At 45.0% G+C, this 68,125-nt stretch overlaps 8 protein-coding genes and 1 non-coding gene across 18 annotated transcripts in view; 6 read left to right on the forward strand and 3 right to left on the reverse strand.

Moving 5' to 3' along the window:
* Positions 1-1,462: 1,462 nt before the first annotated feature.
* Positions 1,463-6,109, forward strand: LOC127592423 (homeobox protein OTX2-like). The gene is made up of 4 exons (XM_052053180.1): positions 1,463-1,782; positions 4,215-4,335; positions 4,427-4,578; positions 5,333-6,109. The coding sequence occupies exons 2-4, from the start codon at positions 4,239-4,241 to the stop codon at positions 5,981-5,983; spliced, it is 900 nt and encodes a 299-aa protein (XP_051909140.1). The 5' UTR covers positions 1,463-1,782; positions 4,215-4,238; the 3' UTR covers positions 5,984-6,109.
* A 7,512-nt stretch (positions 6,110-13,621) lies between these two features.
* LOC127592419 (cytosolic 5'-nucleotidase 1A-like) lies at positions 13,622-16,687 on the reverse strand. Its single transcript, XM_052053176.1, has 6 exons — positions 16,426-16,687; positions 16,124-16,291; positions 15,307-15,436; positions 15,112-15,234; positions 14,839-15,023; positions 13,622-14,448 (listed from the first exon to the last, which is right to left on the reverse strand). The coding sequence occupies exons 1-6, from the start codon at positions 16,549-16,551 to the stop codon at positions 14,086-14,088; spliced, it is 1,095 nt and encodes a 364-aa protein (XP_051909136.1). The 5' UTR covers positions 16,552-16,687; the 3' UTR covers positions 13,622-14,085.
* A 647-nt stretch (positions 16,688-17,334) lies between these two features.
* On the forward strand, positions 17,335-25,685 carry syt14b (synaptotagmin XIVb). 7 transcript variants are annotated; one of them, XM_052053144.1, is made up of 9 exons: positions 17,335-17,433; positions 18,885-18,932; positions 20,205-20,251; positions 22,133-22,267; positions 22,436-22,662; positions 22,783-23,220; positions 23,364-23,544; positions 23,662-23,718; positions 24,111-25,685. In XM_052053144.1, the coding sequence occupies exons 1-9, from the start codon at positions 17,363-17,365 to the stop codon at positions 24,440-24,442; spliced, it is 1,536 nt and encodes a 511-aa protein (XP_051909104.1). In that variant the 5' UTR covers positions 17,335-17,362; the 3' UTR covers positions 24,443-25,685. The 7 variants fall into 7 exon arrangements, with proteins under 7 accessions (XP_051909104.1, XP_051909103.1, XP_051909100.1 ...); XM_052053143.1 differs by having other exon boundaries at positions 17,357-17,433; positions 20,126-20,251; XM_052053140.1 differs by lacking the exon at positions 17,335-17,433 and adding an exon at positions 21,020-21,904 and having other exon boundaries at positions 18,897-18,932.
* A 765-nt stretch (positions 25,686-26,450) lies between these two features.
* Positions 26,451-38,489, reverse strand: extl3 (exostosin-like glycosyltransferase 3). The gene is made up of 6 exons (XM_052053108.1): positions 38,294-38,489; positions 31,197-33,803; positions 30,878-31,005; positions 29,674-29,818; positions 29,463-29,591; positions 26,451-28,666 (listed from the first exon to the last, which is right to left on the reverse strand). Exons 2-6 carry the CDS (start codon positions 33,333-33,335, stop codon positions 28,457-28,459), a joined length of 2,751 nt encoding a protein of 916 aa, XP_051909068.1. The 5' UTR covers positions 33,336-33,803; positions 38,294-38,489; the 3' UTR covers positions 26,451-28,456.
* Positions 38,490-38,726: 237 nt separating this feature from the next.
* trnak-cuu (transfer RNA lysine (anticodon CUU)) lies at positions 38,727-38,799 on the forward strand. The gene has a single exon. It is a non-coding gene; the product is annotated as a tRNA-Lys (tRNA).
* A 373-nt stretch (positions 38,800-39,172) lies between these two features.
* On the forward strand, positions 39,173-43,190 carry riox1 (ribosomal oxygenase 1). The gene is made up of 15 exons (XM_052053155.1): positions 39,173-39,302; positions 39,593-39,727; positions 39,818-39,954; positions 40,194-40,293; positions 40,404-40,517; positions 40,600-40,706; positions 40,784-40,891; positions 41,178-41,212; positions 41,287-41,465; positions 41,687-41,791; positions 41,869-42,010; positions 42,123-42,243; positions 42,328-42,427; positions 42,504-42,590; positions 42,694-43,190. The coding sequence occupies exons 1-15, from the start codon at positions 39,216-39,218 to the stop codon at positions 42,751-42,753; spliced, it is 1,617 nt and encodes a 538-aa protein (XP_051909115.1). The 5' UTR covers positions 39,173-39,215; the 3' UTR covers positions 42,754-43,190.
* Positions 43,191-43,446: 256 nt separating this feature from the next.
* Positions 43,447-44,480, reverse strand: LOC127592429 (NADH dehydrogenase [ubiquinone] 1 beta subcomplex subunit 1-like). Its single transcript, XM_052053187.1, has 3 exons — positions 44,339-44,480; positions 43,703-43,847; positions 43,447-43,624 (listed from the first exon to the last, which is right to left on the reverse strand). Exons 2-3 carry the CDS (start codon positions 43,840-43,842, stop codon positions 43,588-43,590), a joined length of 177 nt encoding a protein of 58 aa, XP_051909147.1. The 5' UTR covers positions 43,843-43,847; positions 44,339-44,480; the 3' UTR covers positions 43,447-43,587.
* Positions 44,481-44,604: 124 nt separating this feature from the next.
* On the forward strand, positions 44,605-52,656 carry cpsf2 (cleavage and polyadenylation specific factor 2). Of its 2 annotated transcripts, none has more exons than XM_052053131.1 (15): positions 44,605-44,877; positions 45,066-45,239; positions 45,757-45,916; positions 46,002-46,107; positions 46,425-46,554; positions 46,779-46,894; positions 47,256-47,443; positions 47,522-47,812; positions 48,341-48,441; positions 48,758-48,961; positions 49,047-49,199; positions 49,283-49,505; positions 50,379-50,693; positions 51,737-51,871; positions 52,306-52,656. In XM_052053131.1, the coding sequence occupies exons 2-15, from the start codon at positions 45,091-45,093 to the stop codon at positions 52,396-52,398; spliced, it is 2,364 nt and encodes a 787-aa protein (XP_051909091.1). In that variant the 5' UTR covers positions 44,605-44,877; positions 45,066-45,090; the 3' UTR covers positions 52,399-52,656. The 2 variants fall into 2 exon arrangements, with proteins under 2 accessions (XP_051909091.1, XP_051909092.1); XM_052053132.1 differs by having other exon boundaries at positions 44,606-44,772.
* A 6,178-nt stretch (positions 52,657-58,834) lies between these two features.
* The window catches only part of slc24a4b (solute carrier family 24 member 4b), an 18,565-nt gene continuing 9,274 nt past the window's right edge, over positions 58,835-68,125 (forward strand). The window contains exons 1-3 of one of the 3 annotated variants that reach the window (XM_052053152.1): positions 58,835-59,532; positions 63,085-63,192; positions 67,779-67,855. In XM_052053152.1, coding sequence (XP_051909112.1) covers positions 59,370-59,532; positions 63,085-63,192; positions 67,779-67,855 — 348 coding nt within the window. In that variant the 5' untranslated portion in view covers positions 58,835-59,369. The remainder of the gene's footprint in view (positions 59,533-63,084; positions 63,193-67,778; positions 67,856-68,125) is intronic. The other 2 variants (XM_052053151.1, XM_052053150.1) reach the window with 2 other exon arrangements.

The following is a 68,125-nucleotide window of genomic DNA, read 5'->3' on the forward strand; positions in this document are numbered from 1 at the left end:
GATTAATTTCTTTGTAAAGACGTTCTTGACATTTTGCCTTTGTGCTTCTCGCCATGTTTTTTTTCAAAGCATCTTTTCATGCAAGTAGTTTTTGCTATATTTCCGTTTGTATCCTCACATATCGGATTGCCCCCGTCCTTTTGAGTTTGACATGCAACTGCTGCCATCGAAGAGGCTTTCCAAAGACGCCAAACAAGTCATTAGCGAAAACGACGCCCCGCTTTGCTTCTTTTGCGGCATTATCAATACAGACTGGGCCCCTGATGCGTATCAATAAATCTATCAGTGTCACATCTCCTGTGCAGATGGCACCAGAAAACTAATGTGCCATACAGTTGTGTGTGTGTGTGTGTGTGTGTCGGGGGGCATGGGGTCTAACAGATGGAGTCATAGATTTGACCTTGACCACAGACATGTCCCGTGGCATCTAGTCGGACTCTGTCAATCAGGCTCCAGACAGGAGGAGCGAGTATTGCCTGACACATTAACAAGATCATTTACCTTTTCTTTGACAAGCGCGGCCGCCCGTTTAGCCGAAAAATGCTCCCCCCGGAGCTGGGAGATATCTCTCTGCCTGCATGAATTATATATAATACAGCTGAAGATGAAAGCACTCAACGGGAAGCTGACAAGATGGGTAATGAAGCAGGGGGGGTGGGATGTGGAGGGGCTCTTTGGTTAGGGCTGTATCAGGACATAATTCTAGATACATAATACTTTTTGATTGCATGAATGACGTCCCACTTTTCCCTGTCTGGAAAGAAAATAGGGGAGTAAGTGCAAGAATTTCGTTGACTTCTGAGCACATTAAAACAGGAGCACCTACCAAGCAACGAAAACATCCTCTTAGATCAACTGCTGTGGATATTCTTTCAATTTCCAATGACCTCTCATGAAAGAAAAAAAGTCTCACATGAAGTAAAGTTTGGAGCCATGGTGGTTTCTGGCATGCATGTCACATGCTGCAGTATTGGAGGGGGGGACATAGCATCTTAAAATTGTACAAAATTACTATGTAAACTTGTTTTCTAGTATGTAATGGTATGAGAAGTCAATCATTCGTGTTTATGAGGAGAATTTTTCGGCCCATGCAGGGTGGGGTGGAGGATCTGGGGGAAATGATGGGAATGGTAAATGGGCTGCCACTTTAGCGCTATAAAAAAAAAAGTGCACGAGTGACATGCAACTATTTTAATAGTCAAAGATTTTTTTAATAAAGTAAAAAAAAAAACGGTACAATTCACAGCAAAGCTATATCATATATTTTATTAAGATAAGATATCCTTTATTTGTCCCGCAATGGGGAAATTACAATCAGAATTCAGAAAGGAAAACGCTGGGTAGGGAGAGGGAAAAAAAATATTTTTCAATAAATACATATAAAATATTTTAACATTATTGCTGTTGTATTTAAAATCACACTTGAGATTGTGTAAATTTAGTCACGATGGTCAAAATATTAGAAAGAGAAATTAGAAATATTAGTAGGATGGTGAACAAGCAAAATAGTAGCCACAAAAATTTCATTATTATCTTAACTGTCAGGCCAGCGCTAATCAAAATCTCAGTATTATAAATCGACCGCAATCAATGGTGCATCGTCACGTTTGTGTCCTGTTCTCTGCTTTCTATTGGCTCCTAAAAGTCGCTCATTCTCAGTCTGGCTCGCTCAGATTCTCTCTCTCTCCTTTTAGTGAGTGCATAAATAGTGTGCATCAGCAAGTATCATCCGCTTAAAACTGGAGTTGAGCAGCCAGAGGGGAGGCCCTTGAACGCATTACGGTAAGTGTAAACGTTTATTTTACTTTAATTGAATAGAGTTGGATACACCCCGCCCCCCCTTTCCAGCTCCTACTCCCCTCGCTTCACCCAAATGGTGGCAGAGCGGAGGAAGAGGAGGGTGGGGGAAGAGGAGGAAGGTGGTAGTCCATGTTGGGAGTTAATTGAGGAGGCGTTTTTTTTTTTTTGCTTAGGAAACTTTGCAATGTTGACGCCCCTCCAGTGAAAAAGGCATTCAAGTGTTTAATGGAGCACAAGTTAAGATAAAACCACTTGGATGCATGTACCAGGACCATGTTTACTCATGCTACTAAGACTTAATTATAGCGATAAAATCAGTTAGATTGTAGGCCTTGACTAGGGTGGAAAGGAAAGTTTTTATTCATTCATTTTAATGATATAATCAATTCTAGACAACATTTTATTTTTAAAATAATTCAAATAAGCTATAGAAATAGAATAAAGACACATTTATAAAATAACAATGACAACAGAAACAAGAGAAAGATATTTTTTTAAAAAGGCAAAATTAGTCATGTTATAATTCGATATGATAGTCGGCTATTTTTCGAATTACATTTAGATGAAGGATCCTGGAGGATTTGCCAAGAGATTGATAACAATAAAAAATAAAAACGGTGTGTCGGTTGTTATTGTTCATATTGTTTTTTTTTTTTTGGTGTGTGTGTATGTGTGTGTGTGTTCATGTGTGTCTGGCAGTCAGCTGGTGTGATCAACACAATGCCAATCTTTGTCTGAGGGTACTGATGCAAAAATGAGGGAAGCGGACTATATACTATATATATATATATACAAGTTTAATGAGACTTATAACCTGTACAACTCATTTAAAAAGAAAATAAAAACAGAGCGGGGGTGCAAAATTAGATGTTGTTGCGCCGGTGTTTACAGACCAATTGAAGGTAAAAGGGAGTCAACACGCTACATCCACACTCATTTCAAGTTGCACGAACTAACCGCAAATAAACTTCAGCTGTTCTCGTAGACTTCGAGTGTATTGTGCATACAATGAGACCCCACCCCCCTGCACAGCGTCCCTCTAATCAGGCCAACGCGTGCCACTCTGATTAACTCGTCCAAAAAGAAATCATCTCTTCTTGATTGCCAATGACAATTAAAGACCGGTACTTATGATGATTATTATTGAACGGATGTGGAGCAACCGGTGGTTTAAGGGGTGGAGGGAGGAGGAGCAGGGGGTGCAGTCTGGGTGGGGGCCCACAAAAAGTGACAGATTGCAGCGTCCGTTATTGGCTGTATTAAAAAAATTAAGGACACACAAAAAGCGAGAAAACATACTATAATAAATTTCTCATTTGTCTAAATTAACTGGACAACAAACCTATGCACGTGTGTGTGTGTGCGTGCGCGCGCGTGTGTGTGCATCGTATACATGCATGCAATGGAAAAAACACGAGCAGGTTTCAAAACAGGCCTACATTTGTATAAAAATCACAACAAAGTTAGACTTTGATGACTATGAACCTTTAAAAATATTACTGCAATCACACGAGGCTGATAAGTAATCAATTAAAAAATATATATACGTACTGTGTTTTTTTTATTATATAACGTAAGGGTAATTATTTGATGAAGAAAAACTTCCACGATGTAATGCGCACGTTGAAAACAAACCCTTCAATCTCCTTGTTTGTTTAGATTAAGATTAAGTACCGCCTCCTAATCAACACTTTGCGATAGTCTCACCTTCCAAATCTAATTACCGGGAGCAATTCATTAGAAGATGAGGACGAAGTCGGGGAGGGGGGGTGTTAAAAGTGAGTCGGAGGCAGGAGTGTTTACTTGCTTTTAAATGTGATTTCAAAATTAGACCCGCTTCTTCATGACTGCCCCCCAAAAGTTATCCTTCGTATTGTAATTAGGTCACATTGACATGTGCGGAGCTTTTAATGCAAACACATCACAAAAATTGGAAGTATGGGTGGGGGGTGCACTGTGTCGGAGCTGGCAGGGGTGATGGGGGGGCTTCATTGTATCTGAATGGCGCATCTCAGTTTGCAGCTTTTGTTTGCAACTTCTTATTATCAGCGTTACTTATCGTCAACAGTGGGCTTTGTCCTTGCAAATGGCCCCCCAATCAACTGCCCATTTAGCTGCGGCCTAACCTGTGGGTATATATGGTAATGCTTGATGAAGAGGGGAAGAGAATGGGGGGAGGAGGTGCATTTTTTAACGACAATGTTTTGTTTTTAAGAGAGGAGTATGTTTTGGGGGGGGGCGGATAGACAGACAGCTGGGAGGGGAGGGGATAGAGGGGAGGGGGGAGGGTCTATGGGTTTAAGAGCCCCTGCACACGTTTGAGACCCCCACTTCTTTTGTCGCACCTCTATCATCATCTTGGAACTAAAAGAGCAGGAAAAAACTATTTTTGTTCAATTTTAACGTTTTTTTTCGGGGGCGGGTTATCAGCCATCATAATGATGTCCTACTTGAAGCAGCCCCCTTACACGGTCAACGGACTCAGTTTATCCTCCCCTGGGGTGGACCTACTGCACCCTACCGTGGGATACCAAGGTAAATCATGAACTATTTTGGAAAATAAGTGAAGGGACATTTTTTGGGGGGGTGATTTTGTTCATGCGTGTTTCATCACATTTGCACGCAGGCACGCCTCGGAAACAGAGGCGGGAGAGGACCACCTTCACCAGGGCCCAGCTGGACGTGCTGGAAAACCTGTTCACCAAGACGCGCTACCCGGACATCTTCATGAGGGAGGAGGTGGCCCTCAAGATTAACCTGCCTGAATCCAGAGTGCAGGTCAGCCCCCCCCCCCCCAAAAAATCATTCAACTAGTATATTCTGTTAATTTTTTTTCAAATGTTCAATGAAAAAAAATCTAGTGTACACAAGACGATGCGATTCAGAAGGTCATTTCCTCACTCATATCTAAAAGAATAATAATAATTTCTTGTGAATTGCAAATTCCCGAAAGGGTACAATTTGGATTTTTCCAAACTATCAGAAATATTTCCATCTTGTCTAGAGATTCACTTTTGGAATTGAAATACTGAAATACTACTCAGTACTATTTGCCCTATTTGGCATCACTTGCAGGGTTTTAAATGATTTAATTACTGGGGAAACGGTTTAGATGTGTGAAAAATATCATGCATCAAATGTTTATGACGCAAACATGTTGTGGTATTAAATGCTTGCACGGGTGTTTGTCCACGAGCTTTAAATAATTATGTACGGAAAATATATCGGAACGAATTTTAATCAACACAATTATATGAGCATTTTGGGGCACATATTTTACAGTTCAATGTCGACTTCGTTTGTTTCTGCATATAGGCAAATATTTACATTTTTATTTGGTGCTTAAAGTGTGAGGTGGGTGCAAAAACGATGCACCGATTGCTTTTTATTATTGAATAAGCATTTATAGGTTACATTTTAAATGCATTTTAGAGTGACAGGCTGTAATTGATCAAGTAATTGTCTTGGCCTCTATTGACGAAAAATATTGTTTATTATATTTGATACAATCGTTGCATGATATTGTGTGCAGGTATGGTTCAAAAACCGAAGGGCCAAACACCGCCAGCAGGCCCAGCAGACCCAAAGCGGAGCACCCAGCAAAGCGTCCAGCACCAGGCCGGTGAAAAAGAAACCCTCTCCGGTCCGGGAGGCCAGCTCGGACAGCGGGGCGAGCGGCCAGTTCACGCCGCCCTCCAACGCCTCTCTGCCGCCCGTGAGCACCACGGCGACGCCGGTGTCCATCTGGAGCCCGGCTTCCATTTCGCCTCTGCCCGACCCCATGTCCGCTTCCTCGGCGTCCTCCTGCATGCAGCGCTCCTACCCGGTGACGTACACCCAGGCCACGTCTGCCTACAACCAGGGCTACACGGGTTCGTCGTCCTACTTCTCCGGCATGGACTGCGGCTCATACCTCTCGCCGATGCACCACCACCACCACCACCAGCTGAGCTCCGCCATGAGCCCGATGAGCAGCGGAGGAGGAGGCGGCGGCGGCGGCGGGGTGTCCAGCCACCTGAGCCCGGCGTCGTCGCTCTCCTCGTCCGCGTACGGCTACGGAGGCACCGCAGACTGCATGGACTATAAGGACCAGACAACTTCGTCCTCATGGAAGCTCAATTTCAACACCGATTGTTTGGATTATAAAGAGCAGCAGGCGGCGTGGAAGTTCCAGGTTTTGTGATTTGATTTACAGGCCCTGTGGGAGCGGGCGCGAGCCGGCCAGAGGGGTGCGGGGTGGGGGACTCCTCTTCTACCTCTTCCCCCCCTTTTTTTCATCTGAGAATTCACACTCCAGACTTTGATCGAGCAGAAGGAACAATTAAAAAAACAAGAACGGAACTTTTTGGTGGGGGTAGGTGGGGGAGTTAAATAAACTTTTTAAGCATCCCCAATGTGATCAAAGTTTTGGCGTGTGCAAGATTTCTGACATGGATGCACTACTTAATTTAAGACAAATATGTTTAAAAAACGAAAAGACAATCAAACGTTTCCCTCTATTTTCTCTTTTATCCAATTTTGCTTTGTTCTATGTTCTTCTAGATTAATTTCCTCTTTTTTTGTTGCCATTTTTATTTTTATTTTTGCAAGCAGCGGTTCAATGATAAATTATTACACTTCAAATGGGGACTATGCAGGTAACGCTGTATTTAAATAAACATGAGCCAAGTTGCATGTGTACAAAGCCTATATCTGCTGTTTTTGCTTTGTGACCTCTATCAACGTTGCACATTGCAACGAAAAGACATATTGCAAAGTTAGGAGAAAGTAAATTGCCGACTTCAAAGAACCAAAGTCATACATACAGTAGTTATGAGAAATAAATCACTTAAATTACAAGTCTGACTATTGTTGGACAAAAGACAACATTCTGAGAATAAAGTTGAGGTGAAGTCAAATTTGCAAATATTCCCAGTGTGGGACAAATAAGGGTTATTTTATCCAATTTAAGTCATATAAGGAGAAGTCACAATTACACCAGAACATTACAAGACTATAAACACTAATGTATTTCCTTCAACTTCTGACCCACAGTCTCTTTCAAATCAAGAGACGATCAATCGAAAAAAAATCACTTCAATCTGCTGCAGGGATTAAGATTTTTGGGGGAAGGGAACCGTCTACGTGCAGGATTACGGGAGTGGAGGCATGGAGGTATCACTCTAATTAGGACTAGAGGAGGGCTTTGTTGTCCGTTTAACCTCCAATTAGCCGCCAAGGATATATTAAGACAAGTCGGTTTTGAACGCAGCAACGTTTGAATCAAATCTCATCACTGCAATCGGAGATATGAAAATGTGACAATTGTTTGCCTTTGGAAAAAGTTTTGGGGCCACATTTAAAAGTAACAAAAAGTCTTGGGACATACAAAGACAGAATTCAAATGCCCCAGAACCTGTCACTGGGTCACTGGAAAGAATATTTCGCTCCCCCGCAACATCCTGCATCAACTTCAACAGGTTGCGATAACCAAATGGCAACAGAGAGCAGAAAGTCATGAGTGGCCCTTAAGTAGCAGGAAAAGAGAAGAACCCCCCCACCCCCAACGACCCCCACGCTGCCGAGACCACTCGAGTATCCATTGGCTTTTAATTAAGCACAAGTGCCACCAGAGGGGCCATATGGAGCTGCCAGACGCGCTTTATTAATCCCCTGTTCGCTTGTGAGCATGGCAAACAATAAAGTAGAAGAGCAAGCCTCGGAAGCTTCTTCTGGCTTTTTTTTGGGGGGGGGGGGGGGGTCCTGAGGCCAGGCTTTCCCAAGATGATTCACCTGACTGTGGGTCTGGGAATTCCATGGCAGATTCCTGACGTAAATGTAAAAATAAAGGGTCATATTTATTTATTTTTTTAAACCTCAGCTGAAATGGGGGGGGGGGGGGACTGTTGTGGTTAAACTCTCATCAAACACTGTAGCACTAACTACCAGTCTTCAAAAACAACCCCCCCCTCCCTCCTGTCCCCCAACAAAATACTGTAGAAAAGTTTAAATGTGACTGTTTTTGTTGAGGATGAAATAAAATTGAAATCAAACAAATTGCGAGAAAAGTCATGACGTTATGAGAATGAATTACTACTATAACAAAAAAGTGTTTTTTTTGGGTCAAAATATGTATTTGTTAAACGTATGTATTAATTCCCAATTTCTGGGTTCCAATTGAAGCCACAGGCTAATCGAGATGTTCACTGACTTAGCTGAATTATTGATCAGACAGGTTTGCACACATTTTGCACACTATTTCTCCAAGTCATGATCGTATATAGGACACCCAGTTAATGTCACATAAGTGAAAGGTCAATCCGTGTCTGGGAGCGAGGAAAGGCGCGTCAAGAGAAACGTTTAAAACGGACAATTCCTGATTCAAAATCCCATTGGGAGGGAGAACGGGGGGTGGGGGTTGAGGGGTGATATAGACTGTTATCGGTATGAGATCAGCTGTCCGGCGACAGGCGCGTGATTTCATTTTTGTCTCAGAAACAAAAGAAGTGAAAGTAGACCGGGGGCGACTGAGCAACTGTCAGAGGCGAGGCGCGGCAACAGCATTAAAAAGCGAACGTGGGAGCTAAGTGGCCAGTTTTGCTGGTGAGAACACAACTGTAGACTATTGTTATGCATAAGCGTGTGTCCTACATTCGATCACATATCAACCACGGCAGCCCCATACATTATTCATCTGTGACAACAGCATGAACAACAACACTGCTGCTCCACTCGTGGAATCTCATTTGAATGAGCGAGACAATGGCGTTTGTGTGTCGGAGTCAGACGGGCCGTTGAGTGCGCACGCTCGCGCGAGACACAAAACGGCAGCCGTGGATTTGCAATCTCATTGTGGTTATAGTAAGTGTACACGTCAGACAAGACTATATATCTATATCTATAAAGTGGATTCCAGGATTCAAGAAAAATCCGAAAGATGTAAAAAAAAAAGAGATATTTATCTTTATATAAAATGAATGCTTCTTGAATGGTTCCTTCTGTTCACAACGTCGGATTACGAACGTTTGGGCAACAAAGCACCAAAATTTGACCATGAGTGGGTGCGCATCATAAATCGCCTGATCAAAGGGCAACAGGTAGATGGTGTAAAAACAGACTCCATCAATTTAATCCTCAAAGTCACATCAATGAGATGGGTGTCCCAAAATTAACTCAGATTGCGAATTTGTTGACCACTGGTTACAACACAAATTACAAAATTAAGGAAGGTAGAGTCACTTAAGTGGGTTTAACCGAGGTCATACGGGCGTGTCGCGCCGCCATCTCAACCGCCAAACTGTGCCGTCCGCCTATTTACAATGTAGAGGTCAAAGTTGGAGGGGCCTCAGAGTCTCAGGTCGGGTCAACAAACGCCGCTCACTTGCCTGCTTCATCCACGCCACGTATTCCTCTATAGCTGGGAGTGGGAACTACTATTAGGCTTGCTATTTTCCTTCCCGCTCGTTAAGCGCGTCTGGCTGAGAGGCAGATGGAGGCATCGTACAGTAGACAGATGCCTCGCCACCAGCTCCCGGAGGCGAGCGTGTCTGTTTGAGATGGCGGCGTGCAGGGGGCAGGGCTTGGGTGATAAGCGGAATCAAAGGGTAACGGGTAAGCGGTGCGTGTTTCCCCTTCAGCCCGGTCGGTGTACATCAGGCAAGAAGACTAAACACCACATCGAGCACTCTAGTGTGGATGTGGCTCAATCTTGTGCGCGTGTGTGTGTGATACTGGAAGCGTGTGCCCTCGACGCAACCCCTGCAGCCGTCACACGCAGCGCCACCTGCTTAGGGATTAGCGAGCATGCGGATTACACGCGTCACAATGGAGGTATACAAACACAAATATGGACACGCAAGCGCGCAAACCGGACGGGCCTCGAGGCTCGCTAATAGCATCGTCAATATCTGTGAATGGGCTCCATTCGGATTTGTGAGGATGGCGATTTTGAGTCAATGAGTCAATTTTTTTTGAGTCAACCACACACAAGACGAGTTCATATTGAACAGTCAAATAAATTTTGTTACACGAGTAAGACCAAGACTTAAAAAGCTAAGTGCGGGGTTCATCTATAGGTCATAGTAAATCCAAACTTCTTTAAGGCCAACTCCACGAAATGTACTTGAGTGACTGATTGGCAACTCGTATTATTACGGTAGTGACAGAGAGCGAGTCCTTCCACCAGTACAGTCCACATACCCCTCGAGCACTCACCACACCAATCCCTCCAAAATGCCTCCCCGCACCCCCCCTGCAAGCCCCCGCGGGGTTGCTGGGTTTGTTTTGCTAATGACCCCATCCCGTTATGACCTCATTCAAGTTGTGCTGGGTAATTGGTGGCACACTGACACACTGTGGTGGTTTGACAGAGGGTGGGCTGGGGTGTGGGGTGGGCTACATCCCATTGTAAACACTCCTCCCTGACAAATCAGGTATTGTTATTGATGATTAACGGCAATGGAGTGAATGACTGCCTGTGAGGCAAAGAAAAGGGAAAATAATGACAATGATGGAGGCCTAGTGATTAATCATTGTCATTCATGTCATGCAACGTATGACATTCCAACACTGTAGTAATGAGTTGACGTGTTTACAGTTTGACGGTAAATTACCTCTCTAGTTTGAAATTGTTGTCGGAACAACTTTTTTGGGGATATAGTGCAGGGTTGGGGAAAGTATGAGCCATAGGCCCACACAAACTGATCCATTCTTTAGTCCTATAAATCTTGAATTAGGAATATAATGATACGTTACTTCTATCTGTACCAACACTGTATGTCTATTCTCGCACCATACCAAGACCCTCTTTTTTCCAGCTTGAGATAACTATTTTGCCCTCTCCAAGTGTTTATGGGCACACCTAGTTGAATTTTACAGTAAAACTAGCAGAATAATAATAATAATAATTATTATTATTATTATAATTGAAAATCACACTTGGAATTATTCTCGTTCATAGTCATATGCAATCGATTTTGTGAAATTGATACGGGTATTTGCGACAGTCTCCTTTGTGTCTTTGTATGGAAATGTTATCCACACGCCTGTCTCACACTGCCCTCTAGAGGGCACAATTCACACAACCTTCTGGGATCTGCGGAGCAAAACCCGAAGGCAAACGCGCCCGACAACTTTAAACCGAAAGGAAAACTGATTCAAAATCCAAACAAACCGAAGATGGAACAACCTTCTTCCACTTGACTTTACTTTTTGTCCAAAATCTTAGGAAACACGCGTGACAGGCTCCTACTCTATATGAGCTCGCAATTATATATATTTTTTTCAGTGGTGGCAGCCCGAAGAAAAGCCCCCCCCCCTCCCCCCCGCATGTCTCCCAATCAAGCTCATCCCACTATCACAGCGGACAGGGTTTACTTCCACAGAGACCAAGCGAGGGTATTACGGAGGGGAGAGAGAAAAGAGAGGCAGGCAGGGTATTATAAACGAGCGGGATGAGAGCAGTGAAGGCATTTGGAGTCTTTATTCGGCTTCCTAAGCCATGGGCTGCACTCCCAATCCGATTGGTCGATAGGGCCAGCCATGTAAATGAAATGCAAAGCAGGGACAGACCCCTGACTTTGCCAATTTGCCAGGCCCCCACCTTCTGGTTGTCTTTATTGGCCCCGTCTTCCTCACCATGTGGCGTCTTTTCTTCCTCGTCAGTATCACACTCTGCAGCCTCTGATTCTTACACCCCGGTAGATAACCATTTGCCTTTTCCTCCCTCTTCTGTCTACGAGATGAACTCTGCACTTCTCTAATGTTCGGTTCCGTGGATTTAATCCATTCGAGCTTTTCCTGTGAAACGCCAGCGGTGATGAAGCATGTGCTCCTTCCTTCTTTGCATGCACCATTGGATGGAAACAATGAAGTCATAACTCTGAAAAAGTTCACTACTTAATCATGACAAAACACAAGGTGAGGGTACCGCTGTAGGTTGCACAACAGCCATATGACAAGAAGGAAGGAGCCTGTCATACATTTATATAGTATACACATGCACACACATCGTCCTCTCCTTCTATGACCCCCCCCCCCCACCCCCTCATACCCGCTTCCCCCCCTTACAAAACACACACGCCAAGTTGACAGTTCCAAGCTCCGTGGAGAATGAGTCTCGCTTGCATTACAATCGTGCAGGACAGATTCCATTAGCGCTATCTGAAATTGAGCACAAGGAGCAGAGGAGCAGCAGGCAAGCGGGAAAGCAAGACGGCAGGAAGACTTCGGCATTTGCGCTCTTATCAGAACGGTGAGGGTGAGCGCCGACGTCGACGTCACTAATCCGGATGGCCGGGATTGAGCGCGAGCACGCGCTTCTCCGTCACACACATGCACGCGCTGTTGTAGAGACGTTGGTGCAGGAGAGAGAAAAGAAACATGTGAAAGTGCATTTTGACCCCCTATTTTCGGGCCACACCACGAGTCCTGATGTGTTTTGGGATGGTTTCCCGGTGCTCCCTGACCTGAAAGTGTTGTTTGAGCAGTTTGGACGTTTTTTAGGAAATTGCAGACCTTGCAAAAGTGATGAAAATTGATCCCTGTGAAAGTGCAGGTTTTGTTTTTCCATTTTTCGGCCAAACCAGGAATCCGATGTGTTTGTAAATTTTCTCAGTACTCCCTGACCTAAAAGTGTTTTTAAAAAAAGTTTGTTTTTTTGTAACCTTCAGTTCCAAACAAGTTACCCGACTTCAAAAACTAATTGTGCATTATTATTAGTGCTTAAAGGGCCAAAAAAGGTATAAAGACATGGCTCCAGGCAAAGAAATACAATTCAAGACTAGAAATAACCAAATAAAGCACACTTCAGAAATAAACGCCATGTTGACACAACAGCCTTCATTCTGCGTTGTTAAAGTCAATATGTTCCCATATAGGTTTTCGAGAGTGAGATTTTTTTGTGTGCTGAGCAGTGTTATTTTATTATGTTTAGTACAATTAAAATGGGTTGTTTTACTTTTGTCAATTTATTGTCCATACTGTGCTGCCAATGCGTCCAAGGTAAAGGCTAGGGCAGTATAATAAAGCGTGAGCGCCCTCTTGTGGTTCCATCATTGATGCACACAAAATGAGCATTATGAAAAGTAAATCAAAGCAACACAAAAATATGATCTGCGTGGTCCGCAAAACAAGCATTTGTTGTTGTTGCTGTTAACTCCAATGAGACAATATTTTAGTCATTTAAAAACACACAAAAAAATAGAAACAAGTTGCCGTTCAGGACGCCACCATTTTCAAAGACTGAGTAAGCATGTGACTGTTTTTGTGGATGTTCTGACCTGGTGATGATACTGTTCCTCAAATTCTTTCTTCTGGGAGGGCGCATTTGGTGATGTTGTCAGAACTGAGTATTATCTGACTCTCTGCCTCAACCTTCACCGAATGAGAATTGATCAGATCATCAGCAAGCTCTGCGGAAGCCTGACATTTAACCAGTTCACTCGAATCAGGTGCATTGAATCAGGGAGACCTGGAAAACATGCAGGACAGCGGCCCTCCAGGAACTGAGTTTGACACCCCTGCCTTAAACAGTTACTCGCTAGGAAAGCAACGTGAAACGTACTTTAGAATGAGCATTTCAAGGTCAAGAAATCTTACCCTCTTCTTAGTTTGCCGGTGGTTTTAGTTGATGAAGAAAAAAAAAATCTCAAACCAAAATCAATCATGCTCACGGGCGAGTCTTCTAAAAAAGGCGAATTACAACATTTTGTGGTAGACAGCGCCCACTACCGTACAGGAGAGACATTGCGGTCAAAGTGCGTCACTGTCAACGTATATTTAAAAACGAGGTTTGTTTAGATTGAGCAGAAAACACAAAGTAAAACAAAACACTTGAATGAAGTAGTGTTTGACGCTTTTATATCAAACATGACGTAAAACTAGGTAAATACAATCGCAAAAGTGCTGACAGGAAGTAACAGTTGAAGGCTTGGCTATCACGTGATGACAAATACAAAGTTTTCAAGTCAAAACAAATCAATTAATGCTAGAAAAGATCGTTGTGTGCTTCCATGACTACAACAGGAAAAAGCAACAAAATAAGTTAACTTTTTTAGCACGGTTCAGTACAAAACTGAGTGAAAGTGTGTGGGCTGGTGAATCTCTCGCTTTTAAAATACACAGTAAGGTGGTTTGAAAAGTCATTTAAAAAACTAGAAAATACAAAATACAAAAGCCCTATACCGTAACAAACGTCTCCAGTAAACTGCAAACTTTATGACAAGATGATATACTCTATAATCCTTTTTCCTCAGAATATAAAACTGTAGTACAAATTCAATGTATCATCTTTTCTCCTTAAGCAGTTCACTCCTTTTTTGGCTGCTCGATGAGTTTGCCCCTGTGGTACTTCTGTCCGATTCCGTAGGGGACGTGAGCGGAGATGGTGCCCAGTTCTTTGGCCCCCTCAATGTGAAACATCTGGTCGTCAAAGTAGATGTGCGGTTTTATCTTCTGCAGCAGGGGCCCTTTTGGGGCTCCGGCCAGGAAGAGAGCCTCGTCCACCTCCAGTCCCCAACTGCGAAGGGTCTTCAGCACTCGAGCCCCCGAGCTGGCGGCGCTCCGGGCCGTGACCAGGAAGGTTCTTATGGGGCAATCCAAACGCTCGTTTTTGGCGTAAAATTTTCTCTGGAGCTTCCCTAAAGCCTCCAGGAAGCACTTCAAGGGGCCCTAAAACCATCACAAGTGTTAAATTATTTGACATGATTGACAATTTCACACCAAGTTTAGCATTAGTGCCTGTCATTGGGGATTTAAAATACAATTCTTATATTTGGAAGAATAAAATTCAGAGTACGCATTAATTAGCTGATTAATTCAAAAAGATACACAATGAATAAAATTGCTTATTTGTTGGTCCCTCGCCCTTATGACAATAAAGATATGTATTACAGGCACAACGTTCAACTGTTTTCGTTTGAATTGTGTATGTACTCCGAATACAGAAAAAAAGTCAGTTCAGTGTGACTCGGCCTACTTCATCCGCCTCTAATATGAGGAAAAAAAAACATTTAATTATAAATTATACCTGATGTCTCCTTAAAAGACAAGAGCAGGTACCTGAGCAAGTGGTTTGTTCTCAAATTTCTTCTCATGCTCAAAAAAGCTGTCCAGGCCCCTTTGCTTCACAATGATCTCCGACTCATCCGAGAAGAGGACGGCGTCACCATCGAAAGCCACCCTCAGCTGATTGTCGCACAGCTCATTCTCTGTCTCGGGCATGAACATTGTGGCCGCAGCAATGCCTGAAGCAGAAGCATAAAAAAAAAAATCATATGGCTAAGCGCATGTACATGAAGGACAATGTCATATCTTCATAACTCCATCACATGCCTTCGTCAATGGCCTCGGTGACTTTATCAGCATCCTTGGAGAGATACAGATTGGTCATGTAAGCTTTGAGGTAGCCGATGGGACTTTTCCCTCCAGTCATACAGAATCTCTCGATGGTCAAATCTGAAAGGAAGTTCCGTTAAAGAGTTGTTCGCAGTTCAGCGCTGTTCAACATCACACCAACAGCCGGATTACCATAGTGATTGATGCTGTTGATGAGGCGAACTCCAACTTGGGCGTGGTTGTTTGTCATGAGGACAATGTCAAACAACTCCTCGCTGTCCGGGTAGAGCTCCCTCAGCCGAGCGTTGACCGTCATCAGCGCCTGCATGTTGTGGGAGTACGGTGAAAGTTTTGAATATATATATTGTTGTCTTCTTTTAAGTGTATGTTCTTCAGCCATTGCATTTGATAGTTTCAGCGACTTCAACCTGATTGCTATATTCTACAGAATATGCAACTTCCCTACGTTACACAAGCAAGGGATTTCAAAAATGTGCTACGGAAAGGGAACACCAAGACATTTGCATCGTTTTAACACCCCTTGAAGATATATAAACACTTACTCGGAAAAAAAAGTCACCTTTCCTAATTTAAACCATCAACATACAAAGTACAATACTTTGATGACAATGGTCGACCTTGAATTTCCGGTTGAGATGACTTGCCTATGTCTGGAAAGCTGTTGGTGAATTTTTTAGAGTGAATTGCGACGAGGCCTAGCAACCTGATTCACCCATGGACAAGCAAGCATTCACAATGACAATTTTGAGTCTTCAATTAACGTGACATGTAAGTCTTAAAATACATACACCAAAGTACTTCGACAAAACCTAGGCAAATACATTTAAATTGCACTAGGAAGTTGACCAGCATCACAACGTGGATTGCGTATCAATGTGGGTAGTCCTGTGTGCATACAGTACAGTGAGACCAAGTGAAGCATTGCAAGCACCACGCCTTGCAAGCAAGTACCCTGCAGAGACTTGCTGTCAAATACCTGCCAGCTCACCTTGACGAATTGGAAAGCAGGTCCCGGCTTCAAAGGCTCATTCTCGTGTTCAACCTGATAAGCCACGTACTTCTCCACTCCTTCCTTTTCATAAATGAGCCTCTCCGCCACCATGTTGAAGAGAGTCCGGGATGATACAGCGATGGTGACAGCAAACCCGGGTTTAGGCTGGAGAGGCACGGGCACCAGTCAAAATCATAAACATAAAAACAACATTGTCACTGAGGTCACGTTTTCAGTCAAAGTCCCTAATATAACAAATACGCGAAGTTAACGCTCGAGGCTCAAACTCGTGTACTTACCGGTCTCGGTTTGTTTGTTTTGAGGTGTTCAAAAAACGCTTTGGCCGCGGCCCAGTCTTTCTCCTCCTCTTTCTCCTCCGCCTTGTCCTCCACTTGACTTGACTCGTTTATCTTTATGTCGCTCATTTTCCGAAACGAAAATAGATCTGTTTAGCCAGAGAGAGCTTTGTAATAAGTCCGACCAAGAACAAGCAACTGCTGGGAGAAAGAAAAAAAATAGTTTGCGGAAGTAAAACAAAAGTGAAGTAGGTGTGTCACCATGATGACGTCACCGCATTCTTGAGTCAATGCCGGAAGTAACGTGGGTACCCTCTTTTAATAGACTGTAATGTGATAATAATAATTATTTTTTATATCGGGTTAATATAACACCCAGTAACAGTCCTGAAAATATTTAAATGAATAATCGAGTAAAATATCTCACCAGCCAAACAGTTGGTGCACCTAATATCCCAAATTACAAGTATGCGGAGGACGACTGTACTTTTCAGTTGTCATCTTACCAAGCACCGCTAGATGTCAGACATGTACTACAACATAACTAGACGTAATGTGGTTTATTTTTTCAGATTTGGAATAATATGCAGGAAAAGCATAGCATCCCCAGTTATATAAAAATTAGGAATGGGTTGATTTTTGTGAAAAAATGTTCAACGTGAGTTGTTGCACTGTTGGTTTCTGGTCAGTAGTTTTGGCCATCCTTGAATGATAATTTTTATGCGAGAGTTTTTTGCACTGAAAAAAAACTGTACAGTACTTTATGTGCATTATTTGTTGTTTGCTTCAAATCCTTTGCTGTTGGGTTAAGATATTTTATACGTGTATTCAAGTTGCTCAGCCCTGGCCTCATTTATTACATCTGCTGTAGTGCATTTGCCATATCGAACAATAAAATACATACACACTGTGTACGCATGAATGACCCCAATGTGTTGACATGAAGACCATCACGCACCCCCCTCCCTCACACTTGGTAGAGTCCGGGACAGAGCATCATGGCGGTGGACGGTAAGTGTTTGCTCTCAGGTGTTGTGTTGGGGGGCTGTGATGGGGGGGCGTGAATTATTCTCGTGAAACTTTCCTGCGGGACAGGTCGACGCCCTCGTTTAAAGCCACATCAAGGGTGTTTTTTAAAAACGGGGTATTTTTTTTGGGGGGGGGGGGGGTGAGGGGACAGGGTGATGGCTTTCGCGAGGAGCTGCATGATGCTGAGGAATGTTACAATCCCAACACGGGATGCGCCGATGCTCGTCAAGTCACGATGGAGTGGTGCGTTCAGGTGCTCTCAGATTATAACTAAACCCGAATGAATGCACACTCAAACGCCGATTAATTTTCATTATTATGCCATTCACGTGGGTTCAGGTGTGCCGAACACTTTTGTTTTTGCTGGGACTTTGCGGGTTAGCGATGGAGCGTTAGTACTGGGGACGGGCTGTTCTTGTCACGAAATTGTACGGACAAGGGACGTGACCCACATGGTGAGTTTATGGTCTCATTCCAAAAGAAGCTTCAATGGAAACAGCCTCAGCAAGGTGGCACGTGACTTCCAGTGTCCCGCCGTGGACATTGTGTCACGTGACACTTGTGCAGCATCTACAATTACAATTCAATTACACGTGAAGGAATGTGCACATTCGCTAGTGGTCTGCATAGTTCTGGTAACACTTATGTGGATACTTAATGCCGACGTGAGCCTACATGAATGTATCCCCGGTTTTGAGCCGACAGACGTGTCGCAAACAAACGTAGGGTCTCTAGATGTAGTTGATTCTTACAGAACTGAGTTCACAGCGTCATCGTTTTACATCAGGGGCTAATCATCTCCACTAAATTTGATCTCAAATTCGCTTTGTAAAAATTACAAGCCTGCATGAAAATGCTTTCCTCTATTATTGCTTCTCATAAGGCATGACAGACTTACAAGTGGTGCTCTCAGTTTTGCTGATTGCAACACTTTTTTTTTGCATTGGCAAGCATTTGGCCAGTCGATGAATTGCCTGCAGAGTCTTAAGTGATTGGGCCTGAATGATTCAGGCCCAATGATTCTGTGCAGCAGAAAACAAATCAACCTCCATTCTTATTCGCCTCCTCACAACATTTCCCCAACATAGGACGTTGCAGTTGATGTCATTTATCTCAAGCGAATAAAAAGCAACCTCCTTCAAGACTCTTCATTAGCTAATAGCAACTATTTGAAAAGTGTCTTGAATCTGATCATGACTACCCAAAATCAGTATCCAAACCACTGTCAATTGATACTGCAAATGAATATGTACCTTTTCTCACCGCTAGAGGGAGTTGATGTGCTTGTCTGGGCCCTGTAGAGCTTCTTTCCTCAAACTTTTATATACAGTATTAATTCAATTTCCTATTCCAGAAATGGGTAAAAATCATTGGAATTCCCAAAATGAAAAGTCCAAAGTCTGTACACCTATTTCTCATCTTCTTCTCACCAGGGGGTGGGAGGAACTGCGGCGTTCACGAGCTCATCTGTGCACGACGAGGTAACGGCAAGCGAGCACGCATCGGCGATGTGCTGGCACCCTTTTGATTTTGGAGTTTGTTCCTTTGGCATGTTGCTGAATTATGAATGGCGTATCAAGTTCACTTCAGCACAAGGAGATAGCAACATGTCCATGATTTATTCAGAGTTGAGGTTTTATATGTGAGGGTCGTGTGTCAGCAACTCGTATACCTCTTTTCGTAGACAAGCATATCTTATTTTCCCGCACCATTGCAGAAGTTAATACAACATAGAATATGGTATCACATTAATAAAGTTTGTTTAAAAAAAAAGGAGAGTTTCTAATGTTGGCTCCCTGCATCTCCACTTTCCAACGTACGGGGCTGAGAGGTCACTTTACGTCAGGGCTTTGAATTATTCAGCCATTGTTGACATTTGAGCGTTGCCATATCCAATGTGACAATAAGCTCGCTACATGTTTACGGCATATTTTCTTTTAGAGATAGCAGGGAGGCTGGCAGTTCCAGCATTTCCAAATAGAATAGCTTTCTTCACTATCTCCCAGACGAGAGGAGCTTCTTTGGAAATAATTTTGACTTGAAAGAGGATATTCACATGGTAAGACGACTGCAACAGCGGAATCTTTATCTTTTCGGATTTAATCTTCCATCGGGTGTGCAGTTTGCATCTTTTGTCTGGCTGAATTGTTCTCTACAAACTGATTTGCAGATAAATGAACAAGAGCACATATGAATGTGAGTATGAATGGTTATTTATTTACATGTGCCGTGGGATTGACTGGCGACCAATCCAGGGCATATCCTGCTACAGAAAATGGACGGCTGGATTAGGGGCGGGGAGAGGGGGGGATGTGTATTTTCTCCTCATTTCATTGAGTCAACCTTTGTATGACATTGTACTCAAAGTATGCGGGAGAAGCAGGCTGATGAACAAAGGCGAAATGCGCTGCCAGTGCGCTAACTAGGTCTACGATGCAGTCAGGCTCTCATAAAAATAGCACAGGCATGATAACATGCACCGCGACTGGCCTACATACAGCGCTGATGCACCTTCAAAGTGGAGAGAACTACGATTGCCGCAGCAGTCCGGACTAAGACGTTTCCCCCCTCTCTTATTTACGCCGTGTAAACTTGCTCGTGAAGCCCCGAAATAAATCATACATTTTTCCATCCCCCCCCCCCCTTTGTCCCATTGTGCTTATCTCTTCCTCAGTGTCTCCTGAGCTTCTGGGTGTCCTGTCCTCCATCGCTGCCTTCATGGCACTGATGGCTCTGTTTTTTCTTTACCTCAGCAACAAACTGTCAGTGGACAATCCTGACACCGTGAGCAACAAGACAGGTAACATGCTGGCGTAATTGGCGATATACAGTTGCTTCATTCATTCATTCATCTTCCGAACCGCTGGATCCTCACTAGGGTCGCGGGGGGTGCTGGAGCCTATCCCAGCTGTCTCCGGGCAGTAGGCGGGGGACACCCTGAATCGGTTGCCAGCCAATCACAGGGCACACAGAGACAAACAACCATCCACGCCCACACTCACACCTAGGGACAATTTTAGAGTGTTCAATCAGCCTACCATGCATGTTTTTGGAAAGTGTGAGGAAACCGGAGCACCCGAGGAAAACCCACGCAGGCCCGGGGAGAACATGCAAACTCCACACAGGGAGGCCGGAGCTGGAATCGAACCCGGTACCTCTGCACTGTGAAGCCAACGTGCTAACCACTGGACTACCGGGCCTACAGTTTCTTCCTTCATTGCAATCTATAGTTGCGGTTCATTCTAAAGTGACCCGCGTGGGTTTTCTCCGGGTATTTTCTCTTCTCCCACTTTCCAAAAAAAATGCATGGCGGGTTGATGGAACGCGCTAAAGTGACCCTTGTGAGGATAAAAGCAGATTGGAAAATGGGTGGATGGATGGAACCCCCCCCCCCTAATAAAACGATTAAACCCGCTCTAAAAACGAACTCAAATTAATAATTAACAATGACTTGAGCTGTTGTCTAAGTACATTTGGACTTGACTGTTTTAGCGCACATGAGATGTGGTTGTGGCGCGTAGGATGCCGCCGCCGCTCCCTCCTGTTAACGAGCACTTGTCCGCGTCAGTGCCCGCGATGAGCTAACCCGGCAGTCAACCGGACCCCCGCGGTGAGATGGCCTTCTTCAAGAGCTTTCAGCAGAACCTTCCGTCCGTCAGCATTTCCTCCATCTTGGACACGGTCAGCAGCAAAGTGGACGACCTGGCCAACGCCGTCAGCGATGTGACGTACGCCGTTAGCGACCAGCTGAGCGAGCAGGTCAGCACCATCATCAACAAGGTCCAGGAGGAGGAGGACGGAGATCAGGATTGGGCGCAGGACGGGAAAGCCGCGAGTAGAAGTTTGTGGCCGGAAACGAGTTCAAAATCGAAAAACAACTCAAGCGGTGACGTCGCCGAGGCGGAGTGTGAACAAAGCCAGCTGGAGTGGGAATGGAGGGACGGATGCTGGCGGGTGAAGAAGACGGAAGCCGAGTTAGCGGAGGAGGAGAGGAGGAAGAAAGAGGAGAAAGAGTTGCTGGAGGAGAGGGAGATGAGGAGGAAAGAGAGGAGAGAGAAGCGCTTGGAGAAGGCCGGCGTGACTACGAAAAACCAGGAGCCTTCTAAAGAGGGACAGGAAGAGCAGACGGAAGCCGACGAATTAAAAAAAACAGGCCAAGAAGCGAGGCAAGGTGAAGACGCAACACAGCCCGGCGGACGCGACGCGTGTGATGAATCGCCTCCGTCGTCGGGCGCCGAAAGTGAGAGGACGTTCCCTGAACATGAGGAGGAAAAGAATGAACGAGATGACGAGGAGCGGTACGGCCTCGACAGAGAAGGTGACGACGAGGACGCGCCGGATGCCCCTCAAGTGAAAAAGAAAAAGTTGGATAAAAAGAAGGAGAAAGCGGCTAAGAAAGCGGAGAAGAAGGAGAAAGACAGGAAGCGCAAGAAGAAAGACAAAAGCAAACGAGGTTAGATGGTGTGCCGCTTGGATGCTTTCCAACTTTCCGTCCTTTCAATTGACTTGACTGGACTGGACGTCGTCACTCGATTTCTTGACTATTGTTGTGGTGTTCTTTCATTTTTTAGAATGATCATCTATTTTTTTCACCTGACAATTTAATCGCTTAATATCATCTGATACGCATGACACAAAAGTTATTTAAAAAAATTTTTTTTTTGCCTGCGTGTCCTATCAGAGGCAATTTTGACAGAAAGCGAAGAAGAAAGAGACCCGGAGCCTGCGGTCCAGTCTACGACCGCAGCGTGCCGCAGCAAAAACAAAGAGGCCACAGAACAGGAAGGCGACAGCAGTGAGGCCTCCGACGAAAACGGTGAGTGTCCCTTGAACGTTTTTTTTTGTTGCTGTATGACAAAAAAGCCTCGCTCGCGCCTCACCTCCGATGGAACGACAACATTCTACTGTGGAGGTGCTCATTTGATGAACGTTTTCGCAACAACATCTCACTCACCGGAAATCTCTCTTGTGTTGGCGATGAAAGCATCCAGCCGCATCCAGAAATTACAGAAAACGCCGTCGCTCGCGGAGGGCCGGCCTCCTCCCTATCAGGACCGGGTCTCGGTGGCCTGCGTGTCTTCCTCCCGTTCCCGTGTCGGCGGGGGGTCATCCCCTCAACGCTGCTCCAGTGAGGCCAGCGTGGACCAGGACACGAAGAGCTACCTCAACAAAGGTTGCGAGGAGGACAGCACTGCCGTGATGGGGCCCGAGGTGAGACCGAGGTTCCTCTTCGGGGTCCTTTGAAAAGACACATTGACTATTAAATAGTAACAACTAAAATAAAACTCAAAACGAAATAAAAATGAATGTACCGGTAATTTTTTTTTTCAGGACAGCTCCGGTCCACCGCTGCCTTCGGCCTACGAGCCGGAGCCCCTCGCCAAGTACGGCACGCTGGATGTGGCTTTCGAGTACGATTCCAACGAGCGTTGGCTCGCCGTCACGGTCACCGCGGCGACGGACATCCCCGCTCTCAAACAGGCGGGCAACATCTCGTGGCAGGTCCACCTCGTCCTGCTGCCTACCAAGAAGCAGCGGGCCAAGACGGGCGTCCAAAAGGGCCCGTGTCCGGTTTTCACCGAGACGTTCAAGTTCTCTCGAGTGGAACAGGAGGTGCTGAGCGATTGCGCCGTTCGATTTCGCCTGTACAGCATCAGAAGGATGAAAAAAGAGAAGGTCCTGGGCGAGAAGGTCTTCCACCTCACCAAGCTAAACCTGCAGGGGAAAATCGCTTTGCCCGTCACCCTCGAGCCTGGATCGGAACTTACAGTGAGAGCTTTTTATATCAGCACATTTTGTCCGAAGCAGGAAGTCCTTCCTGTTCCTTGTAGAAAACTGTTTGAGTTCCCCCCCCTCCCCCCCGATAGCCTTGACATGCAACCGCTTTTCATGTATCTCTCGTACTTCCTCAGGGTTGTGGCTCAATGGTGAGCGTGTCCCGCAGCGCAGGGGCTGTGTCCTATCGCTCCACCGAGGACTCGTCCTCACCAGAAATCCTCCTGGGACTCGTGTACAACTCTGCCACGGGCCATCTGTCCGCCGAGGTGATCCAGGGGAGCCATTTTAAAAGTACAGCGTCCGATAAACCCGTCAGTAAGTCCGGCGGCTTGACATTGCTTCGATTTTTGGGCGTGGCGCTGCAACCGTTTTGACTCTGCGTGCTGCTTTTCACCACCTGCTTCTCCTTGTTTCCAATCTTGTGTGCTATAGATGGTCTGTTTTGTTGTTTAAAGCATTTCGTTGGGGGACAGCTTTATATCATGAGAGGTAAGAACCTATGTGTACAGAATTAGGCGTTTAGTCGACTTTACGAGCTTGAAGGAGATGAAACATGAATTAATTAATTAACGAATTAATTAATGAATTAATCGATGACGCATCAATTAATTCAAATCTGATGGAAAGTTTGATGGATTTTAGTGCAATTAAATAATGTTCATGCTAAGGCCCGGAAAATCCAGATTTCTTGCCGAGAATAATAATCATAATTCTTTTTTTTCCCCGGTGTTCCTCAGCCCTATTTTCTGTGATTTCCTTATTTTATTGAGCTGCAACTCCTGATTGTCAATTTCCAAGCACTTTGCTGCAGTGCGTGACGCTCGCCGCCACACTCACTTTCTACCACTTGATGGCTCTCTCCCAACATCATCCTTTTGCAGACACCTACGTCACGCTGACCATGCTGGACTCCAAAGGCAAGGAGATGTCCAAGTTCAAGACGGCGGTATGCCGTGGGCAGCCCAGCCCCTCCTACAAAGAAACCTTCGTCTTCCAGGTGGCGCTCTTCCAGCTGACTGACGTGTCACTGGTTCTGTCCGTCTTCTCCCGCCGCAGCAGCATGAGGCCTCGGGAGCGCCTGGGCTGGGTCTCCTTGGGCCACAGCAGCACCGGCGAGGAGGAACTGGCCCACTGGATCGAGATGAAGGAGGCTGAGGGCCAGCAGGTGTGTCACTGGCACACCCTCACCGACACAAAGGGCCTGATTTACTGACTGAAGGTTTATGCAAGCAGGAAAGGGATGTGGAAGCCGAGCTTCTAACCGAGGGCACCCGGGAACGCGAGTGCCAAACACACAAAATCGCAATTTGAAATGCCAGAAACAAAAATGAACGTGACATACTGCCTAGTCAGCAATGCAATTTTGGAGCTACTGAATTATCCACGGGCAGACTCTGAGCCAGTCACAAGAAGGACTCATGTCATATCACCTATGACAAAACTCCTTTCAACTCCGCATTTCCTTGCATCTGGGTCATTTTGAGCTCACTGTGACAATTGGTTTTCTGGACTCTGCCGGATCAGTTTTCTGGGTGTCGATCGTGCATACGATGCCCACTAACAGTGCGTGCAATCCGTTAGCGTGAGTGCGCAATTTAGTGCCTGCCATTTGGGATCTTTGTAAATCTGGCCCATATTGTGGGGAAAAAAGTGGTCAGGACACCTCATGCTGTAGGAGGCAGGTGCTACCCATTGAGACCTTGTGGGTGGAAGTTTTGAGAGCCTGAAACAGCCATGAAGAAGCAAAGTGACGTTTACTGTCGATATAAAAATAGAACACACCCCTGTTAAAACACAAGATTTTTTTTTTTTTTAACCGGCATGGGACTTACAGAGTAGCTTTACCATACAGTCACATCGCAATTGTATCACAATACAGGGATTGTCCATCCATCCATTTTCAGTTTTCACATGAAAGGACCCATTGACACCCATGTGATGAATCAGTGTGTGTCAGGAGGCTGTAAAAGCCGGAGAAAACCACACAAGCACGGCGAGAACGTGTCGACTCCACAATGAAAACAACAACTTGTATTTCAACAGGGTCACGTGTTCCCGTCAATACTACACCATCACGCCTGTAGTAATTTGCATGCAGTCTGCAGCAACCGTTTACAACGTGAAGAGCCTTTCCACGTGGCATAAAGACATTTTCGCTCTTGGTACCTTTGGGAGGCCATGAGCTTGGAGCGGGCGGGCTCTTCCTTTTGCAGCCACCAGCATAGCAGACACTCTGCGGGTCACATACATTGACAAGCAAAAACACTTTGACTGTTTAAAAAGGAAAAAAAAAAGGGCCTATCCGACATGCTGCAACGATGTTCACAGGCTGTGCTTTGTTTACATGTATTATGCAAGATCATCCTTTTTTTTAAATTAGTCTAGAGGTTTACCGGATTTCCACAAAGACCTGGTAAAACTGGCGCCGCATGATGCAAAAGGAAGTGGAGTCAAACCATGTCCCTGCAGTCTTCCAGAATTGGGCACAGCTGCTCGGTGAGGGTTATTCAAGTGCAGCTCGTCTTCTCGTGTCAAAACACACTGAGCCTCTTTCACCGGTCAGCCTTCTGTCAAGTATGCCGAGTCCATTCATGCACAAATGAGGCACTTTCTGTGGAGAGATATGCAAACTGCCGTGTCGGCGGCATCGTCTTATTTCCTCATTCCGAGCGAAAAGACTGCATATCCGTAGGGAGAAAGGATGCTGGTATTTAGTGGAACCTCCAAAGTCCAACAACCCCAAATTGCGTACAAAATTCTAATCATCTCAAGAGACCTGGGCTTAAAAATAGTGGTGGGAAAAATTCTATGTACAAGTAGCCAGCCACATTTGATGACAAAAAAAATAATAAAACACCCTGAAATGGTTGCCAGCCCAACTGCAGTAAGAGTACAGATATCTCTGCAAATAGGACTACGGTAATCATGTATTTAGCTATTTATTTTTAAAGCAATTTTGGAGGTGACTTATGGAACACATTCTGTTTAAATTTTACGCTATTGATTGGGGGAGGGGGGGGGGGGACAAAACAACACCAAGGTTTATAACAACAGTTTCACTTTGTTTTGGGTCCAAGGGCACCTTTTGAGTCTTCCTGCATGGACTATCTCAAACATACAGTATGCCGCGGAAATTACTTCACAACGACGACATTTAGCAATCAGACACAAGAAAAACCAGATGACTCCTGTTCGAGACAAAAAAAAAAGAAAAGTCAAAATGATGTTAATATATTTTTTTTATTTCCATTCTCCCGACTCCTGTCTCCTGCTGGTTCAGAATAATGAACTTCTTTCCACACACTCGAGGATGCAGATTTCCTCGGGGCACCTTGCAGAACGGCTGCAGCAATGTGCAATACATTTTCCATGCTACTAGCCATGGAAAACCAGCTGTGCCACAAACCCCAACACCCCCCGTGGGAAGATTTAAAAAAATACCAGCCGAACCATTTAGTGCCTCAGATGGGGTTGTGCAGTTACGAAGCCTCGTTGGTCTTCAATAAAAGGTGTAACGTGGCATTACAGACAGAACGGCATGTTTGGAACTAAAAAAAAAATAAAAAACTGCCTCCCAAATTTGGCCCTACTTGGACTCCTGCCGATGAAAACGTTTGGACATAAGAACACCCCCCATGGGAAGAAAGTGGCACAAGCTAGTTTTCCTTGGCCCCCCCGAGACTCCAATTTCCTGTCCTTTTATTGCATGTGTCAGTCAATTACAAAAAAAAAAGGAAAAAGTTCATCATGTATTCAATAAATATACGGGAACCATGGCGGCATCTAGTTTGTTTCCTTAAAAGACTTTCAACTCACAATTCTGAAGCTCAAATGAATCAACCTCGCTTGCGGGCGTACCGGACTGCATCGTTTGTACCTGTTTGGCAAAGAAAACATTCACGGAGCGATTACTTTCTCAAAAAAAAAAAAGTGAAACCAATATGGCGACACTTTAAAGTGACATTTAGACATATGTTTTTGGGAGAGTTCTGTACAAGTCAGTCATACACGGTGAGACTAAGAGCAGTCAAGTCAGGACATGCAATGTTCTGTAGTGCACCTCCATTATTTCACCTTAATTCGAACAGTTTCACATCACCGTGGGGGTCGGGGGGGGGGGGGGGGTGACTTTGTGCGGTGTTTGGCAGCTGAGATTGTGCATGTCACAAATGGACAATACAACCAGACACTCGCTGAAATGACATTATTACAATACAAAGGAGCATTCGGGCTACGCTTAGGAAAAACTAGTAGACCATCGTTTCTTCATGCCATTGTATTTTCTTCTTTAATTTTTTTTTAAATTTTGGCCACGCGATTCATAATTATGTAGAAAGTACAAAGGAGCGGTGGCACGGAGCAAGTAGCATTTGCGGTGCGGGCACAGAGAAATGCACATCTTCTCTGGAAGGAGTTTTGTGTTTCCAATAACACCACAAAAAGTTACTCAATTTGCTGCTCAGCTCTGGGGTGATTTTATTTCTCATCCATTTTCGATATTGCTTGGCCTGATTAGAGTTCACAGAATACACCGCAGACTGGAAATTTATCGGAGGACTGTTGTCGTTAGGACTTTACTTTTACAATGTTACAGCTTTTTATAAGTTCTTATCTTTCTTTTAAGAGTGGCCCAAATACTCCTTTATGGAAAAAAAAATGACGAAAAAGCAGGCCACAACAGACTGTGTACACACACACACACGCACACAACAAAACTGCTATCAGCTGGTTTCCATGACAAAATTCAGGCATTATGGTGACTTGCTGAACTCAACAGGAATTACCCCAAAAGTTCTAAGTCAGGGATGGATGGGGAAAAATGTCCTTTTGCACATTTAAAAAAAAAAAGCTCAATAAAATACTTTTGACAATCAGTGCTTCCATCACATGTATATGTACTCGGAATACAGCTCATCACTGTGTAATGACCAACCAGAAGCAATGAAACTGTCTGTGGGTCAACATAGGTGACCAAGTAGTTTCCATCTTTTAGATTTAGATTTAGATTTATCCCCAGTTCTGTACACTCTGTACAACCACTTTCAGGATTATAAAACATCTGTAGTGGTTCATGACGAAGCTTGATGAGGACACAAAAAAAGTGTGGAGGTGGGTTGATCCACTTGAAGGGCTTTTTCTCGAGGTTGGCAGTGGGGCCCTTTTTATGACCTTTTAGGCATCCGTTCAACTTTGTCATCATTTTCGCTTTGGCTGTTCGGCCCCGCCGCTAGATGAACTTGAAGCATTTGGTCTTGTCGTGTGGCAGGCGCGTTTTGAAAAGCACAGAGTCCACACGGAACTGCGTGTACAGCAGCGGCATGTAGCCGTACACCTTGACGAAGAAGTTGATGCACTTGTGGCGTTCGTGGAAGTGCGAGTCGTCGTGCGATAGTGCCTGAGGGCAACCGGGGCAGCGGAAAGTCCAGCGAGACGTGACCTGAGGAGGACGAAGAGAAATACAGAATGTGTTGGCTGGTGAGAAAAGACGACATTTAATCCATTGAATTGAAGAACCCAATATATAAGAACATTCACCTTGAACCATTTGATTTTGCCATCACGATTCCTTTCTCATCTTTTTTGTGTTTTATAGTTTGAAGTGTCACAAAAGCAAAAAAAAAAAAAATTAAAATAATAATATTGGTGTCAAAGTCACTGTTCTGTTTGACATGACATTTCACAAAAGCCGTTTTCTCCGCTTTTTGGTCAGAAACAACTCAAACTCAAAAAGCTTGAAAAACTATCCAGTGAAAGAAATTCTACTCTTTGGTAAGTTTGGTGCTTAAATGGTCACAGAATACATGCGAAATGCCCTAAAACAGCTGTCACTATGAGGAACTCTACTTGGAAAACAGCTTGCAGTCATGAGTTAAATAAGAAACTACTCACGAATTATTTTAAAGTGGATAAATGCCCCCCCCCCTGATAATCTATCATGACACACTAGTTAGTATGTTTGAAGAACTGCCTCTACAAGGAAAAAAATGCTTTGATTGTCCTCGTAGGCGGCCACTTTTATTCCACACTCTGGGAAGCCACTTTGGTCGAAATGAACCACTCCACGTCGCTATGGTAACAAAAGACTGACCGCTTGCTGCTGAAATAGGTCCACCCGCTGATGCGGATGCGTAATCTACAGAGTAAGCTTGTTCTCTGATGAAAACACCCCAAAATCAATTCAAGTCAATGTCGCTTCCCTCCCACCTCACGGCTAACTGCTCGCTATCGCTGACCTTGATTGGTGGTTTGCGGGTGATGTGCGAGACCAGGAAGTTCATGGCGATGTCCTCACAGTTGATGTACTCGTCCACCATATCTCTGATGGCCTGGGGCATCACGTACGAGTACAAGTAGGCGTAATACTGATGGGGAAACATATGAAGGGACACATGCTGTGTAGGTGATACGGCATTTTACTCTCGGGGGGGACGGGTGGGTGCGAACCTTGTGGAAGAACGCCGCTCCCGTCAGGACCATGGAGAGCTCACAGGAGTAGTTGGAGTTGTAGAGCCAGGACTGATGGTTGATATCCCAGGCATGATATCTCCCGGGGAAACCGACAATACGATCTCTGGCTTCTCGCCACACTCTGAGATAAGGAAAACAAACAGGAGTCTGTGTGAAAAGACGCAACTGTGAGGCCGCGGAAATCAAGCTGTTGCGGCTTTGGGTGAGAGTCAAGTCGTCGTGGGTTTGGCTTGTGGCTGCTTTGAACCAACCGGACCTCAGACCGAGGCAGGAGAGCCAATTATAACATAATTAGCGACATTTCCGAACAATCACAGCGCACAATGTCGAGACCCACTTTGGGCGCCAAAAAGCTCAAATATTTAATACCTTTCCTGAGCTCCTCCAAGATCTCTCGGAAGGCAGACACTGCAAATTATTCTTCTCCTGAGCTCCAAGTAGAGCCGAGGGGCACATTCCAAAGTAATTCACACATACACACTTGTACACAAGTCTGTACAAGCTGTTACTACGGTGAGTTGTGGACATATTTTGAAGGCAAGGGGGAGCGGGTGGAACCACATACTTTATTTATGACGAGATGGCAACATTTTTGTCTTGGTATTTTGGATTTCCTTCTCTGGTTATCGCCTCAGCTTTGATCAGACCGACTCTACTCAGGGATTTGTTTTTTTTTTCTGGAACTGAACCACAACCCTTTTTGATGCGTGTATCAGCGTCGTTAGGGTGAGAAGCTCGGTCATCCCGGAGGGGCTCCGAGTCGAGCCGCTTCTCCTCCACATCGAGAAGAGCCAGATGAGGTGGCTTGGGCATCTGATTCGGATGCCTCCTGAACGCCTCCCCGGTGAGGTGTTCCGGTCATGTCCCACCGGGAGGAGACCCCGTGGAAGACCCAGGACACGCTGGAGAGACTATGTCACCCAGCTGGCCTGGGAACGACTCGGGATCCCCCGGGGAGAGCTGGAAGAAGTAGCTAGGGAGAGGGAAGTCTGGGCTTCCCTGCTAAAGCTGTTGCCCCCGCGACCCGGCCCCGGATAACCGGTAGATGATGGATGGATGGATGGATGGATGTATCAGCGTCGTTGTGTTCCGCTTTTCTTACAAGGCTTGCGCCCAACCGTAAACTGTATATATTCAAAGATGGGCACTGGGCTATTGGAACCGAGTCCACACAACAGACCTGAAGCCAAACATGATCTCATCGTGACGTAGGTGGGCGTCATCGTCAATCGAAAGGATGGCCTCGGTCTCCACGACATCCCAGGGAAGGAAACGGTTGTTGAGGCTGTTCTTTTCGGTGTGGACGACCTGCAGAATTTTGGATGGGGTTGAAAAACAAACAGTCTGTAAAACGCGTCCTAGGCTACTGACAATTTCGAATGAACTCGGATTGCCCGATACGTCACATTGGTACTTGTGGTGGAATTTCAAAGGGGGAGGTTCAAAGGGGCTCTTCAAACTACGACCGCTGGCTTGTTTGCCGGACCGGTGAAACTCACCACAATGGGCAGCCCGATGTCAGGCCAGAGCAGGTCTTCAGAAGGAGGCTTAGGTGAATTCCACACGACGACGACCTTGTTGAGGTACGGCAGTCCGTTCAGCCGCTCCAAGGAGTTCATGAGCACTTCCTCCCTCTCGTACGTCAGCATGACCACAGTAAACTGTTCTCTGGGAACGTTCCCGCCTAACGACGCTTGGAACTCCTTCCCGGATCCTCCCGTGCCTCCGCCGATGGGCCTGAAACCAGTTCCCGAACCCAGAAATTTGGCTTCGGAAGGCAAAACGGGGTCCAGCGGAGTATGGGGAAACAAATGAAAAGGGCCGGGAGCGCGGTTCCATGTTTGGTATGCGCTCACCGACGTGTACGTAAAGTTGCGGAGAAAGCGCGGGGAGGCGTACGGAGGCTCCGTCTCTACAGGACCCAAATCAAGATCCCCGTTGTCTGCTAAGTTGGCATCAGTCCCTGCTAGCTTCCCTGCTTTATGGGGGATTTCTTGCGCAGGCTCTTCATTGATGGGCGCGGCAGGAACCTGAATCCTGGTGCGAATGTTGGCAAGGATCGTATTGAGTATGTTCTCCGAGGTGGAAAAGTAGGTCTCCCACAGAAAGCGACCCTGTCGTCTCATAGCTAGCATGTCATTGTCCGATAGGCTGCGCAGCAGGAAATGGAGTTCCGTCACACGTGGTTTAGGGACCATAATGGCGGCTTCGCTCCATCGGATAAACTGGTGGTAAGGTAGTTTGGAGTGGTCCCCGAGCACAACGGGGATGGCCCCGACCTCCAGAGCTTCGAAAAGTCGCATTCCGCAGCCCGCTGAGGCAACCACTTGCCCATCTCCTGGAGCAATGACCAAGGCAAAAGTCGATGCCTTCAGGACCTCCAGCCTGTCCTCTCGCTCTCCGCAAAGAGACCACTCGGTGGGCAAACTCGGCTTGGGGTTTTTACAGGTGAACTCGATGAGCACCCGATCCAACTGACTATCCTGCACCGCTTTTAACGTGCCGATGATGCGATCGTCATAGTCAGCCGGCGGATCGCCGTCCATCTCTTCCTCAAATGACTGCGGGGGAGACTCTCGCAAGCTGCTCCTCAGCGACTCGACCCTCTCGCCCTGGAAGGTGAAGAGGTATTTCCTTTTTACGGGTACCTGATGAGGTAATTGCAAAAAGTTGGGCTCCGAGAGGGCGTGAACCAGCGGGGATGCCACCATGTCAAATCCTTCTCGATACTGCTGCTCCATGTAGGTGGACTGAACGACCGCCGCTCGCCCCGTGCTGACATTATACAGGACATTCTGCGTCATGGACTTTCGCGAAAGGTGGACCAGTACATGATTGTGCCCGTCTGACCTCCAATAAGGAAGCGCTCTAAGTTGCCTCTCCAAATCCGACGGATTCGGCGGGAAAGAAGTCGGCGCTTCCTGTAGTTCCCCGACCAACACCAAATACACACACGCGACGCTGGGGTCATTCGTTACGTAAATATTATTCTTAACCGAGGCGGCAAAAGCCTGCTTCACCAGCGGATCGATATATCCCCCCCACGGATAGGAGCCCGTGTCGTAAACGTAAACTGGAAATCCAGATGTGAGGGGACAACGGGCGTAGTCAAAGCAGGTGTGCAGGCGGCAGGATCGGGAAGATTTCGGCGGCGGGAGCCCGGGATCGTCCTTGTCGGGCAGCAAGCGGACAGGCAAGGACAACTTTGGCTGGTTTTGGGACATGAGTTCTTTATAGGAATGCTCCGTCTGACTGATGACATTCTTCAGCTGCAGTAGGTCCTGCTTGGCGCTGTCGATGCTCCGCTTGCAGGCCTCAATGCGCAGGTTGAGCCTGGCGATCTCCCCGTTGAGCTCCTGCCTCTTGGCCTCCAGCTGGAGCAGCTCTTCGCTGACGGACTCGCGGATGCGGCACAGATCCTGCACGTGTTTGGCCTCGCACAATTCGCCACCGGGCCGGGGCCCGAAGATCCGCTTATCGGGACTCCCGGCTTCATCGATGGTTGTGAGGTAGTAGTGGGCAATCAGCGGGAAGAAAACCAGGATAAAGAAAAGCATGAAACTGAGCCAGGTGAGACGCACACGCCTCAACACCCACGGCTGTCCGCCACCCCCGAGTCCGCCGCCGTTACGCTGCATTTTTTCAATCAGTCCGCCCCTCGTCTCATCAAGAAATCAATGCTATGGGGTTCTGCAGCAGCCATGATTCGACCTTGTCAGGCAGAGGGCGGGTGGATGTTATATCATCAAAGCTCGGTTCACGTGTTGACCGTCAAAAATGTTAAAAAATAAATAAAAAATGGCAGGGTTTGCCTCTTCTTCTGCTTCTGGGTTCTGTGGATCTCAACAGAGAACCCAGCTTCACCTGTAAAGTAATCTGTACCCGACTCTTGTGAGAGTCGAATCAATCTTAGGCCATATTTATGCGATGCACCGCTTGCAAATCAGGAAACTGTTCCGCTTGTGAGGAGTGGCACCCCTCAATGGATGACGAGGGGCGAGCATGGCGGCTCAACGAGAGGTCAAATCGGGTGGTGGCCCCGTTGCTTCCGTCTGGAGTCGAACCATTTTCTGACCCCGGGAAAATGTTCTTCTCAAACAGGAAACCTGAGAAACAGAAAAGATACCAGTGGTTAGCACGTCGGCTTCACAGTGCAGAAGGCCAGCTCCGGCCTCCCTGTGTGGAGTTTGCATGTTCTCCCCGGGCCTGCGTGGGTTTTCTCCGGGTGCTCCGGTTTCCGCCCACATTCCAAAAACATGCATGGCAGGCTGATTGAACACTCTAAAAATTGTCCCTAGGTGTGAGTGTGAGCGTGGATGGTTGTTCGTCTCTGTGTGCCCTGCGATTGGCTGGCAACTGATCCAGGGTGTCCCCGCCTACCGCCCGAAGACGGCTGGGATAGGCTCCAGCACCCCCCGCGACCCTAGTGAGGATTAAGCGGTTCAGAAAATGGATGGATGGATAAGGGTACAACATTTATTTTTGGAAAACCAGGCGGTACACTCGCCGGACTTGTGTGCGGACGGCATGGGATTGCTTCCTGCCAAGTCATGATGTGAATGTGGGTGTGAATGGTAGTTTGTCTCTATATGTGCCCTGCAACTGGCTGGCGACCAATGCGCTCCGCCGTCTGCCCCAAGTCAGCTGGCATAGGCTTCCAGCAACTTGTTTCTGCCATCGTTAGTCCAAAAAGATCCTCGCGCACGTGACCCTAAGAATGCTGCTTGGCCTCCCGCTGCTCAGTCATGAGTGGGAGTGGCAACAAGAGATGGGATGATTATTTGGAGCACGACTGTCGTGACAGTGGGGGTTGGGAGTAATGGCAAGCAGATGTCGGCAAATGTTTCTGATGCTCAGCCTATTCGGTGGCACGAAACCCGCGAAGAAACACAACAACACATCGGCGGAAGTTGACCCAGCTCTTAATCCCATCGAGCTCATCAGCGTGAATATTTTCTTGCGACCATGGATTGCCCTGTACCTGTTCCTGTGGATCAATAATAATGCCACATTACCGTCTGTACCTCTGAGCTGTGATGCGGCTAATGATTCAACAGACTTGACACTGGCCTAATCCGGCGTAACCGCTACGCCGCACGGGATGAGAGACATTCGGAATTAATGACCATCAAGATGAAATATCTTTGGTGGTTTCACGAGAAGCCCGAAGCGAGGTCGGCAATCTCACTGTCAGGCGATTGTCATTAGCATAGCGACGCGTTGAGAGAAATGGAAAACGGCGAGCCGCCCCGAATAAACTACCCAGTTTCGATTCGTGCACAAGCAAAAGCCGCAATTCAAGCTCAACAACGGTGTGGGGCGAGCGTATGATTTGCGCAACGTATGAGTCATGATCGGCAAGAACAAAAGACGAACGCCGCTTCCAGGTTGGTAGACCGTTGAGGACCAAATGCACATGTGAACTTCCAACAGATTTTAACTCATAAGATCAGTCACTTTTTCACAGTTCATACAAAATGTGTTTTTTATTTTTACAGCTCAAGACTGAGCCGCAGATTGATTGAACATCTCACATAAAACGAATAGAAAATGAAATCCGGCTTCTGGAGGTGACCTGCCTAAACAACAAAATGTCATCCTGTCTGCTGGGACTCCATACGACCCTCGAGAATTTGTGTCCTCGCTGGCTCATTGCTTTTGCAGTATACCCTTGTCGTCATTAACCGGGAGAGAACATGGCGACGAGTCGCTCACTCGGGAGAAAATGTGGAGGTAACTGCTGGGGAAGGGCGGAGTTCCAAAGGACGCTTGGCGAAGGGGAACAGCTGGTGAAGCCATGACTCAACAATTTGTACCTACAGCCTGTGACAAGAATCCACATCGGACAACGGGGTCAGACTTCAAAGCGTGATGGGAATTTTGCGCCGATACGTTTAGCCCGTGACATGAGCGGGCTGACTTTTTCGACAGGTTCTCGTTTATATCGTGACGACAGTAAACGCATTCAAATCAGTGGATTAATCGACATCAGATTTGAAGACAACACCCTTCAAACTATTAAAACCGATCCAAAAAAAGTTATCTTATCTTATCTGAACTTATCTTAATCACCACATGGAAGCAAATGTTACCTTTGCTCTCGTGAAATCGATTTACTCTTCCAATGGCCTTTTGTCAAACGCTCCTTCTGCAAAATAAACGGCGTTATCTTGCCCTGGCAGCGGGCGTCGTTGCAGAATCCTTTAGAGAGGCTCTGCTAGCCAAACAAACGGGACCGGAACAGATTGACGAAGGCCCGACAACAGATGCCAGAACCCCCCGGAAGCTTCATCTTCCTGTACACTGATGGATCGTGGGAGGGGAGCCAGGGTGATTAGTTCTTAACATGACAGAGTTATGACCTGACTTTTCGCCAACTGGCTCCAACTCAACACCCGTGTCTGCACCCTCACTTGTATGCAACAAGAGTAAAAAAAAAACCCCAACTAATTCAAATATAGTGACGAATGTGAGTTTGTTGGTTTGTTGTTCATGGAAGACTGATTCACAGATTCTGCATTGTGGTTGGTTCTATTGATGCGATATTGATTGCGATTTTAACCAGGTTGAATTTTTGTCACTTTTATTTCTTTTTTGTGCATTTCTGAACGCAGGATTTATTTTAACTACGGCATGACCGCATTACAAATTGCCTGTATTGTGAATCTAGTTTGCATGTGACAATGCTGTGAAGAGCAGAACTGTTCATAGCATACTCCGGGAAACCGAGAAAAGACACTCATGCCTCACAACAAAGTGCATTATCTTAATTTGAGCATGAAGTGTTGCAACTGCTAGTGAAAAAAAGATGGCTGTGCGGAAAAGGCGTCAGCTGACAAATTTTGCTTCCTGACCAGCAGGAGTGGTGCCGTGAGGAGATGGCGTTGAGTCACATCATCAAAACCCAAGACATGTGATGCCACTTTCCTTTGCTCGTTTCAGCTCACGCACTTTATCGTAAGTTACAACTGTTGGCATCAGAAATAATCATTATGAAACAAAAGGCTGCCGTTCTGACACCAATGACACGGAACAGGCTGGCCGCAAAAGTCTCCAATCTCTGAAAACAGATGTTTGTTTAAACAGGAAGAGAGCTTAGCTAGATTCTGTGGTTGCTGAGGGCAAGGCCATGCAAGTAGGCAGCAGCTGCATTTGGTGAATCAGTCAGCGTCGAGGATGGCAGATGGCAGCTGAAAAAAAAAAAATCATATCCCATCTTCCTTCTTGCAGCTGTTCTTTCGGCTACAGCAGCCCACATTCTGGTTGTATAGTGAGGCGTGTGATGACTGAAAACCGATACAAACGGAATCGACTTTTCTTCACCACAACATTCTCGATGGCTGCTGTGTTCTTATTCAGTTGCCTGTATTTTTCCAACCAGGACAGACGTTTTTTATTTATGTAATTTTGCATGTTGAGAAAAAGCCAAATCAAACCTGGCAGGGAGGCCATTCAATCTTTTATTTAAATCAAGGGAAGAGAAGAGTCACTCCAGGTCAACTACACTGTATGCAATGTTAACATTTGGGTTATTTTCATCTTCAGCACTCACTGTTGTGTAATGGGTTTATTTTGAAAGATCAGAAAATGCCATCATGCTTACTAATTGAATTTTAGTGTTAGGTTATTATTCACTCTGTCAAACAAGACATTCACTTTTCTACATTTTTTTTTCTTTTCTTCCAAATAAAAAGCACGTTGGTTTTTGTTTGATTGCGACTTCATGCAAGTCATTTACGAATGGGATATGTTAGATAATCGATTGCAACATATTAAAACTCATCTCATTTGTTTCACAACGGTGAAGGTCAATGGAATTTGTTCATTTCCTCTTGATCTAATGATCAGCATCCCCGTTTATGCTAACCATAATGGAAGATTACAGCGGAGTGTTGATGCAGCCATTGGTCTGCACAGTGACAAGAGTGAGATCGATTTTGAAAGACGCACAATGTCAATCGGGACACTGAGAAAAATCTATAGTGTTTTTTTTCACGATGGAGTCTGACTTACAACATTGCGTCTATGGTGCTGTGAGCTCCATGGACTTCAGGGAGTTCTTATTAAAGTAGAAAACTTCTGAAGTCACCGCAACGCCTTTATTGGAGTGATTCAGAGCTGCAGCGCTTAAAATACAGTATACTCAATCTTAATAATCCCCCCTAATATTTGTTTGCCAGCAAAGAAATATGTGCTTTTTATAGGACATTGTTGTGACTTAGTGGACTAAAGCGGACATGGTGTAAGAAAAAAACATATAGTGTTCATCAACAATGGACGCAAAATCCACATGCATATGAGCACACCGATGTGGTTCGATCGATGAGTGCCTTCAATACAAACACACACACGTCTCGGCTGAATAACACCAGCAGCCTTCCATATTAGCCTCCGATAAATCCATCGTCATTGAACTGTAACCACGTCGGAATCAACAAACAAAAAATATGCTGGTCGTGACATATACATTAAGGCAAAACCAAGTCTCATCAAGCTACTAAGGTTAGCCAGTTATCGCCAGGACTGGTCACAACATTATGCATGATGCTCTGTCCTCTTGACTGGCCCAGCGATGTTAGCCTCAGTTGCTACTCACCACTCCTGATCCTGCAGGTTCAACGTGTTGTCCAAAACCACTCCGCAGGTTTACTTACTCGTACATCCTCCAGGTGTGTTAATATGGAACGAATTGATGTGAGTGATCGTGTAGCAGAGGAGCTCACACCACCATCATTAAAAACTGCATTGTTGCTGCTACCGCAGCACAAACAGCGGCGACGCTGTGCCGCTATGCATTGTGGGAAATCAGTCCCGTAGCACCACGTACTAGAACAAATAGTGAAAATCTGTCATCTTCTGGTTGTGAATGGTACTGCAGGGTTCCGTGGCGTGTGAATTTACCAATTGGATGTACATAGGAGCAGCTAATATGAGGTTTTCATCGGAATTAACAAATAAATATTTCCAATGCTGACCGACTCAGTTTTTGTTTGATAATTATATTGTTATTTATATACACCATTTGTATCGCCCGGCTAGCTCAGTCGGTAGAGCATGAGACTCTTAATCTCAGGGTCGTGGGTTCGAGCCCCACGTTGGGCGAAACATTTTCCTTCTTCTCTGTTTTCAAATTGCAATCCCTTTCCTTCTGCAGTTGTATTTTAGCATGAAAAACAAGGTTTTACTCTCCCTCTGCTTTAAAATTCAACCTATTCCCTTCTCCTCGTGTTTTTTTACCATAAAAATGCAACGTGACGGAGGATGTTGTTTATGATTATTTTTTTAAATAAAATGTAGGAAGTAAAACACAGATTATGTTCATTGTGTAATGAAAATAAAGATTCTACCTCTAAATTAGGAATTAGAGAAGAGGAATTTTACATGCACAGCACATGTAGTATCTGTGGAGTCCCAATGAGGGCGCAAGAAAAGATGTCATAGCGCAAATTTACAGAATTTTAGCCAAAGAAGACACGAAGCAAGTCGCTGTTTTATGACATCATTGTCCACGGTACGAAATGGAGAAAAAACACATGTCAGCTTTCTCCATGTATCAAACGCTACCAACTCAATTGCCATCTTCTCCTAAGAAGCGTTCATTACAGGTAAAAGCGAAAGAGAAAAACATTTTTAGGTGGTTTAGATTTTTACATCTGAGCCATTGTGCTCTTCTAACGATGCACCAGGTCTGGTGTTGGTAACGTGACGTAAAGCATTTTAATGCCCAATTTACCAATGGTCAATGTAGCCATTGGCATCCTTTTTTTAATTTACTGCAGAGTAACGGTACTCTCCATTTCACACCCCAGATTAATGCATGTAGTTATATGCTCCCATGCTTTTATACGTATTTTTATTCTGCATGCCCTCTTTTAAACCTTGTTGTATTTTCTAGACGGCATCGAAGAAAAGGAAAAGAGGGAATGGCGTTGCAAGCATAAATTCTAATAATATCGCAACACAAAGTAAAAAGAAGAAAATGAAAGCCAAGAATCATGCAGCAGAGGTTGGAATCCAGGAGATGGCTGAAGTGAGACTCAAACTTAAATTGATCCAACCTTTTGAGGATGTGTTGCCCTCTCTGTCATATATATAAAGAGTTTTTATGTTTCAAATACAGCCGGAGTCTGTAAAGGCGGGCGAGGAGGCACTAAATGTGTTACTAGCTGAGTTGGCACAGATGAACAACAGCAAGGAGCGTGCAAGCACGCTTTTCCAGTGGCTGATCAACCCTATTCCCACCAAGGCCTTCTTCAGGTAGATGGATACATTTGACCATCCTTTGTACTTTGGCTCGTGTTATGGCCTTAAAATCCACAATGACCCCCCTCCACCTCTACACTTATAGAGTACAAGTTTTTCTTTGTTTTTCTTACTTTCATCTGGAATTCCAGTGCAAAAGTGCCAAATACATTTTAATTAGATCAATTCATTGACCAATATTCTTTTGGATGTCAGGTATGTATTCAAATACCATTCTTGTTTTCATCTCCAAGGGAAACATGGGAAAAGAAACCTGTCCTCGTGCAGCGTAAAAATCCCAACTACTACAAGGGAATATTCTCCACAGAAGAATTTGATCGCATTCTTCGACAGGTAAAAATCAAAGACAGCACCATATGATTCAGTGTTCGCTTTTAATTCGCAAGACCGAAACCATAAACTACATTCTTCTGGTGCCATTTTTCTTTTTCTTTTTTAAAAAGGAGGATGTTCAGTATGGCGTGAATCTAGATGTCACAAGCTACACAGATGGCAAGAGGGAAACACACAACCCCCCTGGTAGAGCACTGCCATACACTGTTTGGGACTTCTATGAGGTATATTAATACAAACCATTGTTATTCACATTTTTAGAAACACTTTCATCTTTAAATGTGAAAAATATGTCAATTTTTCCAGAATGGCTGCTCTCTCCGTATGCTGAATCCTCAGGCGTTCTCCTCCACCGTGTGGAATGTACTGTCCATCTTGCAGGAGCATTTTGGCAGCATGGCAGGCGCTAATGTGTGAGTAGGACATCTACTCGGGACACGATGGAAGATTAGGTTTAAATCCTCATGATTCTTTTTTTTTTCCTCCTCAGCTACCTGACACCGCCCGGCACACAAGGATTCGCCCCACATTATGATGACATTGAGGCATTTGTGATTCAGCTGGAGGGAAAGAAGCACTGGAGGGTCTACAACCCAAGGTGAAATGACACAAAATAAGATGAAAACAGACACAGCATTGAATGCAATGATTATGATCCAACTGCTGGTGACTTTGGAGTAACATAAAGCCATACTATTGCATGAAGTTATATAAAACGTGTTTCTATTATGTGGATAAAGCTGTGGCTTTTCAAGAAAAAGTTAAAATTCTTCGAGCGGAATCATATTCATTGCTGAGAGCCATGGTGTATAAAAAAATTTTATTTAATAATTTGTCAGTTGAGATGAAAGATTTGTTCACGTTGTGTTGTAACTTCCCTTCAGGTCAGACGACGAAGTCTTGCCTGTGCTTTCAAGCCGTAAGTACACCAAGTCCATCAACACAAAACAGTAGATCCTACTTGTCTTAGTGGTGGTGTTTTTGTATTTCCAGCAAACTTTAACCAGGCAGAGATTGGGAAGCCCATTTTGGAAGTCGTGCTGGAGGCAGGAGATCTGCTCTACTTTCCCAGAGGGTTCATCCACCAGGGCAACTGCCTCCCTGATGTGCACTCCCTGCATATCACTATCTCCTCCTACCAGAAGAACAGCTGGGGAGATTTGCTGCTGAAGGTAATGTACCGGTACTTGCATCACAGTAAACAAATACAATACACTTGAAGTCTCGAGGTGACACGAACCGAACAAAAATACAGTAAGGTGAAACCAATCAACGTTTTGACCCTTTAAAATAAAAATAAAAAAATAACAATAATATGCACAAGTCTTTTTTTGTTGTTGTTGTTTGGTGACTATTTTGGAGATGGAGTGGCACCTTACGGTTCTCTTTCCAGATGGTTCCTACTGCTCTTGAAATCGCAATGGAGGAGGATGTCGAATTCCGACAAGGCTTACCTCTGGATTACCTCTCCTACATGGGCGTTCAAAACTCTGACAAGGTGTGCCTCTTCACCCGACGTCAACATTTCACACATGTGCTTTTATCCCAAATAAGGCCTTGTTTGCTCTCTTGTAGGATGATCCACGGAGGGCCAAGTTCTTCTCTAAAATCGACAATCTCATGAACAAGCTGAGGAATTTTGTTGCAGTTGACGCCGCTGTGGATCTTAAAGCCAGAGAGTTCCTTCATGACTGCTTGCCGCCGAAGCTCACAGCAGGTGAGCCCTTTTTCTGTACGACGGTTCTCAATGTAAATTTGTTCTAGCACGGAGTTCTAGTTTCTGAGCATGTGACTGATCGCAGCTCTGTTTGAACTCGCCCCTCCTGTAGAGGAAGCAGCCGGCAGTGTGCACGGAGCACCTGCTCGGTGGGAGGAAGGGCGCGTAAGGAATGCAGGCGCATATATCACAAGCCAGACCCGGGTCGGACTACTCCGAGCAGGATGTGCCCGGTAATTTGACTTACCGAACAGATTGTATGTAAGTAAACAAGCGATTTTCAGCTTATGCAGTTTTGGCATTTCTTGATTCCCTAGTTTATGCAGTGATGGAGATGCCGTGCATCTTTACTACACCACCGACAACTCCAGAGTTTATCACAAAGAGGAGCCGAAAAGCTTTGAAATAAAACCCGAGGTAGACGTAGAACTAATCTGACTTTTGCTTTTAACTTTGTAAATGTAATTCTTCTAAAATGATTTCTTTCCTCCAGTACACAGATGCAGTCGAGTTTCTGATCCACTCATATCCTGAATTTGTGAGTGTGGGCAGTTTCCCGTGTGATTCTTTACAGGAAAAGGTGTGTGTTTTTCTTGCTCCTATAATGGAGAATTTTTGTATCAAGGTACAGACAATGATGGGTCGGATGTTGCTCATGTACCCGCTCTTCTGTTCCTCACCAGATCTCTTTGGCCAAGCTACTTTTTAAGGAGGGGGTCATCCGAATGGAATCATTTCAGTAGTGGCTGCACATCCTTCGGAAAACCAAATTTGAAGAATAAAAAATGGGATTATGTAGTAGTCGAAATACTGTACACAATCACCAAACAGGAATCTCCAGATGCTTTCCAATTAAATGCCGAATCACATCGTAAGTATGCTTGCTCTCCGATGAAGGAGCATTAAGGCCCAGATGAAAAATAAGTCATAATATTGCGGTAATCAAATTTAAATGTGTAGCTGCAGTTTTTCACGCTTAAGGTTTAGACCAGCAGCTGCTGTACATCTCTAAAAACATGACACATATTCATCCAGTATCATCATGATTTTGAATGTTTAAAAAGATTATGATTCAGAATGGTAACCCAGCAAGAGGCCACTTCAGTTTGTGTACATTTTTCTGTGGGGTAGATACTTTGTTACATTAAACTGACATTGTTTAAAAAAAAAACCAAACAAACAGACTATTACTTTTTTTTATCATCCATTATCGGTAGCTCTTACATTAGAAGCTCGAGCGTACCATTCACACTACAGGTTATGAGATAATTTAACATTTTTTAAATACATTTATTCTTTTGTATTCTATTAAGCATTCTTTTTTCGGTGGAGCTTAAATGCTCTTGTACTTTACCCTGTGTACAAGTTGGAATGTTATAGTTTGAGCTAAGTGACACAAATGTCATACGATTTTTTTAAATAAAAATGAAACCGAGTTTGATGGGAAAGTACATTTATTGTTGGTTGATACAACTCAAAAATAAAGACACATGAGCCTTTTTAAATATTCTTATTTTAGTATCACCCATCAGCCATTCACACTGCGCCATAGTGGACAAACACTGGGGTGAAGAAGTCTATTTCCAAGTCACTTCCTCGCCAGGCTTCAGCTCCCTGCAGAGAATAGAAATATGAAGGCAATCAACACATTTGCTTTGAGAGACAACCTCAAAATATAATGTAGAATCCAACCTGCTGTATAAAAGACTTTTGTTCCTGAAAGCGGTCAGCTTATTGTCCTGTTGCTTGTCGAGGTACCACCCGATCACAAAGCCCATGGGCACCAGCAAGTTCATCCAGTGTTCACGGGCGAAAGTAACAAAGTTAACCATGCTTGCTGCAAATACAATAAAAATCAGTCAGACTTTCGTAAGAATCTTGACATTCTTGAGTCAAAATATATGAACAATAACGAATAACAGCAAAATATACAGTATGTTGATTTATCTGATGCCCTACACATAAACTACCTGAACTGTATATAGCATGGCATTGTAGCAATCACGTCTGCATGACCGGTGGCTATTTCTTCCTTGACGCAATCGTAGAAGTGAGATCGGAGAGAACGAGCAGGCAAACAAAGCTCACCTGGAGTACATTTTAGAAGGGCTACAGTGCCGATCATTTAAAATTGTTTAGCTTATCGTGACCCCGTTCAGGATAAACGGTCTTGAAAACCAATGTATCGATAGCTAGTGGCCTAGCACTATGTGCAATAATCATATAATAATCTTAAAGTATTCAATAATTAGAGCATAATTATGACAGCAATTTTAAGGAGGTTAATAGTCACAGGAAAACGTGTATTTTATAGTTTTAAAAAGTTACCTTTTGTTTACAGAAAGCTATGTACGGCCTTCTGCTATTCACTCACCAGACAGAGGACATTGGAATACACCATCTGCGCCGACATGAGTGGGTGGTTTAGCAAATTGTAGGCATCAAAATAATACATAAGAATATGTCTTTAGCGATTCCAGAATCTCTATTTATGAATTTAGTCTCTAAAAGGTCCGTCCAATAATTTTATGGACACTAAATCAATTCGTTATTGTTTATAATATTACTCGATATCTGATGGCGAGTTGGTAGGCTCTCATGCACTTTGACATATGATGCAGCGGCAAACATGGCTGCTCGTGGTGATGCTACGACGCTAGCAAAAATGTCCTAAAAGAAACATTAAAGAAGAATATCATAATTATTTGCTTGTTCAACCACCCCAATTAAATATTTGAATCTAAATGTTATCTCAATGAATGGTACGTTTAAAATCTCGAGGTTATTTTACGGAGCGCACGCAGAAGCGTAAATGCAGCTAGCGAGTAGACTTACCGGGTAGTGGTTGAAGCGTGACCCGCAATTGTGTGAGTATGTTTTAACCCAAATGTGTTTACCAATTAGTGGCTAAAGTCGAATGATTTACAATTACATTCTAGGCCGATACAGTTTTAAATATTGATAGCTTCCCTTTTGTGTCTTTCCAGACACGCACTTGGTCAGTATAGCTCGTAATTCTATGCTTGAGGTTATAATACATGTATTGTTTTTACAGCGTGAAGACAAGAGAGAGAGACACGATGACGTCCATTATCAAACTGACAGCTTTATCAGGGGTTCAGGAGGAGTCCGCTCTCTGCTACCTTCTCCAGGTAGATGAATTCCGTTTCCTTTTGGATTGTGGCTGGGACGAGAACTTCTCAATGGACATCATCGATGCCATAAAGCGGTAATTGGACTACTTGTCTTATATTTAGAAGGAAGCTACAAAGACAAAAGATGGGGAAAGTGCAGGCGTTCAACTACTTGGGGAGAAACCGCTCAAAGTGATGGAGATTGTGAACGAGAGCACTGACGGGATGGACCCGGTGATGACATTTTCAGCTCTGATCTGTGACAAAAAATGCAGCAGATAGTAATTCTCAGGTGGTGTGTCGTGACTGTTAATTGGGTCACAACCCCTATAAGTGGGTCATTGACAGGTAGAAAAATCGGTTTGATAGGACGGTCGTGAAGCCAGCCATACTGTATGGTATTGATATGGTAGCGATAACAATGGAGGTGGCAAAAGTGAATAGACTGAGATTTTCCTTGGCAGTCACGAGGAGAGACAGAATCAGGAATGAGCTCAACAGACAAAAAGCGACAGTTGCCAGATTGAGACGTGCGTTGTGGCTATATTGCTAGAAAGATGCTGCATATGGAGTCGCGCGTAACCTGTGGGCTATCTATAATTGTTCTTGCAGGCATGTTCATCAGGTTGACGCCGTGCTTCTCTCCCACCCTGATCCTATACACCTTGGAGCTTTGCCGTATGCTGTGGGTAAATTGGGTTTGAATTGTACCATATATGCAACGATTCCGGTCTACAAGATGGGTCAAATGTTCATGTATGACCTCTATCAGGTGAGAAGGATTCACTGGCTCATTTACATACACCTGAGTTTTGCATAAAGTATTAATTCATTTTTCATCTCTTTTCCCTATTTAGTCGCGAAACAACAGCGAAGATTTCACTCTGTTTACCCTTGATGATGTGGACAGTGCTTTTGATAAGATTCAGCAGTTAAAGTATTCGCAGATAGTCAATCTGAAAGGTGAGTTAAATTGTGTTATTAATATTTGTTGGCCTAAAGGTTGGACTCGCTACAGTGGTTATAGTCACGACTGCTCAAATGTCATTTCAAAATGTTTTCCACCATAACGTGATTCCCCCCACTCGTTTCTTTTTGAATGGGGATTTTAGAATAAATAAATGCACAAGTGTGCACACCCTTTTGTAACTGATGTGGGTCTGTTTGGAATCAACCAGTTACATCCAAATTCGTGTTAAATAATGGGAGTCTGCTCACACTTGCCAGGGCCATTATTTATACTGCATGCAATGTTATCGTCATTTCTTCCTCTCTGATAGGAAAAGGACATGGTCTTTCAATTACACCACTTCCTGCCGGTCACATGATTGGTGGGACCATTTGGAAGATTGTGAAAGATGGGGAGGAGGAGGTTGTTTATGCTGTGGACTTCAACCACAAAAGAGAAATGTAAGAAGGGATAAATGTTGCATGTCGAGGCACAAAAGTGAACATCGCTTTGAATGCGAATGGTTAAACTGGTGGCCAGTCCAGGGTGTACCTTGCCTCTCGCCTCAGCTAAGATCTCTAGCTCGCCAGCAAGCCTAATGACAACAAGCACGATTAAAAAATGGACGGCGAGTTGGATAGTTATTCTCTTGCTGTACCGACTTTGGTTTATTTTCTATTTTTAGCCACCTGAATGGCTGCACTATGGAGAGCATCAGTCGACCATCCTTACTCATTACTGACTCCTTCAATGCTGCATATGTACAACCCCGCCGCAAACAAAGAGATGAACAGCTACTCAGTAAGTACTGTAATTGTTAAGGTAACATTTGTATTGTGACTGTTGTATTGCAAAAGGCTCCTTTTTCTGCATGCTTGATCTTGTCACGTGTTTCCCATGATTGAGCCAAGACAGATTAAAATAAAAAAAGATAAAAAATTTCAGGCACACCACCAAACAAAAATAGTATGAGATCTGGTTACACGAGTTGATTACAGTTATGTTGTACAGTCTAATGGAGAAAAAAGTTTCATTCAATACACTATTGTATACGTTGATAAATGATGGCTTACTGTATACTGAAAAAAAAAGTCAAAATTATAAGCAAGGTCTTAAACGTATTTTTCCTCATCTCTGTCCCTTTTATTACCTCCCTGCAAAGCCAACGTAATGGAGACACTCCGTGGGGATGGTAACGTGCTTATCGCCGTGGATACAGCTGGGCGGGTGTTGGAGCTGGCTCAGCTCCTGGACCAGATTTGGAGGACAAAAGATGCCGGCCTCGGAGCTTACCCACTTGCCCTACTTAACAATGTCAGCTACAATGTTGTGGAGTTTTCGAAGTCCCAGGTATCGGTCTTGCCTTCAGTTTTCTTGCTTGTCAGGTTCAATGCAACGACAGGATGTTAATGCACAATTGTATCTCAGGTGGAGTGGATGAGCGACAAGCTGATGAGGTGTTTCGAGGACAAGAGGAATAACCCTTTCCAGTTCCGTCATTTGACCCTCTGCCACAGTTTGGCCGACCTGGCTCGGGTTCCCAACCCTAAAGTGGTGCTGTGCAGCCAGCCGGACCTGGAGTCTGGCTTTTCTCGAGAACTCTTTATCAAGTGGTGTCAAGACAGCAAACACTCGGTCATCCTGACTTATCGTACCACCCCTGGAACACTGTCCCGCTACCTCATTGACCACCCGGAAGAAAAGATGCTGGATCTGGAGGTAAGAAGGAACATGATGAATATGTTCAGAGGAGATTTCCATTTGTCCCTGCGTAGTTTTTATTGCCGCTTTAAACTCAAGTGCATATAATCACGTGTGAGTTCACCTCTAAATCAAGTCCGATTTGCAATTAAAAATAATTCACACCAGAAAGGGCAAAAACAATGCTGCGGTGAAGGCATCATTGGGAATATTGCATGTTAAGAGACAACCAAAACAGGAAAAGGGGGTGGGGTCTCATGGCATTAAGTTTTTGGCATGCAGCTGTTGGCCACAGCGAATAGAGAATTTTGTTTGCATGAAGAGTTGAGTGCAGAGATAAAATGGGCTCTTGCAGCAAAAGTGGCGACTCTGAAATATTATTAAGACACAGTAACAATGCAAGTGAGCAAACCGGTGTCACCCAGTATTTGGTAGTCCTTGGTTTTGCCAGTATAAATATTGGTGATGAGCCAAAATTATGATAATTTTTTAAAGATAAAATTGATAAAACAACCACATGTGTTGCTCTGTTGTTTGTCCTGACAGGTGAGAAAAAGAGTGAAGCTTGAAGGAAAGGAGCTTGAAGAGTACCTTGAAAATGACAAATTAAAGAAAGAAGCGGCAAAGAAACTGGAACAGGCAAAGGAGTAAGTCAGGTTTATAGTGAAGCGATTCTATAATTGGGAAAATAAGACATTTTTCAAAAGGTGAAAGTAACAGAACTTTAAAATATGCACAGCAACAATAAGGTCCCGAATGAATTCATTTCTTTGAGATGAGCGACAATTTGGCTGCATCTCAGACATTGCATCATATGTCTGGCATGTTGAGTGTGTGCGATAGAGCCAATCGGAGCTAATCCAAATGCCGTTTTGAATGTTTCAATGTGTGTAGATTTGAAAATATTAACAATTAACACTTCAGCATGGACAAAGCTGACACTTGACGCCGGCACTCTTGTAGGGTGGATGTGGACTCCAGCGACGAGAGTGACTTGGACGAAGACCTGGATCAGCCGACGGTGGTAAAAACCAAACACCACGACTTGATGATGAAGGGCGAAGGAAACCGTAAAGGCAGTTTCTTCAAGCAAGCCAAGAAGTCCTACCCAATGTTCCCAACACACGAGGAAAGGATCAAATGGGACGAGTACGGAGAGATCATCAGGTATCCCGTTGATGAGATTGCCGCAACCTTTGGAAAATAGAAGTCGAGCTATTGTGTGTCAGTCGGTCGTCCTTTTTGATTGCAGGATTGAAGATTTTCTGGTTCCTGAGCTGCAAGCGACCGAGGAGGAAAAAAGCAAACTGGAATCCGGCTTGACCAATGGCGATGAGCCGATGGACCAGGACCTCTCTGTTGTTCCCACAAAATGCGTATCTAGTATTGAGAATCTTGAAATCAGGTGTGTGATCACCAACTTGAACTCGGCAGGTTAAAATCCAAGGAACATCATTATTGAAACATTATTCCGCCTCCCCCTTGTAGAGCCAGAATAACATACATAGACTACGAAGGTCGCTCCGACGGTGATTCCATCAAGAAGATCATCAACCAGATGAAGCCCAGGCAGCTGGTAATTGTACACGGGCCTCCCGAGGCCAGTCTGGACCTGGCTGAGTCCTGCAAGGCTTTCAGCAAGGATCTCAAGGTGTACACACCCAAACTGCAGGAGACCGTGGACGCCACCAGCGAGACGCACATCTACCAGGTCAGCTCGGTGTATCCTGTTCTCCAGCTAGCGATGGGCCTGATAGGTCAACTTATTGTTTCTTGGTCAATTAGAATTTTCTAATTAATCTCTCTCTGGTTACATTGCGGAATGACAGCTCGTTAACATATTTGGGTTGTAATGGGTTTAATAGTAGCAACCAGCAGAGGGCGCCACTACTTAAAGATATATTACAAAATACTATTTTAAAAAAAAGTGTTTATGACCCAACGATTGTTGTTTATTTGGTATTGTTTAATGACGGAACAAAATGAAATAAACAACAATTAACGCATCAATAGCATAAAAGAGGGAGTGAAGTTGTGTTTGAAACACTCTGGACTTGGGTGCTAATTAATGCAAGGATTACTGGTTTGATTGGGAAAATGTTTGTCATTATTTTCCAAAGGAAAAGCAAAGATTTGTAAATATCTTTAAATTTATCTTAAAATTATTTTTTACTTGCATAAGATAATCAATCTGCTTTCATGAAGGACAACAGAAATACAATACAATACAATACAATACATGCTGATTTATATAGCGCTTTCACAACAGCGGCAGCTGTAACAAAGCGCTTTACAAAACAGTTAACATAAAGTAAAATAATAAACACAACACATAACATAAAACACGGACAGTCGTGCAGTCCTAACCACTTTTCCGTCACACGCTTTGTCATAGAATGATTACTATTGAATACACACAAAATATTTCAGTGTGGGGGGGGTGCAACAGATTAATAACATTTCAAATTTTATTGGAGAAAACGATTTGGCATTCAAGCGTGTTTGAGTTACGATTGTGGTAACAGAAGAAATTAAACCTCTAAGTCAAGGCCCCAGTGTACCGACATTTTGGTTTGCGCTGAAGGTGCGGTTAAAAGACTTCCTGGTGAGCTCCCTGCAGTTCTGCAAGGCCAAAGACACCGAGTTGGCGTGGATTGACGGCGTGCTGGACATGCGTGTGGTAAAAGTCGACACGGGCGTGATGCTGGAGGAGGGCATCAAGGAGGAGCTCGACGACGCCGAGCTCCCCATGGACACCGCACCCGACCTCGGTATTGATAATAGTGCCGCAATGGTGGCGGCTCAGCGGGCCATGAAGAACCTATTTGGAGAGGACGAGAAGGAGCCGTCAGAGGAGAGTGATGTCATTCCCACGCTGGAACCACTGCCCTCACACGAGGTGAGTGAACTGATTTTTTAAAATTATTTTTTAAAACCAGGTTTCTGTAGTCACAAGACTCAATTTCAGTCTCAGTAGTCACCATAGTTTTATTTTAAACCTTATTTGGATATTTGTGTGATTTTATTAATAGCGAACTAATTACACCATGGCCATAGAAACAGAACTCTGCCATAAACTGAAGTATGTGTGTCGGTGTTGCATCATTAGGTTGTGCAACATTTTTTTTTTTTTTTTTTAGGATTCTGTTGAACAACAATTGAAAAGAGATGTTTGACTTCCACTGGTTAATTTCTCAGTGACTTTCCTATTCCTCTGCCATTACTTGATTTCAAGTCATGTCAGTGACCCGTTCCCCCTACCCCCTCTTTCATTAACAGAGCCCTTTGAATTATTTTTCCCGCGTCTGTCAATGTATCTTCTCCGGGGGCCGTCTCCTTGGCCCCTCAGGCTAGACTGACTTAATTTCACTTCATTTTGCTTTTCATGCAAATTAACCTCAACCCAAGGAGAAACTCCAAGCAACGGATGACTTTTTGATCTTGCTTGTTAAAAGGTCTCACATTAATGACTTGAAATTCCTTCCCAACAATGCTCTTTTGTGTGCTTAACAGGAGTGTGATATTTTCCCCTGTTCACACAAGCGCACTCACACACACAAACACACATTTCAATTATGAAAAGTCCCTTCGTGTGGGTCTCAAGTTATAGAGTGCAGTCACATCATTTAGTTACGCTGCAGTCAAAAATCTCAACAAGGGCTCTCCCTATGATGCATTACAGCCGACGAAAATCACAGCGATATTGTTAAATGAGTACCCCTGGGACAGCCTCAGTCAAAAAGGAACATTATGAAGGCAGATTATTTGATACAGTGCTGGTACAGGGGCGTCCGCTATGTCTTGTTGCTAAAAATTGTCGCCTTGACTTAAGACCGTTTTTATTCGTATTAACGTAATGCATTCACAAGGGCATAAAACCAATCCAGCCTGCCCTTGGAGTTAATGTCCAACTGCTGTACCGCGGCTCTGTGCTCCATCCAGGCGCCCGGACATCAGTCGGTGTTCATCAACGAGCCCCGCCTGTCCGACTTCAAACAGGTCCTTCTCAGGGAGGGCATCCAGGCTGAATTTGTGGGAGGAGTGTTGGTGTGCAACAACCTAGTGGCTGTCCGCAGAGTGAGTGATCATTTTTGTTACTCTCACCATTTTATTTGATTGATGAAAAAAGTGTTTATTAATGAAACGAAACATTAAGTCAACAAAAAGCACAATTTGCCAAAGTAGGGCAGAGAAGGAAAAAAATCAATAAAACCCACCACCACCACAAGTGAAACTGCACAAGTCAAATAAAAGGAGAAGCAGGAGCAAACCAGGACATCAACATGAAAATGTATAATTGACAAGAACTTAAAATAGATGCAACCCAGAACATGAACTCAAAGAGACTCTCGGAACAGTCGGCGTCAAGTGCAATGAAAGCGGAGAAAACTTGAAGCGTCTGATGCTTTGATGTCAAACCGGTGAACATCCCTTTAGTTTATGTGCCGCGTAAGACTGCATGTGTATCAAAGGTGAAATTGAGGTCTCGCGTTTTTCTGGTCTTTATCCAGACGGAGGCGGGACGCATCGGCCTGGAAGGCTGCTTGTGCGATGACTACTATAAGATCCGGGAGCTGCTGTATCAGCAGTATGCTGTCGTATAGCAGCAGCAGCCACCACCGAGGCCGTCCCTTACGAGGGAGAGGACCCTCCGCTGCACCCTTGGGTACCTCCAGCTGAGTCCCCAATACATCCATTGTACAGTTTCACTTTATTTTATATTCCAATCTTTATTGCTAGATGACATTGGGAGGATGCTGTTCTTTTGTTTTGTTTGTTTTATACTGACTGATCTCTGTATGTGACAAGAGATACCTCTCCACTTCATTTTGACAGTAAATGCAACCTTTTCCTAGTCTGAATTTCTGTATTTGTCTCAGATGCACAAACAGTAGTTTGTCTGTAAAAGCCACATCACAAGTATGGTACTTTATACAGTAGGGGTGTGCGAGCTTTTGAGCTCAAGGGCCACATTTAAAATGGACCAAGGGGCCCAATCATTTGGAGATGAGTTAAAAAAAAAAGAGGGTGCAGAGGTAAAATATGTCTATAATCGATTCAGCCAAATAAACAATACTTGATTAATTTGAGGGGACAAAAGTCATATAAAAAATAATCCTAATACAACCAGAAATTACACCTAGCAGCCCCTGTGCCCCAGTCGGCTTTGTTCATGTAGTAATGTTGATTTAAGTGATGATACATCAAAATCATATCAGCGCTTTTAATTAGCCGAAAGCTAAGATAGGGAGATGTAATTGCTTTGTTATGTTTGTTTTATCGGCAAGCCTCTCCCCAAAGGTAAAATAATGAGATCATTTATTGCAAGTGATTTTGCGGACCCCAAGATTGAGCTTAAGCTGAACCCCAGTTGAAGAAGCAACTGTCTTACACACAGGCAAGTTGGGCAAATCTTGGGAAAATGTCAACTTAGATGGCTTGTGTGAAAGCAGCGAGTGTTGCTTTTTTTTTTTTTTAATACAGAACTATCATCTCAAATGTCATCTTTTTGGTTTGACTGAGAGTATGAATGATTGTTTTTATGTGTGCCCTGCCGTTGGCTGGCAACCAGTAGAGAGGGTTTCCCCGCCTACTGCCCTAAGATGACTGGGATAAGCAGTTTGGATCATGAATAGATGGATGACAAACCCAAACCACATCCTCCACCTACAGATGGAGACATTTGCGTCTGTTTCTTGCAGACGGTGTCAAGCGTTCTCATGCGGCAGGTTCATGTGAAACATAGAGGCCGCATGACATTGTCACCCGAAGAGACAAGTGGGCTGGAAAAGACCCTGCGGCCGCTGTCGTGCCGCGAGCTCGGATTAGCCCTTCTCGTTTATCATTTTGGGATTGCTGCAGCCAAACAGATTTGAGCTCGCTTTCCTTATCTATTTTTGGACACGGCAGTGTATTAAAAAGATGGGTGATAAGAGAGCTTGTCGATGGCGAGAGGAAGGGGGAACGGTCACGTGGGTAGCCGGCAGCTGGGGTCACGCTTTGACTTGGTTGATTAGATTCACGGTACCGTGCACATTATTTGTAACCTCTCTCTTTTGACACACGGTCTTAGCAATGTGTCAACTTTGCATAATGGGGAAAGAAATGTTTAGGTGGTCATAAATTGTTGTTTGGTTGCTATCGGACACCATCAAATGTGTGACACCTCTTTCAGCCAATGAACCTCTATCTCTCTTGTTGGAGCAGAGACCTTAAATCAACAAACGCCTGATCAGGTGATGGAGCAGAGAACCTCAAAGGGAGGTCTTCAAAAGACCTTGCACAAAGCGATGGCAATATGGCCTCTAATAGGGTAGAAGCAAGTTGATGCGGCATGATGACAAGACTCTTAAATCAAATCATCGCCATCCGCTCCTCTTGATCACCGCCACTTCTCACGAACCTTGCACGTGCCCCGGGTGTGATGACAAGGGGGGGCGACACTCAAACGGGTAAACAAAAGTTGAGTCGGTTGAGGGAGGGAGGAAAGGAAAGGAGAGAGTGTGTGATGTGCGTGTGTGATCATGCACATGGTTGGAGGAGTTGGATTCGAGCACGGATGACTGACTGTCGTGCAAGCGTGTTTGGACAGTTGCATAACATACAGTTTTGCACTTTAGGGACATTAAAATTTAAATGCTCTGTTTTAATCCATGGCTCACACACAAGACGTCACGCAGAAACGCGCCGATTGTGCCTTTAAATTATTTGTTCACTTCTCGCTGCTGTGAAGAGCTGAGCAATACGAAGAGGCCAGATTAAGAAATAGGGAGGGGGTGGGGGGGGGGGCATGGCTAGATTGTAACCGAGCATGCCATCCCTTTTCCAATGCCGTCACTGCTTTTCATTTCGATAATTGACCAGCCACGCCAGAAATGTCCATCAGCTAATCCTCTTAGTTTTCATAATGCTGACTCTGTCACAGAAGTCCCCTGTTTTAATGTAACAAGCGGCTAAACCCGGTGAGCAGACTGCAGAAAGCCCCCCCCCACCCCTCTCTCTCTCGAGGGCTCACTCTGCCCCCTAGAGACCCTTTTTTGGAACGACACAACCTGTCAGAGCAATCACAGATAGTGTAGCTCCGTACTGGCTCGACCTTGGCCGCAAAACTGGGCTTGAATACAACCGAAAAAGTGTAGTCATCTCACCGGAGGATCTGCAGAGTGGGTAGCTCTTTCCTTTTGTGTGGAGGATAGATGGAATATAATCCCTTTTCTCCTCACTTAAGCAGACCACTTTATGCCGCTGACATAATCATGTGAAAGTGGATGCTTTTGTTTTTTTTCTTATGTCGTCACAAAACATTCAAACCTAGCACAAGGCACATGAAATCCCGCGCTAAATAATAGGAAACCATCTTGGAAAATCTGCCCAAATGTTAATCGTGTGGAAAGTTTTCATGTTTGGTTATTCCTCTTTTCTGCCTCAGCACCCTAATCCCCCTTCAAAATCTGATATGGTTTAGCCGCACAATGTGATATAATCGTTTTTATCTCAAACGATGAAATTGTAGTTTCGAGAGATGTCCCATTCGTTGTTCGCGCGCAAATATAGAAGAATCTTTTCACCAAATTACCTAATTTTGAATGAGCGACAGGAGTGGTCGCCAGTCAGTGGCTTTTTTTTTTTTTTAGGGCCAAATCATGTGAAACTGTTTTCCTTACATTCTTCTCCCTCTCTGAGCAAAACCTGAGCAGTTCCTTGTTCCAAAACTCGAGGCATGTTGCTGACGTTGGGTGGGGGTGGGGGGGACACTTCCAGACCGTCAACAGAACACAACCTGCTCCACACATCACACGGACCCGACCGTATGTGACGTGACACGACTGACGCAACCTTGAGAGATGTGAGGAGACCCTGCCGATGATTAATTCAAAGCAGAGGAGAGCAGAACGAAGATTAGCTGGCTGTGGCTGCGGGTGTGGGTGTGTTTACGCCTGCAGACCACCATTGCATGACACAAGGCCATGTTGGGAGGGCTGAATCATTGCCCGCTGAATGATGTCCGTGTGAGAATGACGGGAGCCCAAACAGAAGAGCGTTCATCCATCCCGGCTAGTCAGCGTTTGTTTGCATGCGCGCTCCGGTTCCGATGGCACCAGCAATCGTCATTTTAAAACCTTCTCCGCTGTTAACGTGACCTTTAACCTATACAAGTCAATGATAAAATCGATGACAGAACCTAGATTCATTCTCGGAATGTTCATCTACAAACATGATACTTGCTGTCTTGTGTACTCTAGAAACAACGACAGCAGCCCAGAAGACAACTCGAGAATAGTCAGATGGGTCTGTTTTCTGCCCCCGGTTACCCGTCACACCTGTGCGGGCATACAAATAAAGCGACAAAACAGCCACAGATTGTTCAACACTCACGATGAATATTGAATTTTTTTTTTGCTTTGCCATTAACTGAGAAGTCTTTCCAAGGAGCAAAAATCCGAAGCTCTCCGGAGGATGGCAAGCATGTACTGTTCTTCCAACACCAGCCGTTGGCCAGAGAGGGCCTCGATTTAAAAAGTAGACAGGTTGTACGGGGGGGAACAAAGAGATGGTCGTGCCTCCATCTGTCTGCTCGATTCATGAGAAAAGCATCAAATGCGATGCCAGCGCCGCATCACGGAAGGTGTTATATTTGCTTTTTTTTTTTTTTTTTTTTAGGCCACGTGTCATTTGGTCAGCTACGCATCTCGGAATCAGCTTATTTATGGGATAGCGCAGCATAATATGGCTCTCATGCAACGCGGTTAAAGGACGTATTATATTTCCGCTGTCCCTTTTGTCTCTTGCATAATCCAAACACAACGCAAATACACTCCGAAGTCACGTCAAGGACGGGATGTATCGCCGTCATGTACAGTTGCTGCTTTCGTTACTGTTAAAGGGTCATTGACGCATTATATGTTTGTGCATTGTGCGTGTTATATAATAGGTCGCTACTTGGCTAAGTTAGCAACGCGACAGAATGACAAGAGTAGTGGCTGGAGATCAGTTCAGTGAAGACCCCCTTGGCGAAAGTCAGCTGGGATAAGCTCCGGCTCATCCGCAACCCTACGTGAGGAACCCGGAGTGGAACAGAAAATTGATGGATGCATTTAGGCTGCAAAAAAAAAAATTGTACTGTATTAAAAAAGGTACTTCGATGTTGCCCCAATTAGTCCGTTAAAATAAGTTTCACTGTTTGGCCATATTCCATGGCTCTGTAATACTCCCCCTTAAAGTCGGACTTTTGATCACCACATCAAAACGCCGACTCATTCCCACGAAATGAGCAAGTACAACTGCCGTGGCAATCATGCGCAAACCTTGACATCGAGCCATTTGTTGACGTGCAGCGCAAAGACGTGACTCACGCTTGGCATTTAAACCAAACAACACATTTACACCAACTTACTACTCCCCTTTTTCTACATCATCCCACGTTGAAACACACCCCCACCAGACCAAAGCAGCAAACCGGCGTTCACTCGCAAGGAGGGGGTCCAAAAGAGTGTGTGTGTGTGTGTATGTTTGACCAAAGCGCCGAGTGTAAAGTCGTGGCTAAATCTCTGTAAGCAGGCCCTGGCATTGGTCCCCAATTGCCTGCCTGCTGTGTGGGCAAAGGCCCGGAAGAGACGTAATCCCCTGGCATGGATGCACTCACACATGTTGATGGGCATTTGTGTTTCGACAGTATGTGCATGCAGAGGTTGAAGGATAAAGCCAAGAGTTGCTCAGACACCCCCCCCCCCCCCCGCCCCCACACACACAAAAAAAAGCCCTGATGTGAAGCCGTGGTTAATAGCAGACTTCGCATGATGTCTTGCATGCTGTTTGGAGATGGTGTGCTGTGGTTTTTTTGGGTGGGTGGGGGTGGGTGGGGGAGGTCTGCCTGATACCATCCTGACAGGGCCGCCGATCTTGAGTTTATGTAACCTTTTCGTTTGCAGGAAATGGCATTGCACAGCATTTTTACCTTTCCTGCTGCTTGGTTTTTAAGTGGGCAGCCGTGGGGGCCGGGGGGGGGGGGGGTGGCAGAGTTGACATGTCGGTTCAGCCTTGACAGGCTCTGAGTGAAGGACAAGGCAGCCCACCCAGCTCCTCATCTTGGCACTTAAGGTGACCTCTGTCTACACCAGCAACTTTACTTTTTTTCGGATTATATAAATAAAAAATAAAAGTAAAAAAAAAAAATCAATAAAATACATATAAAAATAAAAGACACCATTTGTTGACCAAAGCTATCTCATTTATCATTTTTTTAAATACAACTTCTTTTGAATTATTGCAACGTGTCCTTGGGTGTAGGTTGGAAGGGGCTTATGAATATCTCGTCCATACATTGAGGAGGGGGTAGGTGGGGTAGGGGTGGGGGGGGGGGGTAATACTTTCCTTGCCACGGGCACCGGCAAGTCGTGCTACGCCACTGGAGGAAGAAATTACCGTCTGGTGGTTGGCTGAGGACGTTTGACCTCACTTATTGAGCCCGATATCAAAAAATGCGGATGGCGGGTCACTTGAAGGCCATTTATTAGTTATTGGTAGATGAACTCAGGACCTGGGAATTATTGGCTTTTGGTTTCATAAGACACGATTGAACATTCTGTTACTCGCATGCAGCGGAGACTGCGTATGTGTGGGCAGGTCGGTGGGAGAGTAGATTCAGAAGTTAACGCTGTGTGTGATTCTTTTCAATATGAATCCATCACGAAGCACGTTCACGCAAAACCTCACGAGTGACTCGGTATGACACATAAAAGGCAAGGTGCTGGCAATGTCGTTTTATTTTTATTTTTATTTTTTTTGATGGTCCTCTCAACATATCAAACCACTGATTGGCTTTTGGTTTCATAACACAAATGGCATGAAGACGAGCTCCAAATCCTTGCTTTGATCTCTAAAAACGTGACAGCTGATTGACGAATTGGTGTCAATGGTGGACAATGGAGGAGACCACTGTCTCGTTGAGATTGGGGGGGGGGGGGGTGGTGGTGGAGGGGGCGGGGGGCGAGTGGATGAAGGTCGGCCGGGTAGGAGGAGGGCCGAATCCATGTGGACGGAGGCGGGGAGGAGTTAGACTCTGCTGCACGAGCACGACTGCTGCCTGAAATGTGACAATTTTCCTCCACGAGCACGCGCGCACGCACGCACGCTTACGCACGCTCACGCACAGAGCATCAGGCGCAGGTGCGTGGACTCGCTCCCCACGCAGCTGAGCGAACCTCCGTTGATGACGGGACGTTGGAGTCTTTGGAGGGGGGGAAAAACGCCAAACTACAGCGAGGAGGAGAAAGGACAGCCTCTTTTTTTTAATATTGTTTTTTTTTTTTGTTGTTGTTGAACCTCCCCCCTTGTTGACACTCCACTCCGCTCGTCTCCACGGGACAAAATGCACGCCGGTGTGGGAGCCTGCTCGCTTTTCTTATCCCCCTCGCCAAATTAAATGGTCGTTCTACTGAAATGAGGACCTCATCTCAGCTGGGTTCATTGTGAAAAAAAAAGGAAAGGGGCGCTTTCTTCGGCTTATTTCAAGGACGGCGACCGAGGAAGATAAACTCATTAGGGGAAATAAAAGTGGCCGGAGGACGAAGGAGACATGGAGCGGGACGACACCGTGAAGGCGCCTAAAATGAAGAAGAGCATCATGGCGAAGATGTTTAAAGTTCGCAAAAGGAGGGAGATGCTGTTTGTACAGGTGTGCTTCATCTGCAGTGCCCTCTTAGTGGCGTGGACCATGTCGGCGCTGTTGACCAAAGCAGGTGAGTGCGTGGATCGCACACATGGACGCGCGATATCTGCATTGTAATCACGCGTCACAACAAATGTGATCTGGCGGCGATGCAACGTCGCTGCATTCGTCTGCAGATTCTTGATGCCGGCTCTACTAAAACCACCCAACTTGGAATGCATTCGTATTTATTCAACTACGCCGAGGTCGCCTTTTACGATGTTTCTCCGTAATGCCGCAGTGTGCGCCCCGTGGCAGCTTGCACATTTTTTTTTATTTGTCGAGGAGGCACAGGCGCGTAATCACGGCGCACGCACGCCTGTTTTACATGCACACATACGACGGGACCGGGAATCGGTTTGATTTGTCTTTTTTTTTTTTTTTTTTTGCAGCACGATCCACTGTTACCGCGCACCGTGGTCTGCACCTTCCCCGTCATACACGTACACGTATGGTGATCCAGATCTCCCCCCCCCCCACCCCCCTCAGTGTAATTGAGATGGGCAGTCATGTATGGTGCTCACTCTCTACACATGACCCCCCCCCTCCCCCTTTCATGTCAAAAGTCTTCCCTTTAGGCTTGTGCAAACACTGACATTGCGGAGCATCCCAAACGCAGCATCACAGCCGTTATGTAATCCACGCACCAACCTTGGGAGTGTTGGTTGAGCATCCCGCTAAAACAGCAGGGATCCGAGGTGAACTCGTGGGCAATGCGCGTATACAAAGGGGGTGTCAGTGTTTCATCAGTGCTCTCATTGCAAGATGTGACCTGGATTTGGAGAAAAGAAGTGGGGTGGGGGTGGGGGGGGGGGGTGTCATAAATATCATTTGAGAGATTTTGCATACAGTCAACCTGCACTTATTCCTGAGGTAACAAAATTTTCTGTGCAAATTAAAAAACAGATTGCTGGGGGAAAAAAAAGTTATTCGTTCTGATCTGCGGCTCTCCAAAAATAGCCCCAGAATTATCTAATTTTCGTGTTGCTATCGATAAAGCACATAAGTGAAGATATTTCTAGAAAATGACAGGACGGTGGCGTGGAGGTGACAGCTTTGTAGCCAGAAAGAAGAGCAATTCTTTGTCGGCTATTTCAATACATTTTGCAGATTGAGTTAAACAATTAAGCATTTTAGGTTTAAGCAGTTTGCATCAACATCAATGTGGCCACCATCTTTGTGGTTTTTTTTTTTTTTTGCAGAAACTTGTCAGCCAATCATGTGTGAATTATATTCTAATGCATCGGGAGCTGCTTTTTACATCCAAAAAAAAAACAAACCTCAATGTCTCCACGAGGTTATCTAATTTTGACACAAAATGGATATATGGTATGGATATGACTTTTTTTTTTTTTAAGACCCTGCTCCCACAAATGAGACGCACCGCTGTCATCTGACAGCGACCCCATCTCACATGTATCAAATTGTTGTCAGCGTTTCACTAATGTAGTCCACACACGCGCTCCGTGCCTCTCTCATGAAGCTCTTTTTTTTTTTTTTGGTGACCCTGTCGTGGGATCTGTCCATCTGCAACCACTTAGCCTCCGTTGGGGCCTGGGGGGGGAGGGGGCTACAGATAGCATCAGAAAACTCTCCTCACTGTACTGCAGGGCAGATCTCCAGCGAAATCCACCGAGTTTCATTAATTACATTAAAACAAGAGGCTTAAATGATTATTCTGCAATGATCTCATACATGCGAGTGCAAATCTCTCATTTCCAAAGGCAGCGTTTTTTTATGCGCGTACGCGTGTGTATAAAATGTTAGACCGACGCAGTCGTAGCCATGGCGGGACCGTTGTAAAGAAGCCTCGGGAATTGTTCATCTGCAGTTTGACAGCCATGTCGGCCTATGTGAGAACAGCAGAAATCCCCTTTGAACCCACGAGGCCTACCATAATCAGATCCATTTAATTGAATAAACAAGAATGTCTGTGGAAAAACCTGTTTGCACTCGCCTGATTTATAGTGGCGTGTTGATTTTTCAGAATAATCCAGATGGATGAGATTTGATGCTCCTCTCCTGGGTCATACACCGCCATAAAGAAGGCAGAGAGGCGTGACACGCCGCCTTGCATGCTGATCCTGAAGCGGATGTGGGTGTGAGAGAGATGTGATGGACAGGACTTTTTTTTTTTTTTTCTTGTTGTTATCCGACGACTGAAGGCGAACGTGTTCGCAGCCAAGCAAGGTTGACGGGCGCATGTTTGGCCTTGGTCCCCCCCCTCTGTCCCCCAGTAGGTTGATTGAACCGAGCTTGAGGATGTCCTCTCTAACGCTGAAATCCTCAGGCTTGTGTTTAGCAAATGGAAGGAAGTGGCACCGCTATGCTAATAATATGAGATTTAAGAGATTCGGTGTATCAAACATTTCACAAACGTAAAAAAAAGGCATTTTGAGCAATGCTTTTAGGGCGGCCGTGGAAGACATAAACAGTGAATGGTGGTCACTGCTGTGACTTTGCTGATGCCTTTAGTCAATGAGTGTATCGAGTGGTAAGTACATTGATCATAAAGCAACTTAATTCATTCATTCAAGGTGGTCCAACATACTCCAAATGGGGAGTTAGTCTTGATGGCCACATCGAAATATTGCTTAGTCAGCAACTTGGTATGTTAAACCATACTGTACTCATGAATATTCTGGCCAAATATGGCGGTTGTGTTTGAAATCAATTCAGGAATGTGGGAAAAAAAAAGACAATTCACAACCGTCACATGCTGAAAATAATTGGCTGCGCGCGTTAACATCAAAGAAGTGGAAGCATGGTCCCTCTGTGGGGAAATTAGCCTTTGCATCAGGCGGGCAAAAGTGACAAACGCGTTTGATCACGTACGCTTTGGCAACATTTCCGTCGAAATCGATTTCAATTCGTGAAACGCTTTCAAGTCTGGATTGTCACCCATATCTTTATTTGTTCATGCTTTGCTTCCTCGGTTGTGGCTGGAGGGGAACTTGGGCCACTGAGGCATCACGGCGTCCTTCACATGGTGAAAGCGCCGATTATAACCGTGTCATGTGAGTGGGCTTTCGCAAGCGCAATCTGCGTGACCTCACAAACCAGAAGTCGGACTGACTGGTTGGCTGTGTTGCACGCTCTTCCGCAGCAATAATTAGGCCCTTACGTCACCCAAATCGACTCATCATTTTGCGCACAGCAAACAGTTTTCTCATCTTGCCAGAGGCCTCGTGTCATTTGTGTGGCACAAATGATGGAGGGAAAAAAAAAAAGGCAAGTTGAAAACGCATCCAGGCGGGCTGGTACCATTTTACGTAAGATATTTAGGGCTGCAGTGCTTGTCCTCGTTTACAGAGGCTTAAGAGCAGAGGAAAAGTGTGCGGCGGCTTCGTTTTTGAAGCACTCTTGTGGGAGAAATTAAAAAAATAAAAAGTTGGACAGCCACATAGGACACATTTAGCGGATTAAGAATGACAACCATCCATCTTGATTTTTGACATTCCCTCGAAACAAACCGTTTGTATGTTCACGCTTTCCTCAAGCCTGTTAGTGATACGCTCAAAGGGGTTTTTTCAAACAATCTCATAAGCGGCGCTAAACCGCAATCTTTTTGTTTGCTCTGCAGGCCACGGCATGATAATGGAGGACCGTCCCGATCCGGAGCACTGGGGGAGGCGGCTCATGGCGTCGGCGACCGAAAATGAAACGGAGCCCAAGAACTGTACGGCGCCAGGTATGCCGGCCAACAAAGTTTTGGTGCCGCTTTGAGCCTGTACTGTGCTGGAATTATTTCTTTGGTTGTTGTTTTCCATTCACCATGACTTTATTGGATGCCTTCAGACTTATCCGCGGTTATGAATACTTATGCCATTGGACTATCTGCAACTCTATCTGTTTTTGTGTTCTCGGCGCCAGTCGCAAAGTGCTACGACTGTTTCGTGTGCGGCAGCAAATGTTTCTATTTCGGAAGACGTCACAGTGATTCATTGCGGCCCGCGGGCGAGCCTTCCGGACGTAATCATCCAAAGAGTGTTTTCAAGCAACGGCGAGTAATTATTTAACCGAATGGGGTTACGTGTCAATTTGAGGATTTGTTTTGCTTGCGTTTCATACAGTATGGAAGGGACAGCAGGGCGCAAGGTTATTTGGATGTCATTTCAAGTGTCACAAGCTGCCCGACGGGGCCCCAACGGGCTATTTACCTCATTTCTGCTCCCGCTCTGGAATTATTCAAATGAAGCTGCCGCGTACCCAACTATGAAATCAACCAACAAGCACGTTTAAAAAAAAAAAAATTTTTTTTTTTTACAACACTCATAAAATGATTCAGCATGTGACTTTTTCTTTGTAGCGGCATAAAAGTAGCGGGCAACTGATTGAATGACTGGCGTCCTGGAAGTTTTCCTCAACAGAAGTTTAATCCTTAAAGATTACCATCATCCATCCACCCCCCCCCCCTCCACCGCCCCTTTTACAAAACGTCCCCTCGTGCACCAGACTGAACGTCTCATTCCACATCACCTCATTCACTTGAAAATCTTCAGAACCACCCCCTCCCCTCCCTCCGCCCCCCCCTCACCCCCTCGGTTCCTTGCACCGCTTTGTTTTGTCATATGACTCGCATCATCTCAGAAAGAATGCCACCACGAACACGTGTGTCTCTTTGTTGCGAAACCGATTGGTCTGTTCTGACCGGTTGCGGAGCACATGACTCACTCTGATTTTTATTTTATTTTTTTTCATATATATTTTTTTCCTGGAATTTATCTCACAATTCTCGCAAGTCATGTCTCGTCACGTCACTCGTGGCCCATTTCACTAGCATGCTTGTTAGCGCTTTTGGTGCTAAGAGTTCTGACTACGGATTCATTTATTGTTTGTTTAAAAATAAAAAAATTCAATTTCATACCATACCACCAATTTTATACCTTCAATGCAATACCGTGAAACATGTCATCACCTTGAGTTGATTCCAGAGTAGACCGAGCGCTGACAAAGTGGGCTTCTCCCTTAAGAGGGACGCGCTCGGTGTAAATGGATGGAAGTTGATAAGGATGAGAAGGCTCGTTGGAAATGTATGTGTGTGAGGGGGTGTTTATATGCTGAGCAAGCTCAACTACTGAGGCTCCATTTCACCGCACTGCATAGATCACACTTGACTTTCCTTATCATTATTGATGGAAGCCTCGCAAGGTGCTGCCGCCCATCTAATGTTGGTCTTAAGTGCATTTTTATGTATGTGTTCTCACTTGAATGCGACGCCGTTCTCGCAGGATGAGGCTTGACGCGATCCAGTCAATTTGTCGGGATGCGTGATCGCTTGCCGTCCTGCATTTTCTCTGCGGTGCCGTGTTGAAAATGGGTTCGTTTGCATATGAGGAATTTATGCATTTTTTTTGGGCGAAATGTGGAGTGCATTGCTCAGGTGCAGCCAGCAGAGGCGCTGTTTCGGCTCGAAAGACCAACATGACCTCAGCTCGACGCAGTTACAAATCCTTTGTAACTTTGTTCTGTTCAATACTGTACTTACCTGGAAACAGGAGTTCCGAACATTGAGCCCCCCCACCCCCCCGCGCCATCAAGCCCATATTTGAAAACATGTCATTTCACAGCAGTGAACCTTGCGGTACAACGGTTTCAGCCCCGTTCAGCAATCGTGCGCAAACGCCACCTAACGGGACGTCATGCTTAACTATGTGCATGTTGGTGCGGAATGGCGTGTCTCTAAGTGCTTAAACGAACATGAGAACACCGCTCCACATGTGACGCGAGCATGTGGATGTATTGACCCGCCAAGGGAAGAGGATAACGGTGTGTATGCGTGCGTGCCTTTTGTAGTTCTCCATACAAGACTGCGTACATGGCGTTCTGATACACCCGAGCAGCAGCAATTATCTAATTGGCCAATCGTGACCCAGAAAAATTCTTCAGCTCTCATCGTCTCTTGAGTATAACGCTGTACGGTGCTGCGGCATTCTGGTTTGGCTCTCCCGTGTGACAGAAAGTTAATGTCCGAGACATTGCACGCGATATGGAGTTGAGTTGTGTACGCAAGACTTGACCGCAGCGTAGAGAAGACTTCCTTAGGAGGCCGAGCTCACTATTATGCAACACATTCCCTGTCTGCTATCTTACACGATTTTGAACAAAGGAGTGCCAGTGGCCGGTTTGCTTTGTTTTTTTTAAATTGGCATCATCGAACTGAGAGCCGTTTGTCGTATTGTGACACTCGGCTGAAGTTTAGTCATGAAAAATGTTAGCGCTTACTGATACGATCTGATCTGCGTTTATGATAATAAACTTTTTTTCCCCCTCAGACTTCATCCCTGACAAGCTCAATAGAAACTGAGACCACTATTGCATTGGACCCCCTTTCGATTGCGCTAAATGGCCAATGATGGATGATGGGATGTTGTGAAGGGAAAAGGTTTGACATTTTGGAAACTGTGCTGACCTTTTACTCCATGCATCCCATTTAGCTTAATTTATCTGACTAAATAAAAACGATTATTCTAATCTTAACCAACCTAGCCTGGAGAGGGTGGGAGCTTACGGGGCATTCCAAAGAACTTGCATGTGAGGAACAACGTCCTTCGAATCGCTGTGCCTGCGGAGTTGTTTCATAAAATCTTCAAACTTCTTGTGAGCTGTCTGTGTGGTCTTATAACGAGCTTATAAAAGGAGCCGATGGGGGGGGGGGGGGGGGTTGGGGGCGGATGGGTGGATTGTGCCGAACACACACACACACACAATATGAGTTATTTCTTGCATAAGCAGCCCAGAAAGATGTCCGAATGTGAGGTCTATTTTTAGATTTGTGGCTTAGCTTCTCCTCAAGAGGACTTTTATTTATATTTTTTGGACCTTCTATTCTCTGATCTTCCTCCTTTATTGAACTCTTAAATATTATCAGCATCCATTAGGTGATTATTTGTCCTTTATTGAATCTAATAATTCAAAAGGAATGCAAAGGTGCACTAAAAAAAACAAATTGACTCCATTTTATTTATTCCAGTGGCTGCAGTGTTGTCCAAAGGAGGAAAAAACAGTTTGATATGCGTGATTTTTTTGTCGGGGTGGACAGTCCAACTTTTTTGCCAGACTTTGAAATATGAATTTATATCATTCCCAAGGACTCATTTTCCCTCGCAAAGTGACTTTGCCCGTCCATATGCTAATGTTGTCGCCGGCCTATTTAAAGGCGTCACTTGTGTCGTCCCCGTCCTCCCGCGTTGGTCTGTCCTTGAGCGGCCAAGAACGTCGGCGTGTTTGTGTCACCGAGGACTGCGACGTGACCGCTGCTGACGTGCGAACACCTTGTTGGTCTCACGCTGTCAACGGCCACTTGGCTTGTGCTATTTGTGCTGTTGAATGATCAAATTGGCCACTTGCTGCTCGGGAAAATTCACCAAGTACATGTTTGCGGGAGAAGAATGTGTTTTTAAGTATTTGACTATATGTTGATTAAACGCGCAGTCGGAAATTGTTTTTCCATTTGTTTGCTAGCGAGTGAAGAAAAAGGGCCTGCAGAATAGATGTTATATGATCATGCTACATTTGCTACAAATGCTTGTCTGCTTCATTCACGTGTGCACACACATCACTGAGTATAAAATACACATTTCCATATCCATGCGTGCTCATACTCGCAACAGTGAGGTTAGGACAGATGCAGAGTGAAGTCTCAGGTGAGCCCTGTTCCACTTCCCAACTCCATATGTGACCAGGTCCCAAAACGTGCCTTTTATTTCATTTTACGCCGTCACCACACCGCACCGCAACGCATCCATCCTGACCCGACGGTAAACATTGAAGCAATTTGCATCAAACAAGATCGCTGTTGCTTTTTGTCGCCTCAAGGGTGCGAGTGTGTGCGTAACGGACAAAACTGGACTGTGTCCCGCCACATTTTGTGTGCCAGTTGAGAATGTCGAATGAAAGCCAGCAGGTGGACCAACTTACCGCAACAGATTTGACTTTTGAGGTTCTGTTTGGGGAAACGAGTGCCCCTCCTTTTCAAAATGGCTTGGTATGAGATCGTCAAGGCTTTTTTTTCTTATTTTTTTTTCCTCATTGTATTTTCCAGTTGGGTCGTGAAGAACATTGACCATGTTGCATAATATATCCAGGCCTTGAAGGTCCCTCATCGTGATCCAGGGTGGTGAGGTCTGCTGACCCGTCACAATGTCACACAAGTGGTTTGGGGTGCAGCGGGGGGAAGGGAGGAAGAGGAACCGGGGCCATGACGGCGGCGGACACGTGTCTTACTGTCACGCCGCTGATGTCGTGCGTTGACTGTGACATTTCCTCTCTCCCCAGCAATACACGAGTTCCCCGATGACCTTTTCACCAACAACGAGCGCAAGAGCGGCGCCATCCTCCTGCACATTGCAGCGGTGAGACAATCTTTTTCGAAGTTTCGTTTTGCACCTGCACCCATCATCATGTTTTTTCTTTTATGGGCGGGCGGGGGCAGTCGAGCAAAAAAAAATCATTTTGGCAAACCAGAACTTGCAGCGAGAAAATCAAGTCTACTAATGCAGGCCATAAATTGCACACACGGCTAATGTGCAGCGTGCGAGCGACGGCTATCAAATATTAATTGTCTATCCCGGAGTGTTGGAAATGAAGTCCTCCTAAATATTCATTAAGTATTTAAAGTAATT

This window comes from Hippocampus zosterae, chromosome 19 (assembly GCF_025434085.1).
Source record: "Hippocampus zosterae strain Florida chromosome 19, ASM2543408v3, whole genome shotgun sequence".
Taxonomy (NCBI): domain Eukaryota; kingdom Metazoa; phylum Chordata; class Actinopteri; order Syngnathiformes; family Syngnathidae; genus Hippocampus; species Hippocampus zosterae.

Coding starts and splice junctions, on each gene's coding strand:
- syt14b (XM_052053140.1), top strand. CDS start 21,067: ATGGCCTTCTTCAAGAGCTTTCAGCAGAACCTTCCGTCCGTCAGCATT. Junction 22,663..22,782: donor CTGCCGTGATGGGGCCCGAG/GTGAGACCGAGG, acceptor TTTTTTTTTCAG/GACAGCTCCGGTCCACCGCT. Junction 23,545..23,661: donor AGCGTCCGATAAACCCGTCA/GTAAGTCCGGCG, acceptor TGTGTGCTATAG/ATGGTCTGTTTTGTTGTTTA.
- LOC127592429 (XM_052053187.1), bottom strand. CDS start 43,842: ATGGTTAACTTTGTTACTTTCGCCCGTGAACACTGGATGAACTTGCTG. Junction 43,625..43,702: donor AAAAGTCTTTTATACAGCAG/GTTGGATTCTAC, acceptor TATTCTCTGCAG/GGAGCTGAAGCCTGGCGAGG.
- LOC127592419 (XM_052053176.1), bottom strand. CDS start 16,551: ATGAGCGACATAAAGATAAACGAGTCAAGTCAAGTGGAGGACAAGGCG. Junction 15,235..15,306: donor CAACAGCATCAATCACTATG/GTAATCCGGCTG, acceptor ACTTCCTTTCAG/ATTTGACCATCGAGAGATTC. Junction 14,449..14,838: donor AGAACAAACCACTTGCTCAG/GTACCTGCTCTT, acceptor TGATGGTTTTAG/GGCCCCTTGAAGTGCTTCCT.
- extl3 (XM_052053108.1), bottom strand. CDS start 33,335: ATGCAGCGTAACGGCGGCGGACTCGGGGGTGGCGGACAGCCGTGGGTG. Junction 31,006..31,196: donor ACATCGGGCTGCCCATTGTG/GTGAGTTTCACC, acceptor AAAATTCTGCAG/GTCGTCCACACCGAAAAGAA. Junction 29,592..29,673: donor GAGCGGCGTTCTTCCACAAG/GTTCGCACCCAC, acceptor TTTCCCCATCAG/TATTACGCCTACTTGTACTC.
- cpsf2 (XM_052053131.1), top strand. CDS start 45,091: ATGACGTCCATTATCAAACTGACAGCTTTATCAGGGGTTCAGGAGGAG. Junction 46,555..46,778: donor TTCAACCACAAAAGAGAAAT/GTAAGAAGGGAT, acceptor TTCTATTTTTAG/CCACCTGAATGGCTGCACTA. Junction 47,813..48,340: donor AAAAGATGCTGGATCTGGAG/GTAAGAAGGAAC, acceptor TTGTCCTGACAG/GTGAGAAAAAGAGTGAAGCT.
- LOC127592423 (XM_052053180.1), top strand. CDS start 4,239: ATGATGTCCTACTTGAAGCAGCCCCCTTACACGGTCAACGGACTCAGT. Junction 4,336..4,426: donor CCCTACCGTGGGATACCAAG/GTAAATCATGAA, acceptor ATTTGCACGCAG/GCACGCCTCGGAAACAGAGG. Junction 4,579..5,332: donor TGCCTGAATCCAGAGTGCAG/GTCAGCCCCCCC, acceptor TATTGTGTGCAG/GTATGGTTCAAAAACCGAAG.
- riox1 (XM_052053155.1), top strand. CDS start 39,216: ATGGAGAAAAAACACATGTCAGCTTTCTCCATGTATCAAACGCTACCA. Junction 40,707..40,783: donor AGCATGGCAGGCGCTAATGT/GTGAGTAGGACA, acceptor TTTCCTCCTCAG/CTACCTGACACCGCCCGGCA. Junction 42,011..42,122: donor GCCGCCGAAGCTCACAGCAG/GTGAGCCCTTTT, acceptor CCCCTCCTGTAG/AGGAAGCAGCCGGCAGTGTG.